Here is a 72,089-nt window from a genome sequence, read left to right as displayed (position 1 = left end):
AGGTGGATCTTCCATTGCCCCATACAAAGTTTGACCCTCTGCATTTCCCCTTGCACTTCCATAACATTATTCAGTTCCAGAGCATCATTGATCACTGTTTGCCAGGTTTTCCATTCTAGAGTGGCTCGCTCATACCAATCCTGAAGTTCATCAGTGATATTAAAGTATGTGAGCCGATCCACTGGTTCTAGATGTTGAGGATACACGGTGGAAAAAATCTGGGTAATTCAGTTTCCTTAGCCGTCGACAATGCATACAGGAGAACTGGTGATTCAGACACGAATTCTAGAAAGTTGAGGACAGAATGGTTCTCCTGCTGCATCATCTTCTTGGTAACTCAGACTAGCTGAAAGAATTTTTGGAGAGCAGTGGCCTGTTCTCCTACTGTCATTTGAGTCCGAGGTCCTTTATTGCTAGAAGTCTACTCTTCAATAATGGCTTGTACCCTCTGGTCCAAAACTCCTCTGGCAATTTGCATCTGAATTAAAACTTCTTTTAGCTGATTTGTCACTTCCTTCATGCACTTATAGGTAGGCCTATTTCCAAGCAAGAGATCTAATTCAAGGGCTGTCTGTTTGTAGTAGAGTGTCGCTGCCAGTGTCGATTGACTAACTTATCATCAGAAGTCAGTGCCCACTGAGGTACCCTTTCCAACATCTGGATACTGTTGGGATGCACAGGTAGTTGAGATAATTCTTGATCGTGGAAGGCAGCTGATTTTCAATGCCGAATCATTTCCCTGGCTCCAACATATAGCCTTTGAAAGCGTTCTAGATCAGAGATAAGAACATCATCCTCCAAATACATCCTAGTAATAGGAGCTTGCTGATGTTTCAATATCTTGTTCAGTGTGATGAGCTATAATGAATGTTGCCCATCACCCTTTAAGGTCTCAGTCATAGCTTTGGATTTTCCTTTCACATCTGGCCTGTACTGTGACTGATGTACTGGAGAGTCTTCAGTGTTCTCCGTCTATTCATTGCCTGGCTGCTTTTGTTTTCAAACTAGCATGGCCTTAGGAGACATCTCCATCTCCTAGTTTAATGGTCCCAAGACAACTCTTCTTTCAGGAGGTTAACGGTAAGATTCCAATGGGGCCAAGGAGATATAATTTAAAGCCACCAACCTATGCCCATCTTCCTAAAGATGTTGCTCAATGCCAATCATGGCTTGTCTAGGCTTGGGCTCTAGGCCCATTATTCACGTCTCCATACTCTTGATGATTTGTACTCTCCACTTACACTTAGTGTGGTTCAAGGACCATGCTCATAAATTTACAAAAATCATGGTCCAAAGGCCATTCTAGTGTTACAAGAGGAATGAAGGAATGTCAAATTATTTTTATAAATGGCCTTGAGTTCTTAAATCTTTCCGGAAGTGACGATTTAAGCACAATGTAACTCATACAACCATGCTTCTAAGAAGCAATGGTCCTAAGGTCTTTGATACTTTAAAATGGTCCTCTTCCTAGTAACATGGCCATAACAACACTCAAGGAGAATGAACACTCTCTATATCCACACTGACTTTCATCGTCAAAAAGAGGATTATATAAGTTTTGCCCAGACCCTTTCATTTGACATATGTTAAGGTTGAGAAAAAGTCCAAAGAGTGAATGAAACTACAGGATGTACAACTATATTTATTGGGATACTAGTGGGAATAAGTCAAAAACTTTTTGCGTAGGATCTTTCCCTTATGTGTATACCCTAGCTTGCATCGATTGCTCGTTTTCTTGAGCTTGTGCCACATATCATGTCAATTTCATGCGTGTTTGTTCATTTACGATCATAACATTCTCCTAGCAGTTTGTAAGGTACAAGGAAGGTTGATGCAGGCCTAATTTTTTGAAGGCTTCGACGCCCTTTGGAAGCACTTTTATCCTTTAGTGAAGGGCAAAAATATTTTTACCCTTCGAAAGAAGGATATAATATTGAAAAATCTTTGTGTAGCCCTTCTAATTTTTGCCTAGATATAGCTTAATGAAGGATAGGTAAAAATTTACCCTTCAAATGAATGATTAGGGTCACCTTTCAAAAATGAGCCTTGGGTTGATGAGGCTTTGAGGGCCTATGAAGCTGAAGTTGAACACGGAATCAATTGGATTGCAGAAGAAGTTTTGGAGAAATTCTCACAATAATTCTCACATTGTGACTTAGCTCAACATCATGAGCTTCTGCGAGGGAGGCACAACGTACCTAGCTAGGTACGATGGGGGGCAAGGGACCGCCGGCCCAGTGGGGGGCCGGTGGTCCCTTGCCCCCGATCATACCTAGCTAGGTATGCGCCGCCTCTCGAGCAAAAGCTCATGATGTTATGCATCGTATGAAAAACACTGAAAAAGACTCCGTTTTCCTACATGAGAAAATTTCTAAATCTTCTTCTATGAGATTGAAGAACAAATGCTATATATATGCTCTCTCACTAAAATCAAGAAAAACACATTTACCCATTCAATTTTCATGTACTACACCGAAACCCTTAATTAACAAATACTTATGGAGCTTGTGAAATTTATAACAATATCGACATCACAGTACATCACAACTATTATCAAAGTTAAATCCTTGGCATGGAAACAATCTCGAATGAGGATTGTACATCAACATCTCATAAAAATTTGGATAAAATGTGCTTTTCTAAAAAAATCACTCGCGATTACAAGTGAGTTAAAGTAGATGTCATCTCAATAGGAATTGAAGGACATGGGGCCCAAGCCAATTGATTCCGTGTTTTCAACTTCAGCTTCATAGGCCCTCAAAGCTTCATCAACCCAAGGCTCATTTTTGAAGGGTGACCCTAATCATTCATTTGAAGGGTAAATTTTTACCTAACCTTCATTAAGCTATATTTAGGCAAAAATTAGAAGGGATACTCAAAGATTTTTCAATATTCTATCCTTCTTTCGAAAAGTAAAAATATTTTTGCCCTTCACTAAAGGATAAAAGTGCCTCCGAAGGGCGTCGAAGCCTTCAAAAAATTAAGCCTGCATCAACCTTCCTTGTACCTTACAAACTGCTAAGAGAATGTTATGATCGTAAATGAACAAACACGCATGAAATTGACATGATATGTGGCACAAGCTCAAGCAAACAAGCAATCGATGCAAGCTAGGGTATAAGCATAAGGGAAAGATCTTACGCAAAAAGTTTTTGACTTACTCCCACTTGTATCCCAACAAATATAGTTGTACATCCTGTAGTTTTATTCACTCTTTGGACTTTTTCTCAACCTTAACATATGTCAGATGAAAGGTTTGGGGAAAACTTATATAATCCTCTTTTTGACGATGAAAGTCAGTGTGGATATAGAGAGTGTTCATTCTCCTTGAGTGTTGTTATGGCCATGTTACTAGGAAGAGGACCATTTTAAAGTATCAAAGACCTTAGGACCATTGCTTCTTAGAAGCATGGTTGTATGAGTTACATTGTGCTTAAATTGTCACTTCGGGAAAGATTTAAGAACTCAAGGCCATTTATAAAAATAATTTGACATTCCTTCATTCCTCTTGTAAGATCAGAATGGCCTTTGGACCATGATTTTTGTAAATTTATGAGGATGGTCCTTGAACCACACTAAGTGTAAGTGGAGAGTACGAATCATCAAGCGTATGGAGACATGAATAATGGGCCTAGAACCCAATCCTAGACAAGCGATGATTGGCATTGAGCAACGTCTTTAGGAAGATGGGCATAGGTTGGTGGCTTTGAATTATATCTCCTTGGCCCCATTGGAATCTCACCGTTATCCTCGTGAAGAGGACCATTTTAAAGTATCAAAGACCTGAGGACCATTGCTTCTTAGAAGCATGGTTGTATGAGTTACATTGTGCTTAAATTGTCACTTCGGGAAAGATTTAAGAACTCAAGGCCATTTATAAAAATAATTTGACATTCCGTCATTCCTCTTGTAAGACTAGAATGGCCCTTGGACCATGCTTTTTGTAAATTTATGAGGATGGTCCTTGAACCACACTAAGTGTAAGTGGAGAGTACGAATCATCAAGAGTATGGAGACATGAATAATGGGCCTAGAACCCAAGCCTAGACAAGCGATGATTGGCATTGAGCAACATCTTTAGGAAGATGGGCATAGGTTGGTGGCTTTGAATTATATCTCCTTGACCCCATTGGAATCTCACCGTTATCCTCGTGAAGAGGACCATTTTAAAGTATCAAAGACCTTAGGACCATTGCTTCTTAGAAGCATGGTTGTATGAGTTACATTGTGCTTAAATTGTCACTTCGGGAAAGATTTAAGAACTCAAGGCCATTTATAAAAATAATTTGACATTCCTTCATTCCTCTTGTAAGACTAGAATGGCCTTTGGACCATGCTTTTTGTAAATTTATGAGGATGGTCCTTGAACCACACTAAGTGTAAGTGGAGAGTACAAATCATCAAGAGTATGGAGACGTGAATAATGGGCCTAGAGCCCAAGCCTAGACAAGCGATGATTGGCATTGAGCAACATCTTTAGGAAGATGGGCATAGGTTGGTGGCTTTAAATTATATCTCCTTGGCCCCATTAGAATCTCACCGTTATCCTCGTGAAAGAAGAGTTGTCTTGGGACCATTAAACTAGGAGATGAAGATGTCTCCCAAGGCCATGCTAGTTTGAAAACAAAAGCAGCCAGGCAATGAATAGACGGAGAACACTAAAGACTCTCCAGTACATCACTCACAGTACAGGCCAGATGTGAAAGGAAAATCCAAAGCTATGACTAAGACCTTAAAGGGTGATGGGCAATATTCATTATAGCTCATCACACTGAACAAGAGATTGAAACATCAGCAAAGCTCCTATTACTAGGATGTATTTGGAGGATGATGTTCTTATCTCTGATCTAGAACGCTTTCAAAGGCTATATGTTGGAGCCAGGGAAATGATTTGGCACAGGAAATCAGTTGCCTTCCATGATCAAGAATTATCTCAACTACCTGTGCATCCCAACAGTATCCAGATGTTGGAAAGGGTACCTCAGTGGGCACTGACTTCTGATGATAAGTTAGTCAATCCACACTAGTAGCGATAGTCTACTGCAAACAGGTAGCCCTTGAATTAGATCTCTTGCTTGGAAATAGGCCTACCTATAAGTGCATGAAGGAAGTGAGAAATAAGCTAAAAGAAGTTTTAATTCAGATGCAAATTTCCAGAGGAGTTTTGGACCAGAGGGTACAAGCCATTATTGAAGAGTAGACTTCTAGCAATAAAGGACCTCGGACTCAAATGACAGTAGGAGAACAGGCCACTGCTCTCCAAAAATTCTTTCAGCTAGTCTGAGTTACCAAGAAGATGATGCAGCAGGAGAACCATTCTGTCCTCAACTTTCTAGAATTCGTGTCTGAATCACCAGTTCTCCTGTATGCATTGTCGACGGCTAAGGAAACTGAATTACCCAGATTTTTTCCACCGTGTATCCTCAACATCTAGAACCAGTGGATCGGCTCACATACTTTAATATCACTGATGAACTTCAGGATTGGTATAAGCGAGCCACTCTAGAATGGAAAACTTGGTAAACACTGATCAATAATGCTCTGGAACTGAATAATGTTATGGAAGTGCAAGGGGAAATGCAGAGGGTCAAACTCTGTATGGGGCAATGGAAGATCCACCTCCGTGGTCTCACAAAAATCACAAATCAGCTGCTTCAACTGATTGTGGAGTCCTCTAAGATCCCTGAAAAGGACATCAGGGCTAAACCAGGACTGGGACCACAGTACAGAGAAATGACTCAAAATTCTATTTGAAGCTAAGATTAAAACAAATCAGCCTCTTTTGCAGGGATGGATCCACACAGCCTCGCATTGTCATAAGTTGTCGAGAACCTGTTTGACAAAGGGTAGACGCATGCTGTATGATCCTGACACCAAAACCTACAATCCTCTCACGCCTTATGAGTGGGAGATGTCCACTGAAAGGCAAGATCATCTTGAGTAGGAGGCTGTTGGGTTATAAAGCCCAATGTGGTCGCCCAGGTAAGTGGGCGGGCTGCCACGTATGTACACATATTCTTTTGTTAAAACCTAATAAGAACTCACTATGCTCTGTACATTATAATAGAGCAAGTTCACCATATCATCGTGCTCTTCTTCTCGCACTCTGTCTCGCGTCTCACTTCCACTCATACTCCTTCAACTGGTATCACAACTCAGATCGAGGCTCGAGGCAGCATTGCAGGAAGCTAGAGTCACCTGCTCAGATTGAAGTGAGATTCGACAGGCGAAGACATGGCCCCAAATCCTGTGGGAGAACTCGTAGGGCTTGGTGTCCTCAAAATTTCATTCTGAGGTTATCTCAGCCACCGTTCGACTTCGACAAAGTTCTGCGCAGGCCATTTTCGACTACGTGATCTAGGCGGGTGCAGATCCGACTATGCAAATTTGGAGTTTCGGCCTACGACTGCAGGTGCTGAGGATATCAGCACTCCCAGAGTGATGATTTGTGGCTGTCTACACATCGAATGACGGCTCACAGTTCTTGGAGGCGTGTCACATACGACACGGGCGCACCTACACACAGACTGTAGGCGACATCCACTAGTTCATCAGGTAGCTTGCATTTGCTGCTTGATATTCCAGATTTCATCCTGACATTGCAGGTACTTTCACATGGGATGTATTGTCAGAGATGATGTATGTCTGTTGAGGGTTTCCTGGCTGTGAGTCACGCAGCAAACAACCGCCGCAGCGGTCACAACATACAATGGGAAATTTGTGGATGTATGACTTTGTGGGAAGTCTATGTACTGTCAGATTTACTGCAGCCTTTGTTGAGGGTCGAGTGAGGTTTTATTGAGCTGGGGGATTCTCAAATGTTGAGATCCTTTCGATGATACAGGTCTTGGACTGATCCCTCGAGCACCCTTAGATAGTCAGCTAGGATGTATTGAATGTGAGTTAGACAGTTGGGATTGCATCTTTGCTTTACTGCCGTTGAGGCATTGTTGCAGTCTATGCTTACAGGATAGTGACAGGATAGTGAGAGAGACAGTACATGTGCATGATAGGTTTACCTGCAGCTTACAATGTTAGAGAGACAGTGGTTTTTGAGCTGTTTTTGGTCTGTTTTTTAGTACACCATAGCCATTTTACAAAGGAGACTCTGTCAAAATTTCTGCAGAATGTGAAGCTTTCTTGGTCCATTTGACAGGTTGATATTGGTTCAGAGGTCAGCTTACAGGGGAAACTCTGCCGAATTTTTCCCAGGAAAGTAAACTACTGTGAAGCGTAGCTATGGCTGGATCACAGGACACTCCTCTTTACAATATCAAGAAGCTGGATGGAACCAATTTCCCATTGTGGAAGAAGCAGATTTGGCACGTTGTCGTGCTGTGACACGTACATAGTGGGAACGCATGCTACAAGATCTATCTTGTATTTTTTTAGATACATAATTATATTTCCTATTTATACTTTTCTTATATTTCTTTTTAAATAGCTACTAGGAGAGAATCAAATCCTAGTGGGACACTAGGTGGCATGATTTCAAAGATACACTTATTTTAATGCATTATTGCAAGCATGATTACAAAACTTTGTCAAGGAGCAATGTCATGCTTTCATATGGCATGAGGTGTCCTTTGGCATTAAATGAAAGTCTAGGCTAAGGAGACCACATGAAGACTTTTGCTGCCATAAATGGATCCTATTTTGATGAATTTTTTACACAAGGTTCCAATCCGAATTGGAAAACGATTTTAAAATGAAAATCGTAGCTAATGAGCTGAAGTTTTTGTCCATATTTTTACTTTTTTATTTGGAGCCACGGTTGAGGAGATATGATCAAAATACTGGACCCCAGTCTGCCCACATCATGTAGGGGCAGCTCATTTCCAACTTTTCCAATTCCTGTTCACACTGGCTCCTCTCTTCTTGTGTAAATCCTTGGGGTTTCCCTTCACGTATAAAAGGGGACCTCTTCTTCCTTGGAAGGAACTCAAGCATTCAAGCCATTGATGAGAGGAATTCTTGAGGGAGTGAGTAGTAATGCCTAATTGTACTTAGCCATTAACATAAGCCCAAGCCTACACTTTCTCCTAGAGGGAGACTAGCCATTCTTGCAACAAGCTAACCTTGGAAGATCAAATCTAATCAGAGAAGGTCTTGCACTTGGCGTATCAATCAAAGTGAATTTCTCCCCTCTTCTTCTCTCTCCATCAATAATGGTGCCAAAGGGTTTGCCAAGTAAGATGTGTTCTGCATTGATGTTTTCTTGATTTCTTGTTGTTTTCTTTTTCATCTCTAATCCAACCTATATATATATATATATATATATAATATTATCTCCTTAACCAAATCTATCTCTCTCACTCTTAGTAATTTATCCTCTCTACAAATTTTAGGTTATCTTTGCTACAGGTACATCTCTCCCCGCAGTATCCTTATTGCCTACAGGCAAGAATAGGGCTTGGGAGGGAAACTTCTCATGTCTTCACTTCTCTCATATCTACATTTCTCACATGCTATCCTAGATGAATAACCCACATGATGATAATTTCTATCGCTTTCACTCTGTACAATCTATTAGAATTAACGTATGGATTAGCCATAAAATACACCTTCAACAACGTATAGTGTTTCTCTTTGGCCCTGAAAGGCTCAATGAAATACTTCTATCACCGGATCCCATCATACTACCTCTCATAGACTATAATTTTTCTTTTGATGTAAGCGTAGTTATCTTGCTATGAACCAAGAGGATTTGTACACACAATTAATCCCAATCACTAGACAAAATATATATATATTATGGTAAGCACAAAACTACAATTCCAAAGAACAATTCGTAGCCTATATCGTCAGCCAAGATTGAATGCCATTAACTCATCCATTAACCCTTTCATATTACCCATCATACGATATGACCATAGCCTTGATGTTTTCATCTTCGTATTGTTTTGACATTCTCTTTTGCGTTCTTTCTTTGTGTGTGTGAATGCAAGAGAGAAAGAGTGAGTCTTCTTTGATTGCACTTCTTTCCAAACCCTAGTCTTCATGGCATCTATGGTTTAACTCCTTCATATAGTTTTTGTTGAGTTCTCTCACAAACTCTCACAGCCATAAGCCCGGTGCTTTCCTGGCAAGACCGCAAATTTCTCGACATATTTTTGGTGAACCTGACGCGAAACTGCCAGGGTGAGAGTTTGTGGGTAACCATGGGTGATCATGTTGAGCAACAGGGTATGCATTTTGACCCAGCAACAATGCAAATGTTTCAAGCATTTGCAATGTTCATGCAACAACAACATGCTACTGAAAGAAGGGAGATTTCAGCAACGAAGGCCATACAAGCGATCGTCAACAGAATGGATCAGTTCAATGGCAAAGATGTAACCAAGTACTTACGCGAGTATGTGAAGGAGATGGAGCTGCATCGCGTGTCAGAAGGTGAGATGATTCAAAGCTTTGAGCTAGTTGTTGCTCCAGAAATTAGGGAGCATGTTAGGGCAATTAAAGATGGGCATGGGAGAAATTGGGAAGAACTCAAAGTAGCTTTAAAGGAGGAATGTTTCATGGAGGACTCGGAGAGAGTGACCAAAAGGACATTCTTAGAATGGGTAGTCAAGCCAAAGCAAGGACTATCAATAACAGAGCTACTTAGGGAATTTGAGCAGCGCTATGCACAACTCACTAGGACAGAAAGGGCCACACTAGATGCAGAGAAGACAGATCTTTTCTTACAAGCTGCAGGTAAAGAGTTTCAAGAAAATTTGGAGCTTCTTCTTGAAGATAAAGATGCTGAGCAAGGACTAAAGACCGACTGGAATGAGGTTGAAGGTGCTGTCTCACTGCTTGCCAAACGACAAAGAAGAAGGGACAAGATGGTAGTAAACACTACAAGTCCTTCCACCTCAACTTCTGACAAAATGGTAAAGCCTACTTTTATCGCTCTTAAGTTTGATGAGTCCATGCTAGATGAGCTTGTGAAGGGAATGCGTGACTTGAAGGTGAAGTTTGCAAAGCTTGAAGAAAAAGGCCAACCATCAGGGCCACTTCCTAGGCAAAGACAACAGCCCAAAGAAGGGTTTGTTAATAGATGTATTTGGTGTGATAGTACAGACCATGTAAGAAGGGATTGTGATGATTTTAGTGATGCTTTGTCAAAAGATGTTGTCTTTTTTAAGGATGGTAAAATCCACTTAAGAGAGACAGGTCTACCCTTGAGAACTAACTTTGGGAAGGGGGGAATGCAAACCTTAGTTGACGATATGGCAACCAAGCATGCCACCTCTTTAGTTGAGGCAGCTACTTATGGAGTAAAAATTGAACATTTTTGTGATGAAGAGGTGAGTAACCATCATGGTCAAATTTGGCCAAATTTCATGCAATTAGCTAAAAAGGGAAAGCTTACAAAAGAGATTCTACATGAAGCAGGTGATTGCATACGTCTAGAAACAGGATGGAATGATCCAGTGGACTCATTGTCAGTGCATGCCTACATGCCAACAAAATGAGGCAATTGTAGAAGAGAAGCGCAGACGTGAGAATGCTGATGAAGGACCATCAAAAAGAGCTTCTAGAAGTGGGGGAAGAAGCGACTCAATGCCTTCTCAAACACCCTCAACACAAGGAGCATCTCCACCTGAAGTACTCATGGAGGAGTCTACAACAGGAAAGAAGAAAGAGCCAACGAAAGGTAAGACAAAAGGCCCAACTTATAAACTACAATCTGATATTGAGGTTGCTACAGATTTAAAGAAAGTCTTGGAGGAAAGGATCTTGAATAGCAAGATTGAGTTTACTCTGGGAGAAGTTCTTGGCATTGCAAAGCGTGAATTCCATGAGGAGATCATTGACATCATCAAGAGAAAGAGGCAAACCCTTGCTGAAGTTTCTCGTCCACAGGTTGAAGGGGAAACCTCAAAGACACAAGGGATGCAACTGCAAAATAAGGAGAATGATGGAGCTGTGGTAGGATGCTACCAATCTAGTGGGAGAGTGAAGCAAGTGTATTTCTCAAATGATGATGAAGAAGTTGAAGATATTCCTAGGAGTTACTATTCACGAAGTCATTGGGCAAGGGCTACTACAGAAACTTTGGTCAAGGTAGGTGATCTTGAAGAGCCATTTGTTGCCTTGATTGACCATGGTTCAGAAATAAACATAATGTCAAAGAGTCTCTACAACAAGTGCAAATGGCCTATGGACACAGATCATGGCTGGATGGTAAAAGTGGCAAACAATTCATCCGGTGAATTGTATGCAGCATGTCCAGGTGTGAAGGTAACAATAGGTGATGTAAAGATTGACCAAAACTTCTTTGTACATGATACATCTTCATATCATCTCATCCTTGGACAACCCTACATTGTGGGAGTTCGAGTGGAAACCAAGGTAATGGACGATGGTTCAGCATATGCTAGAATACGTAGCAAAGATGGTAAACGAGATGTCCAATTTCTCACAGTCTGTGTAAACCATGAAAGAAATCGTGACAACCTCAGAGAACATCCTCTACCAAAGGTAAGCAAAGAGTTTCATGATCATAGAGAAATGATGGGTTTTGGCCAAGTACCATTGTAAAGCGGGATTGCAGTGGTACAGAAAGAAAAAGGGTCTCGCTTGATCCAAAAATAGGTGAAACTTTCTCGATGAGCTCCTTGGTAACAAGGAATGGATCAATATGTTTTACAAAACTTGAAGATTTGAAGAGATATGAGAGGCAATATGTGCATAATGTACAAATAGGCATGAAAAAGAGTGGGTTGCTAAAGCCTACTGAAAATGTTTTGGGTTTGTGTGAACAAGTTTCTTTTGTAGATACTATGGGTGAGCTTGATGCTATAATGAGGTCTAGTTTGCATCTTGAAAATGAAGTTGTGGAAGTTTGCTCTATGGAAATGTATCAAGTAATAGAAGCCTTTAAAGAAAGCCAAACAGTTGGCCCAGAAGTCCATGTTGAAACTAAATACAAGAGTGTAGCAAAGAAGGTGAAACCAGTAGCTTCACCCTTACCACCCAATAACAAGGAAAAGATTGAACAGGCTTCTTTACAACCAAGTTTGCGGAATCCTAAAAAGATCGGGCATACCTTCACAAAGGAGTCCTTTCAAGAGTTTCAGATTGGTTGCGAAGAGTTTCTAACACGGGAGGAGACAAAGTGCTTCAAAGAAATGCTTTCAAAGCATGGTAAGGCTTTTGCATTTGAGCCACATGAGATAGGATGTGTTGATCCTTATATTGTAGCTCCTATGGTAATTTTCACAATACCTCATGTGCCTTGGAATCTGCGGCCTATTCCGGTTCCAAAGGCTCATTTGCCAAAGTTAGTAGAGCTACTGAATGAGAAAATCAAAACGGGAATCTTGGAGGCTTCTTGTGCTCCATACTCAAACAGGTGGTTCACAGTTCCAAAGAAGAATGGTTCTCTACGCTTCATCCAGGATATGCAACCAGTGAACAAGGTGACAATTAGAAATGTAGGTACAGGTCCAATTGTGGATGAATTTGCAGAGGCGTTTGTAGGGAGGGCAATCTACTCAATGGGGGATCTCTACTCAGGGTATGATCAATTTCAGCTTGCAATCGAAAGCAGAGACTTGACAACCATGAGGACACCTTTGGGTTTGGTAAGGATGTGTACCTTGCCACAGGGAGCAACCAACTCGGTTGCACATATGATGAATGGGATGAATAAGGTCTTACGTGACTTTATTCCTCAAATCACAATGCCTTTCATTGATGATTTGCCTATCAAAGGATGTGAAGAAAGTGACAAAGATGAAGCTTTGGATCTCAAGGGATGTCGCAGGTTTGTGGTAAATCACATAAATGATTGTGATAAAATTTTGTCTAGGTTGGAAGAAGTGAATCTTACATTGTCAGGGAAAAAGTCTATGTTTGGTGTCAAAGAAGTGCTCATTGTGGGGCACATGTGCGGGCCATATGGTAGGAAACCTTGTCCATCAAAGGTAGATGCCATCCAAAGAATGAAAGAAACATGCACTAGCATCATTGAGGTTAGAAGGTTTCTGGGAGCATGTGTCTTCTATGTTATTTGGATTCCACATTATGCACATGTAGCTGATCCTCTTTATCAGCTGCTTAGAAAGAATCAAAAGTTTAAATGGACAGAAGCACATGTAAAATCCATGAAAAAGCTAAAGGAGTTACTCCAGTCAGCAACGACTTTGAGAAAGGTAGACTATGAGTGTCAAAGGCCAGTGATTGTGACAGTAGATACCAGTCCTACAGGGATTGGATGGGCAATAGGGCAAGATGACAAAGAAGGACACAGGTATGTGGTAAGATTTGGAGCAAAGGTACTAAGTGCTCGCCAAAGAAACTATCCACAGATAAAGAGAGAGTTATGGGGTATGGTTACAGCCTTGAAAAGTGGGAAAGAGTACCTAATTGGTGCATGTGTGGTTGTAGAAACAGATTGTCTACCACTTCTTGGGATGATTACAAGGTGCTCAACACCAGACATTGCTATGTTGCGGTGGATTGCCTACATTAAGTCCTTAAATCCCGAGTTTAAGCACATTGCAGGTAAAGACAATACAGTGGCAGATATGCTATCAAGGGCAAGGTATGAAGATGAGTCACAAATGATTGATGAGGGAGATGATGTAGGCACAAAATTCTATTCTATCTCTCATGTCAAAGGTAACAATGTCTGCATGACTAATTCAATTGAATTGTTCTTGAAAGATCTTTATGAAGGTGATTGGCTTTCTATTGGAAGGTACTTGAGTACTCTAACAAAACAGGATGATTGGTCTGAACAAGAATTCAAGAGGATACGCAGGAAAGCATATGGGTACTTTTTAAGGGATGGTTACTTGTGGAAGCATCCTAAACAAAAGGGTGCTACACCACAACGGGTTATATGTAAAAAAGAGACTCAAGTAAAGCTCATGCAAGAGTTTCATGAGAGTCTATGGGCTGGACACAGGGGTGTGTGGGCAACCTTCTCCAAGTTGAAAGAAAAATACTGGTGGAAGTGTATGTATAAAGATGTATCTCAGTTTGTAGAGTCATGTGTAACTTGTCAAATGTATTCAAATGTTCGACATCGTGATGGATTGCACCCTACATATCCACTAGCCATGCACTATAAATGGGTTGTGGATCTAGTCACGATGCCTTTAGGACTCTGGCAGATAAGATACTTGGTTCTTGCACAAGAGGAACTAACTAACCAGGTTGAAGGAAGAGCATTAAGAGCTAAGACCACAGAAGCTGTGTGCAAATTCCTTCTTGATGAGGTGATTTGCCGTTATGGTTGTGTGGGAAAAATCACTGCAGATCGAGGTGAACTGGATGCCGAAGAAGCAAGGGAGTTCTTTTCTAGATTAGGGATCAAGCTTTCTCTTACTACAGCTTACAACCCTGAAGGCAATGGAAAGAGTGAAAGAGGGCATCCTCCTATCATCAAAGCTTTGGACAAGGCTTGCGAAGGAAGAGTTGGTGAGTGGCCAAAATTGTTACCATATGCTTTATGGGCTGATCGTACAACACATAGCTCAGTAACTGGCTACATGCCTGCGGAGCTAATGCATGGTCAAAAGCCAGTGATGCCGATTGAGGATACAATTCCCACATGGAATGTACTACCTTGGCAAGAGGGGCTTAGTAGGGAAGATCTCCTTGCACTGCGTATAAGGCAGCTAGAGAGAAGACCTAGAGACATTGAAGCTGCAAAAGAACGACTCAAAAATGCAAGGTTGAAAAACAAGGACTATTTTGATAAGCGACATCGACTCAGGAGCAAAGCAATTGACAAAGGTGACTGGGTTTTAGTGTATGATAGTAGCCTTGATAACCAGCACACAGTCATGCGTAAGTTCTCAAAAAGATGGTTTGGACCGTATGTTGTAAAGCATGTGCATGAAAATGCTACTTACAGCTTGTCTGAACTAGATGGTACAGAAGTAAAGATTCCCATTGCAGGAAAAAGGATTAAAATGTTTAAGAGAAGAGGAGACAATGATCTAGAAGATATGGATGAGGAAGAAGAGAAAAACACAGGTGAAGATCAAAGTGAACATGAAGCTCTGGAATCATCCAGTGAAGAAGAAGACAAGGAAGATGTACAAGAGGTCTAATCTTACAAAGAGACAATGTGGCACATACCGGAGGATGTGCAGGTTTAGAGGGGGTGGATGTCGTGCTGTGACACGTACATAGTGGGAACGCATGCTACAAGATCTATCTTGTATTTTTTTTAGATACATAATTATATTTCCTATAGTGTACATATGCATATTTAAGTATAATAATAAGCCTTCTATCTCATCCTATTATTTTTCTCAAGTGTAACATATCCTTACTTTACCATCAGAAAATACTCTGGGAAAAGCATCAATAGCTCCGTCTCTTTAACTTGGGGCAAAAAGCATTGATTCTTTATTTCTACTATTTCATTATCATCTCACACCTTAGCTAGATCCTATATCTAGGGTAAAATCCAATATATATATATTCTATGTATTTTTTATACTTTTCTTATATTTCTTTTTAAATAGCTCTAGGAGAGAATCAAATCCTAGTGGGACACTAGGTGGCATGATTTCAAAGATACACTTATTTTAATGCATTATTGCAAGCATGATTACAAAACTTTGTCAAGGAGCAATGTCATGCTTTCATATGGCATGAGGTGTCCTTTGGAATTAAATGAAAGTTTAGGCTAAGGAGACCACATGAAGACTTTTGCTGCCATAAATGGATCCTATTTTGATGAACTTTTTACACAAGGTTCCAATCCGAATTGGAAAACGATTTTAAAATGAAAATCGTAGCTAATGAGCTGAAGTTTTTGCCCATATTTTTACTTTTTTATTTGGAGCCACGGTTGAGGAGATATGATCAAAATACTAGACCCCAGCCTGCCCACATCATGCAGGGGCAGCTCATTTCCAACTTTTCCAATTCCTGTTCACACTGGCTCCTCTCTTCTTGTGTAAATCCTTGGGGGTTCCCTTCACGTATAAAAGGGGACCTCTTCTTCCTTGGAAGGAACTCAAGCATTCAAGCCATTGATGAGAGGAATTCTTGAGGGAGTGAGTAGTAATGCCTAATTGTACTTAGCCATTAACATAAGCCCAAGCCTACACTTTCTCCTAGAGGGAGACTAGCCATTCTTGCAACAAGCTAACCTTGGAAGATCAAATCTAATCAGAGAAGGTCTTGCACTTGGCGTATCAATCAAAGTGAATTTCTCCCCTCTTCTTCTCTCTCCATCAATAATGGTGCCAAAGGGTTTGCCAAGTAAGATGTGTTCTGCATTGATGTTTTCTTGATTTCTTGTTGTTTTCTTTTTCATCTCTAATCCAACCTATATATATATATATATATATAATATTATCTCCTTAACCAAATCTATCTCTCTCACTCTTAGTAATTTATCCTCTCTACAAATTTTAGGTTCTCTTTGCTACAGGTACATCTCTCCCCGCAGTATCCTTATTGCCTATGGGCAAGAATAGGGCTTAGGAGGGAAACTTCTCATGTCTTCACTTCTCTCATATCTACATTTCTCACATACTATCCTAGATGAATAACCCACATGATGATAATTTCTATCGCTTTCACTCTGTACAATCTATTAGAATTAACGTATGGATTAACCATAAAATACACCTTCAACAACGTATAGTGTTTCTCTTTGGCCCTGAAAGGCTCAATGAAATACTTCTATCACCGGATCCCATCATACTACCTCTCATAGACTATAATTTTTCTTTTGATGTAAGCGTAGTTATCTTGCTATGAACCAAGAGGATTTGTACACACAATTAATCCCAATCACTAGACAAAATATATATATATTATGGTAAGCACAAAACTACAATTCCAAAGAACAATTCGTAGCCTATATCGTCAGCCAAGATTGAATGCCATTAACTCATCCATTAACCCTTTCATATTACCCATCATACGATATGACCATAGCCTTGATGTTTTCATCTTCGTATTGTTTTGACATTCTCTTTTGCGTTCTTTCTTTGTGTGTGTGAATGCAAGAGAGAAAGAGTGAGTCTTCTTTGATTGCACTTCTTTCCAAACCCTAGTCTTCATGGCATCTATGGTTTAACTCCTTCATATAGTTTTTGTTGAGTTCTCTCACAAACTCTCACAGCCATAAGCCCGGTGCTTTCCTGGCAAGACCGCAAATTTCTCGACAACGTGTTGGTACAAAAGAAGCAGATAAAACCTATAAAGCTCAAAGGGATAAAACGAGAAGATATGGACGAAGATGAATGGAGCGAAATGGATGAATTGGCACTTTCTACCATTATGCTGACTTTGGCAGAAAGCGTTTACTTCAATGTAGCAGACGAGATGTCGTCTTATGAAGCATGGACAAAGCTGAGTGATCTTTATGAGAAGCAGAGTGCAGCTTCATAGGTATACTGGCTTAAGAAGCTTGTTGACTTGAAGATGAAAGAAGGGACACCTATGTCCAATCATCTGAATGAATTCAACACCATATACAGTCAATTGTCAGCTCAAGGTGTCAAGTTTGATGAACCTGTTAGAGCTATGTTCCTGTTGATCACATTGCCGAAAAGTTGGGACACTTTTCGCACAGCTTTGAGTAATTCTGCACCTCCAGATGGTTTGACCATAGCAGGTGTAGAAGGCAGTCTACTTACTAAAGAAACCAACAGAAAGACAATGGACAAAGGCAAAGGAACAGCCTTAGTTGTCAGGGGAAGGACCAAAGAAAAGTACAAAGGTGGAAAGAGGAATCAGTCTCGTAGCAAGTCCCGTAGTGCTAAAGGCAAGAATGACATAGAATGCTACCATTGTGGCAAGAAGGGTCACATGAAAAGAGACTGCAGAGAATGGAAAGCAGAAAAAGGGAAAGAGAAAGCTGAAGACCATGGTGAGAAGAACAAGTCCTCAGTGAAGATTCAAGAAATAAATGTGACAAACAATGTTGCAGAGGATGACAGTCTAGTATCAGGAGACATCTACTTCTTGAAGAATACAATGGACTCAGCTCTTCTTACAACATTTGATGGACATGCACTGAGTGACTGGATTATAGTCTCAGGGGCATCACTTCATGTATCTCCAAACAAGGAGTGGTTTACCTCTTATGTGACCACTAAAGATCATGTTCGGCTAGGCAATGGGAAGACATGTGAGATCTTAGGTGTTGGAGATGTTCAATTGAAGTTTCAAAATGGCTCTTCTTTCACGTTGAAGAATGTGAGACATGTTCGTGCAATTACAAAGAGCTTGATCAGCACAGGTTTACTTGATGATGCTGGCTACGTCACCACTTTTGGACAAAACATGTGGAAGATATCCAAGGGTTCTATGACAGTAGCACATGGAATAAATTCTGGAGGACTTTACATGATTTATGTATCAAATGTCTCTAGAAATGTAATCAATGTAACCGAGCAGCCGAACGTTTCTTTGTGGCATAGCCGGTTAGGACATATGTCCAAGAAGGGAATGGAAATCTTGTCTCGTTCTGGTTATTTGCCTGGCTTTTCATTTAATGATTTTGAATTCTATGAACATTGTCTGTATGGTAAGCAAACACAGGAGCCACATAAGCATAGAAGCAGTAGAAGAGATACGTAGTTGGCACTTGTTCATAGTGATTTGTGTGGACCTATGCCTAACCTATCTCTAGGGGGAGCTTCTTACTTTATGACATTTATAGATGATTACTCAAGGAAAGTATGGGTTTACTTTCTCAAGCACAAGGATGAAGCGTTTAGTGTTTTCAAAACGTTTGTGACACTTGTGGAGAATCAAAGTGGTAAGAAGCTTAAATGCTTATGCACTGACAATGGTGGAGAGTATGTTTCAAAGGCCTTTCAGGACTTTTGTGAGTCAAAAGGTATAAAACGTGAACTTACTGCTCCTTACAATCCTCGTCAAAATGGTGTTGCTGAGAGGATGACTAGGACCATACAAGAGAAGGTCAGAAGTATGTTGTCTAATGCACAACTGCCAAATGGGTTTTGGGCTGAAGCTGTATCAACAGCTGTTCATCTTATAAATAGATCTCCTAGCAAGGTTTTGTAGAAGGATTCAGTGGCAGAGATGGTATGGTCAGGCAAGATGCCCTCATACAAGCATCTCAGAGTCTTTGGCTGTGAGCATATACTCACGTTCCAAAGGAATTTAGGAACAAACTTGAGCCAAAGAGTAGAAAGTGCATCTTTCTAGGCTATGGTAATTCTGGTGAGATGGGGTACAGACTTTGGGATCCCGAATCCAGAAAGGTTATCCGCAGCAATGATGTTCACTTTAATAAAGCCAAATATCATTCTAAACCAGAAAGGGTTGAGGAGATTAGAAGAGTTTTCTTCCAAGAAGATGGACCTGCACGTGCAAGACAAAATGTCAAGGCTCAAGAGGAGCAAGGACATGATAGAGTGGAGCCACAGGTTGTGGCTGAGCCTGAGCCACCTATTTTGCGTAGATCTGGACGTATCACACGACCTCCTGATCGGTTTGTTCCATCTATGAACTATGTCATGTTGACTAATTGCAATGAGCCTTCATGTTACAAGGAAGCAGTGCAAATGAAGGACTCCGGGAATTGGCAATTGGCCATGCAGTCAGAGATGACAGCTCTGCATAAAAACTAGACATGGAAGCTAGTTAAATTACCATAGGGCAAAAAGGCTCTACCTTGTAAATGGGTTTACAGGTATAAGATCACCACTCATGATAGTCAGCCAAAGTACAAAGCAAGGCTTGTTGCCAAGGGCTTTAAGCAAGAACAAGGCATTGACTTTGATGAAGTCTTCTCTCCGGTGGTCAAGATGACTACATTGAGATGCTTTCTTGCATTGGTTGCCATATTAGATTTGGTGTTGCACCAAATGGATGTCAAGACAGCGTTCTTGCATGGTGATTTAGATGTGGAAATTTACATGCAACAGCCAGAAGGGTTTGTTGAGAAAGGCAAGGAAGATTTGGTATGCCAGTTGTTAAAGAGTCTTTATGGCTTAAAACAATCACCGAGGGCATGGTACCATAAGTTCCACAAGTTTATGCTTTCTCAAGGCTACAAACGTAGTGAGTTCGATCACTGTCTATATGCAAAGAAGGCTAAGGATGGCAGTTGGCTGATCCTTATTTTGTATGTGGATGACATGTTGATTGCTGGCAAGCACTTGGAAGAAATTTCAGCTTTGAAGTCAAAGATGGCAAAATCGTTTGACATGAAAGACATGGGTGAGGCAAGTCATATACTTGGTATGCGCATTGAGAGAGACAGATCAAAGAAGTTGATTTGGCTATCTCAAACAGAGTATATTGACAAGGTTTTGCAACGTTTCAATATGGATAAGGGAAAGGCATTGAGTGTTCCATTGCCACCATATGTGAAACTTAGCAAACAAGATTGTCCCGTGTCTGAGGAAGAACAGGCTGAAATGGATAATATTCCATATGCGTCTGCAGTGGGTAGTTTGATGTATGCAATGATTTCTACTCGCCCAGACATTGCATTTGCAGTGGGAATAGTAAGTCGATACATGTCAAACCCAGGCAAGAAACATTGGGAGACAGTGAAAGGAATATTGAGATACCTGAAAGCTACAAAGAGTATGCGTATATGCTATGGGAGTCAGGAGCTAGGTGAAAAGGGTTTTAGAGACTCAAATTATGCAGGTGACTTAGACAACCGAAGGTCTACGTCAGGGTATGTCTTTACATTGGCTGGTGGAGCAGTATCATGGCGTTCTAGATTAAAAGATTGTGTTACTCAGTCTACTACAGAGGCTGAATATGTTGTAGCATCAGAGGCATGCAAAGAATCAATTTGGCTTAATCAGTGCTATACAATTGGCTCGCAGTCCAGTTTATCACTCAAAGACAAAGCATGTGGATGTGAAGTATCATTTCATCAGGGAAATGCTCGAGGATAAGAAAATTCAGCTTGTCAAAGTTCACACCACAGAAAATCCTGCTGATATACTTACAAAAGGACTTCCCTCAAAGAGCTTTGCGCATTTTCGCAAGCAGTTAGGTGTAGGGTAGTACATCACCTCTCTACATCTCTTGTATATTAGCTTGTATAGTAGCTGCTCTCACACTTAAAGTACCACATTGGAATTTAAGTGGGAGGTTGTTGGGGTATAAAGCCCAATGTGGTTGCCCAGGTAAGTGGGCGGGCCGCCAGGTATGTACACATATTCTTTTGTTAAAACCTAATAAGAACTCACTATGCTCTGTACATTACAACAGAGCGAGTTCACCATATCGTCGTGCTCTTCTTCTCGTACTCTCTCTCGCGTCGCACTTTCGCTCATACTCTTTCAGAGGCCATTTACAGACTTATCCAGAAGGACAATGCTGGCACTGGGACTTCTGAGGCACCAGCAACAAAGAAGGGCAAGAGGAGGCGAGTTTAGTGGAAGGATACTAAGTAGTTCCATCTCTGAATCAGACGGTGGATTTTCCAGCGAGGCACTGGAATTTCTTTGTCAGGGCACCCTTAGAATTACAACCATAGGGGTGTCAAGCACTCAACAAGCATGAAGTATGGTATAAAGCTAGCAATACCAAAACAATACTATCATGAGGAACATCGATCAAATCAGCAACAAAAAGGGTTTAGGGTTCAGGGTTTAGGTTAATCAGAAGGCCGCATGGTTTCCTCAACACAAAAAAAAATCAGGCGGTGTATTTTTTAAAGAAATTTTGGAGTCATACCAAAATTCAAGAAAGGAGGGAAGGATGTAGAAGGCAAGGACATCTCAGCAGCAGGCAGGAACTATCCCTTAGAAGGCCAAACAGTGGATCAGTCACACCAGTAGTAATTATCGCAGGTAGTTACTGTGGTAACTGTCGAGAGCTATAAATAGGACCCATTACATTGTAATCGGGCTTCTTGCTTCTTAGTTTCTTGGCTTAGTTGCTCATCTTTTGGCTTTAGCTCCTAAGTATTTCCGAATTACAATCTCTTTGCCTCTAGCTTCACTCTGTAATCATTACTGCTGTAATCATTTGAGCCCATTACACATTGTACTGGTTGTCCTTGAACTATGAATCTGAAACGGAAAATTCCTTTCCAATCGTTCAGTATGTCTCTCATCTCAGTATACTCTTTCAATTCAAATAACTTTTTTAGTCCAGTCTAGTTCTCTATACCAGCTTCATTAATTGAACTGATGACCTACTAGTAGCTTTAAATTCTAACACTGGAATCAGCTATCTGAAGAGATCAACTCCAATTCCAGCCACTATTTTGTATGATAATCCGGCTACTACGTGTTACCTAGGAAATGTGTGTGTGTGTGTGTGTGCACGCTCTCTCTCATCCCCCTAGCTTTAGGGATCTCCCCCTCCTTTGTAGGGATGTTGTTGACATTTGGAACACAAGCACCTTAGTTAGCATGCACAACAAAGCACCTCAAGCTTGGGTAGTGTTTCCACAAGAACCTCGAACTCCTTAGTCGACAAGGACAACAAGCACCTCAAGCTTGGGTAGTGTTCCCACAAGCACCTTGAGCTCCCTAGTGGGCAATCACGACAAGCACCTCAAGTATCTTAATCAGCAAGCGCAACAAGCACCTCAATCATCTTAGTCAACAAGAATGACAAGCACCTCAAGAACCTTAGTCATCAAGCACGACAAGTACCTCAAGCTTGGGTAGGGTTCCCACCTCAAGGTCAACCCTAGCTTACCTAAGGTCAAAGGACTTTTAAACTAACCTTTGGAGGTCTTCAATGAAGCTAACCCTAAGGTCTTTAAGCTCCATTGGCTAGCCTTTCTCTTTGACATATCATCTCTCATTTGGATCCCATTACCATTGGGCCATAAGCACATGTCTATATTCTAACCCTTGTTCTCGTTTATTCTCCCACATTAAATGATCAGTTTAATATGAGAAAATCATTTGGGTTGGTTAGATAATTAGAATTGATGACATTACCTCTATCTTGAAACGGTAGTCGTCCTCGACTATGAGATAGAAGAGATAAAGCCTTATTCATTAGTCAATGTTTCTTAGCGGGTAGAGGATCCCTTTTTACCCTACAACATATTTCCAAGATGGATGACTAATCCATCTGATGCTTGGGAGACATAGCTGCCACAAGCATGTCTGCTCTTTAGTCCATTTCATTCTCCCAAGTAGAGTGACAAATTCTACTTAGTGTTTGAGAGACGTAGTCATCACAAACATGATTCTAAGCATGCATACTACTTAAATTTGTGTATAAAAAAAAGAGAAGTAGTCTTATGAGACCAAAACATTGGTCATTTGGAAGAATTCTGTACATTTTCTTACTCTAATGTAGCATTTTAAGCATTCACAAGGTTCATACTATCCTTAAGCTGTATTCCTTATATCCATCTAGCATCTTTAAAAGGATAATTTTTGAACTTAATAAGATACCATCGGATAATCTTACCATGTCGAAGTACCTTGTCTTCATGCCGAAGGATAGCTTCGGGTTGTAGCACCTCTTCTTCATCTTTGATTTTGGGAGGGTCTTCAATAATTGGTTCACTTGGTGGCTCTCTTTTGTAGGGCTTAAGTAGGATCACATGAAAATCATTGTGTATGAGCCAATGGTTGGGCAACTTTAGTTTTTAAGCCATCTCATTGATTAGTTTCAAGATTTGAAAAGGACCATAGTATCTTTTTGCTAGTTTAGCATAATACTTTTGATGGCGCGTAGGATTTTTGTCCATTGTTTGTCTCAATCGAGCATTGGGAAACTTAAGTAAGACCCAATCATTTTATTTGAATGTTAAGGCCCTTTTGAATGTTAAGGCCCTTTTGTGCTTGTCAACAACAGCTTTTTGCCCTTGTTAAGAGATGGATATAGCCTTCTTGATCTTTTGAAAAGATTCTCATAGGTCACGTCTCTACTCATCGGCAAAGATATTCCCATATACTTTAAGTAGCAAGGGACTTTTAGGTCTTCCCTCAATGATTGCAAAAGATGATTTTCCCATAGAAGTATGTACAATATTAATCTATGCATACTCTACAAGAGGTAAGTACTTTTCCCATTGTGAGCATTGAAAATCTATGATATAAAGAGAGTTGCCATCTGGTGTGCCTTAATAAAGATAAAATCCATGGATATACTCTCCCATGGTGAATTTGGTATAGGCAATGGCTGGAGCAATCCAGGTTGCTTCCCTCTATCATACTTGGACTTTTGGCATAGTAGACATTTTGAAACATACTCTTGTATGTCCACTTTCATGGTAGGCCAATAGAAATATGTCTCTACTCCTCAAAGAGTAGGTTGAACGCCTCTATGCCCCGCATAAGGAGGAGCGTGGGATTCTTACATGACTTTTTCACAAAGGGAGTGGGTAGCACATAGCCTATTGTCCTGGAGAAGATAACCATCCTGCAAGGTGAATGGTTCCTCTTTCTTCCCCAAAGAAAGGGCTGACATTATGTCTCTAAAGTCAGGGTCAATATCATACTCATCTATCATAGAAGATAATTGCGAAAGAAAATTTTCCCACCTCATTTGTTTGTCGGAAAGCTTGGTTTGCGTCATGAAGTAATTGAGACTTTGGTGGTCGGTTCATAGAATAAATGGAGTCCCCAATAAATAGTACTTCCATGTGTCTAGGGCATGTAGAACAGCTAAAAGCTCTTTTTCATAAATGCCTAAGACCCATTCATCCGTATTGAATCTTCACATTAGAAAAAATATGAATTTTCTAAGGGCCCTTTGGGATTAAGGTTAATTAGAAGCCAGCCAATATGAAGAGGGTGGTGGACACACTCTATACCCTCAAAAAAGTAGGGGGACAAGGTAGCCTTACACCTCTTACCTAGTGAGAAGGTAAGGGAGGTGGCTAGGGGAAAGGGATGGGGGGGGGGGGGACCACTTTGACCTCTTTTCCCCCACTTTTTGGCATGGATTTAAAAATACACTAAAAAAAATCAAATTCTCAAAAAAAGCCTAATTTCAAGTTTTCCCTCCTTAAAAGGTCCTCAAACTTATTTCGTGGTCAAAAAAGTATTTTTGACCTCCAAAAGTAAAAATCCAAAAAATTGAATTTTTCCAAAAAAGTTCAAAACATCATTTTCCACCCTCCAAAGTCTTTCCAAACCTATTCTATATCCAAAAAAGTGATTTTCTCTCTCTACAAACTCTTTTCTAAGCTCTCCATTGCTGCAATAACCACATGCACCCCCTATAGTTCAGCATTATCTCTCTACTAGCTTTCTCCCACCTCCATTGTAGCACCAAGCAAGCTCCTCCCCCATCTCTTCCCCTTGCCCACCACATAGTTTCACACCAAGCTAGCTCCTCTTCCTTCTCTCACCTCCATTACACCATGAAACAAGATTCTACTCCTTCTTCTACTTTCATTCACTCACACTACATGGAAACCTCTACTTCTGAAGATGGCAAAAGTATGAGCTCACATGACTTGCATATCACAACAATAGGAGATGTGAATAGCGTGTGGGCATTGCAAGGGTTCATCTCCAACATAAAAATAGAATGGTAAGAAAGCTACCCTTGTAGCTTACATTCAGAGCTTAACATCATCTCCATCTTTAAGTTTATCATGCTGGAGAGAATACACCTCTTTATGGCTTTCATTTTTTAGGCTTCACACCTCATAACAGTGGGTGGTGCTATTTTGTTGGTGGCTTTGGTGCACCATTTATAGTTGTGTAGCATGTGATTGAGTCTCACAATGCAAGTAAGTTGTATTATCTATGGAGAGTCATCAAAGACTTTTCTTATAATTTATTCTTTGTATAGTTGTCATTAGATTATTAGAATGATATCATTTTGTACTTTATAACTTTGTACTCACATAATCTGTTGGATACTTACAGAGTCAACTTCTTTTTAGAGGACATGAGCAAGCAACCATGTGCAGAGATGGAAATCACTCTATTTTTGTTTCGTGAGGAACCTTCCATTACGATGTTAAAGGATTTTGATAAGAATAGTAGAATTTTTGTAGAATCTTGAACCAATAGGTACTCTCTAGGAGCTCTTAGAAAAGCCATCCATATAGTACTACTATCTTCCTTAGTGTCATAGACACACAAATACTCAAAGTGTATATGAATCTCTAGATGATACTTGTAAGAGAAGCTTAACAACAACAACATTGTCACCGTTTGTAATTATTTTCATGAGGCTGGATTCCTATATAAATGCAATATATTTTCTTTTTTGGTGAAATGGTGTCGCATTGAGTGAGAGTATTATTTAATTTAGATTACTAGAGTTTCATACAGATTTGAGAAATATTGTTGACCCTTATGAATGTTTTGATTTTCCTGTAAGATGTTTCAAGTGTCAAGTCTTAATCTCCACCATGAAGAAATTCAAGCAATATTTTGATTTCAGTTTAATCATTAATGGTTATTCTTATTAAAGTGGATCATAACATTTGTCAAGATGTCCTCATTTGGGGATGTTGAATATACATCATTAGCAACATTTCACAAGTTGAGAAAGCTAAATTCTTGCTTTTCAACATGTTATTGTTTCCATACTTTCTCTCTTTCTCTCTTTCTATTTGTCCGTATGGCTAATTCGACTCTTGTTGCAGTATCATAAGCACGGAGTGCTTTGGTCACATGGACGTCACTTTCGCGTGTCAAGGATTGATCAACGTAGGTCTACCTTTGATAGTGGCATAATGGTTAGCTTTGAACAACGGAGTAGAGCAAGTGCACGAGATGAGAACTACCCGGCAGGATAGCTTGAGTACTTTGGTGTGATCCAAGATATACTAAAGATTAGTTTTCAAAAATTTGACTATTTCCTATTTGATGCCGAATGGTTCAAGGTTGTCACTATAGGTCGGAATGCAACTGTGCGAAGGGACCTCTGGCTTGGTGCAGGTTGATTCCCGAAGGTTTTGGAAAGATGAGACATATACTTTTGTCCTACGTGAGCATTGTGAGTAGGTAGTCTTTATCCCAGACCCTAGAGAGCCTGAATGGTTATTCATAGTGCAAGTTGCACCACGCAGTAAGCAGGTATACATAGATACCAACATGAAGGAGGATGCAGGCTCTGCCCTCCGTGACTCTGACGGTATAGTAGAGGAGTTAGATGCGGGTACAACAAGCTTTGGAGAAGACGAAGAGGCGGAAATCATAAATGAGGAGATTGGGGATGACGAATTGGAGCAGGATATTTCCAAGGAGTGTCCAATGCTTGACGATAACGCCGAGGTTCACCTAGAGATAGACATGTTCGGAGTGGCAGATCTTTATGCGGACGAGGCTTTATTGGACGTTTGATCGAGGATGGTTGTATTTTTGTTGTTTTGCTCTATCGCTATTTTGTTTCTAATTAAGTTTGATCTGTGTGTGCAATTTCTTTATCTTCCAGTATGAGTGGGGGCTTATTTTCAGCCCAAAGTGGGCAGCGTCGGCCACAAAGGAGGAGCGGCACCAGTGCATGGTGTATTGGATGAGCCAGGGGAACACCCCAGCATCGACTCCACCAGGCGGAGCCACCCTGGGTGGGGTCACTCACGGAGGCATCACTCCTGGTGGTATCACTCTCGGAGGCGTCACTCCCGGAGGCATCACTCCTGGTGATGTCACTCCAGGCGGCGTCACTCCTGGTGGTGTGTCACTAGCGAGGATTCAGAGTTCACGGACATCGCGACGAGACGTCCGTCTAGTCTCGCTAGTGGTGTGACTGTATCCGCTGGTGGTACAGCTCGTGCTAGCGGCAGTGGGAGTGGGAGCGGGTTTTGTTGTGGGGATGCAGATGTAGATCCGGGATCCTCCGTGTGAGTGCATCGTACCTCTTTCTCCTATGCAGAGGGTACCCCACGCAATTCTGCTCCCCGCACACCTTGGGGCGCCCATGATGTGGGGGTGATGTGCACGGTTCGGAATGGGGCGGTAATCATGGATGATGCGGGGAAGGCCATGAGACAACGTATTAGGCAGCTATGCACCTTACAGTTTGGGCATAGTGTTCTTGTGTCATGAAAAAACCAAGATAAAAGCAAAATAAACTATATTTCTGAGACCATCAACAATGAGTTTCAGCCTGCTGTCCCCAATGGTGAGAAAGTACCTAATGTGTGGATCACCACAGTTGCTCGAGATACTATGGCACATCGACGTTCAGAGGTCCGAGATCCATTCCATGCGAGAGCATAGAAGCCTTCCTGGCTGGACATGAAGGAGTGGGATCAGATTGCTGCAGAGGTCGCCACAATTCCAGATAGGTGGAGTCAACAAAAGGATACGGCAAGAGACGGTGGGCTCTTCCCATCTTGGTAGCGGTGGATACGACACTCTCCGCTACGAGTTTGTAAGTATTGATGTTTACTTTGTCAGTTTTATTTTAAGTATGACAACAACATATATTGTTTGAATTGTCGTTTGCTTACATTACAGGAGTTGTGTGTTTGTCGAGCGCCTACCCGCACAGAGGAGATTTTTGGCTACAGACACGGCATTACAAAGCTTTTAGAGGATGTGGAAAGTAAAGGAGAGTTTTTCGATTGGCAACGCCTTCCCAGAATGGACGAAACACGAGGTGAATATAAATCTTGTGCATGTATATATTAGTCACATGTTAATATGTTAGTGTCTAGTCGTACATGTGTATCTATATTGATAATTTCATTGTTCTTTTGCAGGTCTTGCAGATCCATGAGGACTTATGTTTATTATAGCTTTCGTTTGTATCATTTTGCTTTATGCCAAAGAACATGTTTATATATATTGGGTGGTAATTGGTTCGATTTCATGTATTTATAATCATGTTAGCTTTCATTATGCACGTCTGTAATTGTCGATCAAAAGTTTAATGGTAGGCATACCAATGCCATAAAATTTTGACTCTAGTGCTCCTCTTGAGTGCTAATTTTCTTTGGGCAGAGAGCAGGCCTCTCTTATTGCAGCTACTGCTGCTAATTGAGCAGCACCTGTAGCAGCAGGGAAGACACTGCTCTCTGCCCAGAAAAAAATCTGGATTATGGTCGCCGATATATGCATCGGTATGAGCGCCGGTATGGCACACATAGTACCGGCGCTTATACCGATACATATACCGAAGTGACGACACCGGCGCAGATACCGGCATGCTTACCAATGACGGGCTACTTTTGGCCAGATTTAGGGTGCCGGTAAAACCGTCGGTATGGTGGTGTTGTGTTGTAGTGCATGCTATATCTCCTACCCTCTTCAATCTTTCCCTCTCACTATCTCTCTCCCCCTCTCACTCTTACTCTATAAGTACACACTTCTAAACCTTAGTTTGTAAGATGGCGGCCGAGCAAGCAAGACTAGAGAGGGCATTAAGCAATGCGAAGGCTGCCCTTGAGAGTGAGGAAGCGGACCTTCCACAGACGGCTGTAGTCAATGTAAAGGACAAGATTGTCCGACTTCTTAACTACATCGACAATGCAAAGAATGCCATGGCGAACTATTTGGAGAGGCGGCTGGAATCACAAGTGCTGCAACCACCGTGCGCTATACGTTCGCTAGTCTTTGCGAAAAGGGTTGTCACAGAAGCACAAAAAATCTCTTTATTTAAGGATGTAGATGTTTTGCTTCGCGCCCAAATTCCGTGTAGAGAGAGGGAGAGAGGGCTTAAGAGGGTGGGAGAAAAAGTTATGCTCATAAGGTTGGAGAGAGAGAATGTGCTCGCCCGATTCCAAAAAGCGCTCGTAGGAAATAGGCCGCCCAAAAATTAAGCCCGTGTGTGTGTGTGTGTGCGCGTGTGCTGTTGAGTCTCTCAAGTCTAGTGCTTTATCATCAGTGTGTCTTCTTTCTCGACAGATCATAAGGAGAGAGAGAGAAGGTGTTACTGGGCAATACCATTGTCAATGAGGTTGTCGCTTTGCTTTCGCGTTTGCATGTTAATAGAGAAAGTGGAAGAAGAGTTGATGATGAAGAGGAAGAGGGGGAGAGACACGTGGTTGTCCATGTCTTATATCCATGCAAAGAAAGGGCCGTCGGAGCTTCGGAGGTGAGGCATGAGCTAGGGTAAGAAGCATGCAGCTCTTGCAGGTGTTGCCAGGCCTAATTTTTAAAGGCTTCGAAGGCACTTTTATCTTTGAGTGAAGGGCAAAAATATTTTTACCCTTCGAAAGAAGGATAGAATATTGAAAAATCTTTGAGTAGCCCTTCTAATTTTTGCCTAAATATAGCTTAATGAATGATTAGGGTCACCCTTCAAAAATGAGCCTTGGGCCACGTTGCTGTAGAGTTGCCGCCATTTTCTGGATGGATCAGAAGATGAAGCAACAACATGAGAAGATGGGGAAAGGTGACGACGCTTTCATACCCAACACAATATGGAGGCGGAGGCAAGAAGCTGGGAGGACGAGGAAGAGGGAGGGAGATGCAGGTGGGCTAGCGAGGTTAGGCCGTAGGGGGGGTTGTATGAAAGATTCTAGGGAATCTTTGAGCCATTAGTTTGTATCAGTCAGGTTTTTCAAAATACTTTTTAATGACCCCCAATAGTAGTACGCCAAGTGGCATGGCTCAGCTTTGGGTGTTTTTTCTCATCTGCATGCAGTATATTTGTTGCCGTGAGCTGCAAGGTTGGTTTATACTCAGGGAGCGTAGGGCGTCTATATCAGTAGAAACATGTGTCTCCTCCTCACTCCATGATTTTCTACTCGGACTCACCGTTCCATGTTTCTGCACCACAGGTTATTCCTCTCTCTCTCTCTCTCTCTCTCTCTCTCTCTCTCTCTCTCTCTCTCTCTCACACACACACACACACACACACACACGCACACACGCGTGCACGCTCTCACAGTAAAACGCAATCATGCACTTATGCATGCACATGGTGAATCTTTCGCTCTGTGTGCTCCTATGCTGAAATCTAGATTTCTCCTTATACCAGGTACAATAGGAAGCCTCATATCGTATCCGCCATGTCTATAACTCTGAGCTACTCGCAGCTAGCTCAACATCCACCTCAAAAGATTTTTGGCTTCTCATTTGTAAGAACTAGGGAAACTAGACCTGAGATCCTCCTCCCAACCTCCCTTTATATAAGCGGGCTCCTAGCCCCTTGCCCGAGACGGATCCCCTGTCCACACTGCCTAGCCCGACCCTTGGCCGTAGTCCATGACTATCCTAGTTCTTAGGGTACAGGGCCCTTGGGGCTCCTAGCCCCTTGCCCGAGACGGATCCCCTATCCACACTGCCTAGCCCGACCCTTGGCCGTAGTCCATGACTATCCTAGTTCTTAGGGTACAGGGCCAAGGATAGTCATGAACTACGGCCAAGGGTCGGGCTAGGCAGTGTGGACAGGGGATCCGTCTCGGGCAAGGGGCTAGGAGCCCGCCTATATAAAGGGAGGTTGGGAGGAGGATCTCAGGTCTAGTTTCCCTTGTCCTTACATCATCGGGGGCAAGGTGATTCTTTGTTCCAGTTAGCTGATCAAGCAGACCTCTGTGTGTGTGTATGAGAGAGAGAGAGAGAGAGAGAGAGAGAGAGAGAGAGAGAGAGATCATGATCTATCTAGTTTCTTTGTCCAATATGTCTTCAGACTACATGGAGTATGTATGTATACGCGAGTAGATTTTTGTGCCATATGCAGGACTCCAATAAGTCATAGTGACTGTTAAACATAGTTATGTCTCATCCTTTTACAACATTTTCTCAGTCGCATGCCCTTGTTCATCTTCAAGAATGTCATAAAATAGATCACACACTGCACAACCGTTTCGCTATGAACTTTTCCAGTTCATAGAGGTGGAGGCGACTTAAAAGGGGTGAACAATGGATAGCATATTAAACGCTGGTCAAAGATCCAACATTTTTGTTGTTTCTTAGCTTAAGGTGAGATTTTCTTGTAGGCTGATTCCGGCCTTTCGTAGACGTAACTATAATCTCTCTCTCTCTCTCTCTCTCTCTCTCTCTCTCTCTCTCTTCTCAAACAGGCAGTGCCTATGTCAACTTTGTTATGACCTTGTTTTGATAGCATTCTCAAATATTGTTTATTATCTTGGTAAAGCTTCTGAACACAATCGTTCACCTCTTCTGTGATTGCCAAGTACAGTCAAACATAAATTACCTATAGTTTCGGGTTCCTGCACTCAAGTATTTTTTTGTTTCACTACAAAAAGGCAAAGCCATTGTGTGTTTCATTCTTGGAAGGCAGAGGTAGCTTCACGTGCACCATCGCCCTTGTTTAATCTGCGTGCTTGGAAGAAAGAAAGCAGCTAAGCAGGCATGGTATAGTCCTCATCTCGTGCAGGTCTCCATTCTTTCTCTGTGCTTTTGCTGCTATCTCTGGGTGTTCTGAGCAGTGCAGGATTAGCATTTCTAAGAAGGCAGTGATGGGGCTTCCAAGCATGGCCGAGGTCATGCTGGAGACCATCTCCTCTGAAACGTATCATCCCTTGCAATGTAGAAAGAGCAATAACAAGACACGGCCAATAGGGGGCGGCAGGACGCCTAAAAAGATTGCAAGGTGGGATGATTTTGAGCAACTTTTGGAGATGTGGTGGAGTTGTGGAAGGGGTGTTGCACCACGTGATGTTCTTGCAAGTAAAAGTGCCTTGCAGTCCTATCCAAAGGTTTTTCTGGAATTTTGCTCAATTGCAAAGAGACGGGTGTGTGTGCCGCACTCACAGAATGTATATTTGCGCCTGTGAATGCAGCCCTCATATCAGGGAAAGGGTTTCTCTTGAATGAAATTGAGTCTATTAAGTGTGTGAAATCCAATACGGATTGGGGTGGCTTCATTTTCAGGGATAACTCAACAGATTCGTATGTGCAATTCCGCTTGCCCATCGAAGTGAAGCCTCCTTGGAATTCAAGTTACTTGATAACAATCATGCTGTCAATTTGCTCTCATCAAAGGAAGGGGCTGATCGTGAGAAGGTCAGGTTCGCCATTGCACAAATTCTTATGTACATGATCTTGGAAGAAGGTGGATATGGTGTCCTGTGCTCAAAGGAGCAGTTTATTTTCTTGAAGAGGTTTGGTAAGCCTGAGGACAAGGCTCTGCTACTCTCCAGAACCTTCGGATGTAATGACTCTATGGGAATTTGCAGATTCTTACTGTTCATATGCCTCTTGGTAGAGGCATCTAATACTATTAGTCGGTCAGCTGTTGACCAAGCTGGGCCGACCCCTCTATCGAGAAAACTGGTGACACCAAAAGGCATGAGACGGGAACGACGGATTCCACTTTCAGTAGGAAGGATGTAGCCAAACAGAAGAGCAAAAAGGACAAGGACGGTAAAACTGGTTACACCAAAAGGCACAAATTGGCAACGACAGATTTCACTTTCAGCAGCAAGGATGGAGCCAAACAGAAAAACAAAAAGGACAGTAGTTCTCCAAGCAATGTAGAGAAATCTGTCTAGAAGTAGGCCAGTTTCCTTTGCTACAAAGCTCAAGCTGGATGAGGCCCCATACGAGTGGGTGTATCTTTCAGATGATGGGCCGCCTGAGCTGTCCGCCTAGCACACGCAAGAAAGTGGTAACTGGAAGGTTGATGATACACCTGCGATGAACGTGGACAATTGGATCAAGCAGGTTGTTGAATTTGATCTTATGTCCTTTCAGTTGGGGAAAGTAATTTCAAGTGGAGGGAAAGTAATTGTTCGAGAAGGCATTTTTTTGGGTGCACAAGCAGTCATAAAGATGTTTGACCTTACAGAGGATGATGCACAAGGCCTCATTTCAGAATTTTACAGCGAGGTAAAAGCTTACACTATGCTACAAGATCTCCAGGGCATTGTTGTTCCGCGTTTGCCTGCGTATGGAACATTGTGGGGGGGGATACATGGGCTTTGTGGCCCTTGAGATGGGATGAGTTCCGCTATCAGCAGAGCAACTCAGGATGTATTCTGATTATGGACTTGCAAGCATGGCGAAGCAATCTTTACAGCTTATCCACAGCTACAAGGTGTTGCATGAGGACCTCTCTCCTAGGAATATCCTCGTCTCACCGGAGCACCAGAGAGTTTTCTTCATAGATTTTGGCTTATGCAGCTTTGATGTAGAGGAGATGTATCTTGAAGTGGAGATGGAGGAGCTCATGAAGTTACTTGAAGACGAACTTCTATCCACAAGTTAGAGTAATTTTGTACACGAGGAGTTCTCCTCACAGAGACGGCTCTTGGGTAGTAGCAGCAGTTTCCTTGCTCTCAGATCTTTGTATATAGCTTTGTGTGTTTAGACATTTAGACACAAGATAAAAGATTAAAAAATCTTGGAACTGTTTACTTTGAATGTGGGCTCTCACAGTTGACCCCACTTTTTGTTTCCTTGATATATAAGCTAGTTGGTTGGTTGATGCCTTCCTTTGGGTAACCTGAAGTGTTCGTTCTAATATGTTCAAAAGTTAGGCTTCAGTCCACACTTCCCTTTGATGCACCACATTATGTTTATAAAACGACGGGGGAGAATTTGGGATTTTCTTGTTTGTTTGATTCCTTCTTTGATGATCGGTTGTTTGGTCATTTAATTACACACCTCGTGTAGATTCTGCTTTTCAAGTAAAAGCTATATGCGTTGTGTGTGTGTGTGTGTGTGTGTGTGTGTGTGTGTACATATTGAAGTCGTGTTGGTTTTGTCAATCTACTTGGCTGGTTTGAAGGGATTTTCTAGTGACAACATACTTCCACCAACTTTAAAAGCAGTGGAAGATAGGTCAAACCGATGGAGAAAGTGATACATTGCCTTATGTAGGGAGCAGCTACGCACACGCATATGCCCTTAGAGTAGCTTGGCAATCTAGTGGAACCAAGCGATGGACAGCCATGTTACATGTGTAGAAATTAGCCAGCCCCTTGGAGAGAAAAGAGGATTACTTATAAGAAAAGTTGAAAATTCAAAATGGCCTCCATAAGGCGGACTGGAGAGAGAGAGAGAGAGAGAGAGAGAGAGAGAGAGAGAGAGAGAGCTCTTTTGTGTAGGGTTACAATATGGCAAGGGATTTTAGGAGGTGCCATGTATGGATCGACGTAACAACCGAGGACATTATCTACGAGCCTAAAGACTCAAGAAAATCTACTAATTCTTGAGTGCATGTGTTAATAAACTTGCATGTATACACATTCAACATGCTCCAAATAAGCCCCACAAAAGTCTAGATAATTTCCAAATACTATGGCATACATGCTATCATCATTAGTGCCCAACATTGAATGTGGAAGTAAGTATGATATATGCTCCCACACACACATTAGAAAATTTCGGAGGTCATTTGGAGGGCCTTGTAAGAAATTGTATTTCTCTCTCTAGAAACTTTTTTTAAAATGCACTTGCACCTTGTGAGTACGTCCAAAAGGACAACCAGAAACTTTAAAAAGTAGATTTATATTCCCAATCGTCCTTAAAAACGGTCACTTTTTTATTTAATGTGAGCGTCTTTTTCAAGAGGCAGGTGCGACGCATTCAAGGCAGCTTACTGAAAGTTGAAAAGTCACAAACTGTCAAATAGTGATAGATTTTAAGGCTTTTGACACCACCAATGCGTCCGGAACGCCAAAATACCCTATAAACGAATGTCTACTTGTCTCATTCCGACATCCGGAGAGGCAAAAAATGTCAAAAAACCCAAAAAAATGAGCTTTTTACTTAAGGCACGCGAGGAGGCATTCTAAAATGCTAGAATGCCCCTCTGCGTGCCGTTAGCACAAAGCTCCTTTTAGTGATTTTTGGACAATTATCTTTCAAGAAAGCCTACCCATGTTTCTCTATTGCACTTTTGCACCATGCTCTCTCTCTCTCTCTCTCTCTCTCTCTCTCTCTCTCTCTCCTTTCTATAGCTTAGCATATTTAAAGAGAGAGAGAGTGAGAGACTCCCATTACTAACGGCGCGCGTGGAGCATGTTTTGACCTCAAAAAACACCTCCTCGCACCGTTAGTATAAGGTAACAGAAAGACTCTCTCTCTCTCTCTTTCCCCCGCCTTACTTCCTCTCTCTATAACACTCACACATACACACATAAATACATACACTGGTGGATGCACAGTACTAAAGGCGCGCATAGAGACATGCACACCGGTTGTGCCTCTCTACGCGCGCCTATAGTATAGAGAGAGAGAGAGAGAGAGAGAGAGAGAGAGAGAGAGAGGCTCTTTGTGTTTGTGTGTTTGTATGTTATATTTGTGTGTCTGTGTGTTTGTGAGTGTGTGTGTCTGTCTGTGTGTGTGTATGTTATATTTGTGTCTCTGTGTGTTTGTGTGTATGTTATATTTGTCTCTGTGTGTGTGTGTGTGTGTGTGTGTGTGTGTGATCAAAATGCACTTTGTAGAATTGTAACAATGGGTGTGCGTGCTCACTCTTATAGACCCGAAATTATGATCTCTAAGGCTAAGATGATGAAGGAAAAACCTATGTGATAGATGGAGGCCTTTTTAAAGATTTTTTGACATTTTCCTCTCAAAAAGCTCTCTAAAAGAGGAAAAAAGGGGCTTTTTACTAACGGCGCGCGATGAGGCATTCCAAAATTTTGGAATGCCCCCTCGCGCGCCGTTAGTAAAATGTTCTTTTAGGGGTTTTTGACATTCTTTGCCTCTTTGGATGTCGGAGCTAGGCAATTGGACATTCATTTCTAGGATATTTGGGCGTTCCGGACGCATTGACAGTATCAAAAGTTTCAAAATCTTCCACCACTTGATAGTTTTGTAACTTTTTGAATTCTAGCGATGACGTAAGCCGTATCAAATGCACCGCATCTACCTTCTGAAAAAGGTGCTCGCATTAAATGAAAGAGAGTGATCGTCTTCGAGGACCACTAGATTATTAAATGAGAAGAGGGACACCTTTTATATTTTTGTTAATATCAATCTATTTTTCTACGTAACGTAGGCTCTTCTCTCATTGGAGGAGATTATTTTCCTCTCTCTTCCAAAAGGCCCTCCAAAAGACCTCCGAAATCTCCTAATGCATGCGTAGATACTCGTTCACTCAGTTTCTATCACACTACTATGGAGATGATACGGAGTCGACTCTAGCGCTAAAGAAAACCATTATAGATGAAGTAGTGTAAGCTAAGTTTCTAACATTTCTCTAGAGATGCAAGGCACCACTCGGTCGTGATGAAGCCTAGCTCTAAAGAAAGCATTACCATCAAATGGTTAAGCCATGATCAAGATTGTGTATGCATCCTTCCTACTGAAACTATTTCTTCTATTTGGCTGCATCCTTCCTACTGAAACTGGCATCCCTCGTTCCCATCTCATTCCTTTTGGTGTCACCAGTTTTCTCGATAGAGGGGTCGGCCCAGCTTGGTCAACAGCTGACCGACTAATAGTATTAGATGCCTTTGCCAATAGGCATATGAATAGTAAGCATCTGCAAATTCCCATAGAGTCATTACATCCAAAGGTTCTGGAGAGTAGCAGAGCCTTTTCCTCAGGCTTACCAAACCTCTTCAAGAAAATAAACTGCTCCTTTGAGCACAGGACACCATAGCCACTTTCTTCCAAGATCATGTACATAAAAATTTGTGCAATGGCGAACCTGACCTTCTCACGATCAACCCCTTCCTGTGATGAGAGCAAGTCGACAGCATGATAGTTATCAAGTAACTTGAATTCCAAGGAGGCTTCACTTCGATGGGCAAGCGGCATTGCACATACGAATTTGTTGAGTTATCCCTGAAAATGAAGCCACCCCAATCCGTATTGGATTTCACACACTTAATAGACTCAATTTCATTCAAGAGAAACCCTCTCCCTGATATGAGGGCTGCATTCACAGGCGCAAATATACATTCTGTGAGTGCGGCACACACACCCGTCTCTTTGCTAATTGAGCCAAATTCCAGAAAAACCTTTGGATAGGACCGCAAGGCACTTTTACTTGCAAGAACATCACGTGGTGCAACACCCCTTCCACAACTCCACCACATCTCCAAAAGTTGCTCAAAATCATCCCACCTTGCAATCTTTTTAGGCGTCCTGCCGCCCCCTATTGGCCGTGTCTTGTTATTGCTCTTTCTACATTGCAAGGGATGATACATTTCAGAGGAGATGGTCTCCAGCATGACCTCGGCCATGCTTGGGAGCCCCATCACTGCCTTCTTAGAAATGCTAATCCTGCACTGCTCAGAACACCCAAAGATAGCAGCAAGCACAGAGAAAGAATGGAGACCTGCACGAGATGAGGACTATACCCTGCCTGCTTAGCTGCTTCCTTTATTCCAAGCACGCAGATTAAACAAGGGCGATGGTGCACGTGAATCTACCTCTACCTTCCAAGAATGAAACACACAATGGCTTTGCCTTTCTATAGTGAAACAAAAAAACACTTGAGTGCAGGAACCCAAAACTGTAGGTAATTTATGTTTGACTGTACTCGGCAATCACAGAAGAGGTGACCGATTGTGTTTAGAAGCTTTACCAAGATAATAAACAATATTTGAGAATGCTATCAAAAGAAGGTCATAACAAAGCTGACATAGGCACTGCTTGTTTGAGAGAGAGAGAGAGAGAGAGAGAGAGAGAGAGAGAGAGAGAGATTATAGTTACGTCTACGAAAAGCCCGAATCAGCGTATGAGAGTTACCTGCAAGCAGGCAGTGCCAAGAGAGCCTACAAGACAATTGCAAACAATTTCAAATCACCTAAAAACATGAGAGAAACATCGAGGTCAGTGCTCTAAATAAAGCACACATATAGACCTCGAAGTGATTTAAGGTCCTTTCAATGTTTCTTGAAAAGAAGAAATTCAACTCTAAGAGACATGCACTTATAAACTCCTGGTTTATCATCTGTAAAATATAACTGTCAACTCCATGCACTGTATTTGTTGATTGATACTTGAATGCCTAATACTTCGTGTACAACTTGGTACGGGATATACCCACTCTCGAGTCAAGAAGCACACATGGGCATATGATTCATACATAGCTCTGTCCACTGCCTATGCACTTCTAGTAAAGTTTAGGCTAGGGGTTACCATCTCCTCAAACACGTGGCATGATGACCAAAAGAAAGACATTCTGCTATAGTTTCCTATTTCTCCAGCATCCATGCCATTTAACAGTTACAGGGAAAAAAAAGACCCTAAAAGAATCTTTAGGACATTACACTTCCACATTACATAAAAATTTGGAATTGAAAATCCGTATGTACAAGTATTACTTCACGTCAAGTAAAAAACTAATGATGGGGCTCTTTAATCTATGGTTGGTGCACAATTTAAGCAAGAGGCATGAATGTACCTTTTTAAAAATGATGCTCTTCTTCATCCAAACTCGCAAACATGTCAAGTGTGCTACAAGAAAATCTCGTCTTAAGATAAGAAACAACAAAAATATTGGATCTTTGACCAACGTTTAATATGTTATCCATTGTTCACCCCTTTTAAGTCGCCTCCACCTCTATGAACTGAAAAAGTTCATAGCAAAATGGTTGTGCAATGTGTGATCTATTTTATGACATTCTTGATGATGAACAAGGGCATGTGACTGAGAAAATGCTGCAAAAGGATGAGACATAACTATGTTTAACAGTCACTATGACTTACTGGAGTCCTGTATATGGCACAAAAATCTACTCGCATATACATACATGCTCCATGTAGTCTGAAGACATATTGGACAGAGAAACTAGAAGGATCATGATCTCTCTCTCTCTCTCTCTCTCTCTCTCTCTCACACACACACACACACACACACACACACACACACACACACACACACACACACACACGTCTGCTTGATCAGCTAACTGGAACAAAGAATCACCTTGCCCCCAATGAGAAGCCAACAATCTTTCGAGGTGGATGTTTATCTAGCTGCAAGTAGCTCAGAGTTGTAGACATGGCGGATACGATATGAGGCTTCCTATTGCACGTGGCATAAGGAGAAATCCTGATTTCAACATAGGAGCACATAGAGCGAAAGATTCACCACGTGCATGCATAAGCTCATGATTGCGTTTTACTGTGAGAGAGCGCGCGCGTGTGTGTGTGTGTGTGTGTGAGAGAGAGAGAGAGAGAGAGAGAGAGAGAGAGAGAGGAATAACCTGTTGTGCAAAAACATGGAACGGTGAGTCCGAGTAGCAAATCATGGAGTGAGGAGGAGAGACGCACGTTTCTACTGATATACCTTTAGCCTAGAACGCACATGCAGCTCTCAGACGCCCTGCGCTCCCTGAGTATAAACCAACCTTGCAGCTTACGGCAACAAATATACTGCATGCAGTTGAGAAAAAATCACCCAAAGCTGAGCCATGCCACTTGGCGTACTACTATTGGGGTCATTGAAAAGTATTTTGAAAAATCTGACTGGTTACAAACTAATGGCTCAAAGATTCCCTATAATCTTTCATACAACCCCCCCTAGGCCTAACCTCGCTAGCCCACCTGCATCTCCCTCCCTCTCCCTCGTCCTCCTAGCTTCTTGCCTCCGCCTTCATATTGTGTTGGGTATGAAAGCATCGTCACCTTTCCCCATCTTCTCATGTTGTTGCTTCATCTTCTGATCCATCCAGAAATGGCGGCAACTCTTCAGCAACGCAGCCCAAGGCTCATTTTTGAAGGGTGACCCTTATCATTCATTTGAAGGGTAAACTTTTACCTATCCTTCATTAAGCTATATTTAGGCAAAAATTAGAAGGGCTACTCAAAGATTTTTCAATATTCTATCCTTCTTTCGAAGGGTAAAAATATTTTTGCCCTTCACTGAAAGATAAAAGTGCCTTCAAAGCCTTAAAAAATTAGGCCTGGCAACGCCTGCAGGAGCTGCATGCTTCTTACCCTAGCTCATGCTTCACCTCCGAGGCTCCGACGGCCCTTTCTTTGCATGGATATAAGACATGGACAACCACGTGTCTCTCCCCGTCTTCCTCTTCATCATCAACTCTTCTTCCACTTTCTCTATTAACCTGCAAACGCGAAAGCAAAGCGACAACCTCATTGACAATGGTATTGCCCAGTAACACCTTCTCTCTCTCTCTCTCTCTCTCTCTCTCTCCTTATGATCTGTCGAGAAAGAAGACACTGATGATAAAACACTAGACTTGAGAGACTCAACAGCACACACACACACACGGGCTTAATTTTTGGGCGGGCTATTTCCTACAAGCGCTTTTTGGAATCGGGCTAGCAGATTCTCTCTCTCCAACCTTTTGAGCATAACTTTTGCTCCCACCCTCTCAAGCCCTCTCTCCCTCTCTCTACATGGAATTTGGGCGCGATGCAAAACATCTACATCCTTAAATAAAGAGATTTTTTGTGCTTGTGTGACATAACCCTTTTCGCAAAGACTAGCCAACGTATAGCGCACGGTGGTTGCAGCACTTGTGATTCCAGCCACCTCTACATCCGCCTCTCCAGATAGTTTCGCCATGGCATTCTCCGCATTGTCGACGTAGTTAAGAAGTCAGACAATCTTGTCCTTTACATTGACTACAGCTGTCTGTGGAAGGTCCGCTTCCTCACTCTCAAGGGCAACCTTCGCATTGCTTAATGCCCTCTCTAGTCTTGCTTGCTCGGCCACCATCTTACAAACTAAGGTTTAGAAGTGTGTACTTATAGAGTAAGAGTGAGAGGGGGAGAGAGAGAGTGAGAGGGAAAGATTGAAGAGGGTAGGAGATATAGCATGCACCACAACACAACACCACCATACCGGCGGTTTTACTGGCGCCCTAAATCATGGCCAAAAGTAGCCCGTCATTGGTAAGCACGCCAGTATCGCGCCGGTGTCATCACTTCGGTATATATATCGGTATAAGCGCCGATACTGTGTGTGCCATCCCGGTGCTCATACCGACGCATATACCGGCGACCATAATGCATAATTTTTTCTGGGCAGGGAGCATTGTCTTCCCTGCTACAGGTGCTGCTCAATTAGCAGCCGCAGCTGCAATAAGAGAGGCCTGCTCTCTACCCAAAAAAAATTAGCACTCAAGAGGAGCACTAAAGTCAAAAGTTTATGGCATTGGTATGCCTACCAATAAACTTTCGATCGACAATTACAGACATGCATAATGAAAGCTAACATGATTATAAATACATGAAATCGGACCAATTACCACCCAATATATATAAACATGTTCTTTGGCATAAAGCAAAATGATACAAACGAAAGCTATAATAAACATAAGTCCTCATGGATCTGCAAGACCTGCAAAAGAACAATGAAATTATCAATGTATAGATACACATGTACGAGTAGACACTAACATATGACTAATATATACATGCGCAAGATTTATATTCACCTTGTGTTTCGTCCATTCGGGGAAGGCATTGCCAATCGACAAACTCTCCTTTACTTTCCACATCCTCTAAAAGCTTTGTAATGCCGTGCCTGTAGCCAATAATCTCCTCTGTGTGGGTAGGCGCTCGACGAACACACGACTCCTATAATGTAAGCAAATGACAATTCAAACAATATATGTTGTTGTCATACTTAAAATAAAACTGACAAAGTAAACATCAATACGTACAAACTCGTAGCGGAGAGTGTCGTATCCACTGCTACCAAGATGGGAAGAGCCCACCGTCTCTTGCCGTTTCCTTTTGCTGACTCCACCTATTTGGAATTGTGGCGACCTCTGTAGCGAGGAAGACTTCTGTGCTCTGGCACGGAATGCATCTTGGTTTTTCCATGACACAAGAACACTATGCCCAAACTGTAAGGTGCATAGCTGCCTAATACGCTGTCTCATGGCCTTCCCCGCATCATCCATGATTACCGCCCCATTCCAAACCGTGTACATCACCCCCACATCATGGGCGCCCCAAGGTGTGCGGGAGGCAGAACTGTGAGGGGTACCCTCTGGAGAGGAGAACGAGGTATGATGCGCTCACACGGGGGATCCCGCATCTACATCTGCATCCCCACAACAAAACCCGCTCCCACTCCCACTGCCGCTAGCACGAGCTGTACCACCAGCGGATCCACTCACACCACTAGCGAGAGTAGATGGACGTCTCCGTTGCGATGTCCGTGAACTCTGACTCCTCGCTGGTGACACACCACCAAGAGTGACGCCGCCTGGAGTGACGTCGCCAGGAGTGACGCCACCAGGAGTGATGCCTCCGGGAGTGACGCCTCCGAGAGCGATACCACCAAGAGTATTGCCTCCGGGAGTGACCCCACCCAGGGTGGCTCCGCCTGGTGGAGTAGGTGCTGGGGTGTTCCCGTGGCTCATCCAATACACTCCTCCTTTGTGGCCGACGCTTCCCACTCTGGGCTGAAGATGAAGCCCCCACTCATTCTGGAAGATAAAGAAACTGCACACACAGATCAAACTTAATTAGAAACAAAATAGCGATAGAGCAAAACAACAAAAATACAACCACTCTCGATCAAACGTCCAATAAAGCCTCGTCCGCATAAAGATCTGCCACTCCGAACATATCTATCTCTAGGTGAACCTCGGTGTTATCGTCAAACATTGGACACTCCTTGGAAATATCTTGCTCCAATTCGTCATCCCCAATCTCCTCATTTATGATTTCTGCCTCTTCGTCTTTTCCAAAGCTTGTTGTACCCAAATCTAACTCCTCTACTATACCGTCAGAGTCACGGAGGGCAGAGCCTGCACCTGCATCCTCCTCCATGTCGGTACCTATGTATACCTGCTTACTGCGTGGTGCAACTTGCACTATGAATAACCATTCAGGCTCTATAGGGTCTGGGATAAAGACTACCTACTCACAATGCTCAGGTAGGACAAAAGTATCTATCTTATCTCTCCAAAACCTTCGGGAATCAACCTGCACCAAGCCAGAGGTCCCTTCGCACAGTTGCATTCCGACCTATAGTGACAACCTTGAACCATTCGGCATCAAATAGGAAATAGTCGAATTTTTGAAAACTAATCTTTAGTATATCTTGGATCACACCAAAGTACTCAAGCTATCTTGCCTGGTAGTTCTCATCTCGTGCACTTGCTCTACTCCGTTGTTCAAAGCTGACCATTATGCCACTATCAAAGGTAGACCTACGTTGATCAACCCTTGACATGCGAAAGTGACGTCCATGTGACCAAAGCGTTCCGTGCTTATGATACTGCAACAAGAGTCGAATTAGCCATACGGACAAATAGAAAGAGAGAGTGTTTGTGTGCAGTCCGCGGAGGAAAATTTGTACTCACATGCCAATCACAACCCAAACCGAACTCCTCTTCCTCCTCTGTTACAGGTTTGCCACATCGTTTTGCCGCGTCAATGGCTTGGTGCAACCATCGCATACTTGGAAAATCTGGCAGTGGTTGCAAGGTATCTGACACTGGAAGGTTTTGTGAACTGCGGGCCCGCCTCCATCTCGCGCGTTGTCTATCTCGTTCTCGTCTCTCCAACTTGTACTTCTCCAACCACTTCCGCGTTGATTCAGAATTTAGAAGAAAAAAATTCATGATCTTAGTTCGTAGTGCCTCATCCATCTTTCGCATTGCTCCTTGACCCTGTGGCACTTCCCCGATGCAGCACGGATCACTATCATCGTGTCTTAGTCGAGGCATTTCTGGATAGGAGCATCCAAGGAAGTCGGTGATAAACACTAGTGACTCTTGAACAAGCCATCCCTCTGCCATACTTCCCTCTGGACGGGCTCTTTTGCATCGCGGATCACTATCATCGTGCCATAGTCGAGGCATTTCTGGATCGGAGCATCCAAGGAAGTCGGTGATAAACACTAGTGACTCTTGAACAAGCCATCCCTCTGCCATACTTCTCTCTGGACGGGCTCTTTGACGAACGAAACCTTTTAGCGTCTTCATAAAACGCTCTGAGAAGAACATCCACCTGCTATGGACAGTACCCGTAATTGCAACTTCACTCACAACATGGACAAGGAGATGCATTTGGATCGACAATATGCTGCTTGGAAAGTATTTCTCTACCATGCAGAGTACTGCTTCTATGGAGTTGCATCAAGCTGCCGCTATGGAATCTTTATGGATCTCTTTGGAAGAGATCCAACGTACCAAGCCACTGATCTTGTATATGGTGTTCCTTATATCCGGTGTGAGACAATCTTTTATGGCGATGGGGAGCACAAACTGTTAAAACTTGTGCCAATCGTGAGACTTTAACCCTGTAAGATTGTCGTCTCTTGTAAAAGCTGTCTTCAAAGAACGCATGCAACCCGTTTGTGTTTTGAACTCCGAAATGATCTTCTTGACTTGTTGTTCTTCTTTCCTGTGCAAAATCCATGGGGCTCGAGGCAACACCACAGCTCCAGTGGGTTTCGTGAATGCCCATAGTTTTGGCATGCGTCCCTACGTTTGCAAGTCATCCCTTTGCCCTTTGCTTTCCTTCTTGCCAATCCAAGTCTTCCAAAGGAGATCCGCCACATTCTTGAAGATATGAATTGGATCAAGCAAATGGTTGATCAACAACTCTCCCCAATATGGTAACTCATGGAAAATTGAGTCTTTTCATGCCAGGTACAATGCCTCCACTAGCAGTCCACAGATCTCTCCAGTCACTAGCCTTCATTGCGGTGGGGTGTCTTCCTAGTTGGCCATCACGCAGCTCATGCTCGTCGGGAAGGTATCTATGATGACCTTCGTAAATAGTTTTTCGAAGCGCATTGAGTATCGTGCATCGAAGCTTGGTCCACATAAAGGACAAGCGTGATAGCCCGACACAGATAGACCTTCACATTAGCAAATGAAAGAAAGAGTCAGTATCACTAGGGTCTCGTGAATTATAAAGGACATGATAAACATGACACTTTCTTACCAGAACATTCCCCGTATCCTGGCCAATTGTGCATTGTCCACATGAGTATTGCTTGCACTCGAGTCTCTCTTCTACGTGAAGGTTGCGACATGTCTCTGACGTTAATTCCCTCCCATAGCATGCGTAGCTCTTCTATGAGTGGCACGAGATACACGTCCATATTCTTAACCTTGTACTTTCCTGGCACAATCAGAGATAACAAAAAATGACCCTTCTTGATGGTCAACCATGGTGGAAGATTGTAGTTAACTAGGCAGACTGGCCATGTACTCCAAGACGATCTTCAGAGTCCGAACGGGTTCACTCCATCCATTGTCAAGCCGAACGGATGTTACGAGGTTCTACTTTGAAAGCTGGCCATTTTTCTTCAATATGTTTCCATGCATTTGTGTCAGCCGGCACCTGTAGAACATCATCAGTGGATCAATTGGTTGCATGCCAAGACATCAAGCTTGCAATCGCTGGACTCCTAAACATGTGTTTGATTCTAGGTACAATCGGAAAGTGTCGGAGGACCTTCACAGGAATCGATTCACCCATAACATCTTCTCTATATAGATGTGCATGACACTTCGGGCACTCCAGTAGGTGCTTGTACTCATTACGAAATATAATACAATCATTTTTGTAGGCATGGATTCTATGGTAATCCATGCCCATGGACGTGAGCAGCTTCTTTGCATGTTGGCACGTAGGAGGCATTTCGTTGACTACGGGCAATAACTGGTCCCTAAGTAACCTGTCAAAGTTAGGCATACATTGTTTAAATCAACATGGCAGCACATATTTAACACATGCCCGATTGTAGGTTCGCTATATTACCTGAATAGTTCACGCCATATATTGATTGCATATTGAGCATAGCCAGTGAGGCTTGCAACACTGAAACTCTTGCGCCTTCGAACAATGGAAGGCGTGCAAGATTGCGCAGGTCACTTTCCCTCTCCTCACCATCTGAACGAGTAGCACCTCCATCCTCTCCATCCGTCTCTGGCTCCTGCTGGGGTTCGAAGGCATCAAGCATCTCAAACCCTCCAAGATGTGCTCTCTTTGGGGTGCATGATTGCCACAGTCACTGGATTCTGGATTACCTCCAAGCAATCTTTGTCTCTGCACGGCTCGAGGTAACGTTGGGGCTATGTCAACAAGTTGAATGTGCTCTTGATTCTGACTATACGAGTCAAAACGGAGGTTCTCCAATAAATGGAGATCAAATATGAGTTTCTCCAATAAATGGAGATGAAATATTCCATTCCGACGGATATGTTCGTTGCAGATCCGTCTCTTGCGGGAGACTTGATACTTAGGGTGTTTCTCTCTCATCCCCTACTTCTTGGGCTCGCCCCCTCCTATGTAGGGCTTGACAAAGACTTTTTGGGACACACACAAAACATCCAATTCCCCTAATGTTTGACCTTTGGACACAACCTTTGAATTTTGGAACTTTAGCATTTTGGAAGTCTTAATGGGCTGAACCTTAGGGTCTTTTGAGCCCATTGTTGCACATAGCTCTTTTGCAAATGGCCCTCCCTTTGGATCTCTATTTTGCCTCCTTTGGATCCCTACTGTGGCCGGTCTGCTAGCTTAACCAATATTCTAGCTTTTTCTCCCCTGGCACTTTCCCATATTAAATGATCAGTTTAACATGAGAAAATCATTTAGGAGAATGAGATATTGATTATTATGACATTACCTCTCTCTTGAAATCATAGTCGTCCTCGACTATGGGGTAGAGAAGATAAAGCATATTCATTAGTCCTTTTTGTAGCGGGTAGAGGATCCCTATGTTACCCTATGACATCGTTCTAGAATGGATGACTAATCCATTTGGCGCTTGAGAGCCTAAGCTGCCACAAGCATGTCTGCACATTAGTCCTATCAATCTTCCATAGTAAAGTGACAAGGTCTACTTGGTGTTCGGGAGACGTCGTCTCCACAAACTTGATCTAAGCATGCATACTACTTTATTTTTGTGCACAATAAAGAAAAAGAGAGTCTTATAAGACAAAATCTTTGTTCATTTTTAACATTTGTACATTTGCTTACTCTAGGGAAGCATTGTAAGCATTGACAAGGTTTAGGTTATCCTTTAATTGTATGCATGGCATCCATCTAGCATCTTCAAAAGGATAATTCTTAAACTTAATAAGATATCGTCGGATAGTCTTACCGCCTCTTAGTACCTTGTCTTTATGTCGGAGAATGGACTCGGGCTACAGCACCTCTTCTTGGTCCTCGATCTCTGGTGGGTCTTCAATAGTTGGTTCTTGAGGTGGCTCTCCTTTGTAAAGCTTTAATAGGCTCACATGGAAAGCATTGTGTATGAGCCAATGACTCGGCAACTTGAGTTGATAGGCCATCTCATTGATTGGCCTAAGAGTCTGGAAGGGACCATAATATCTTTTTGCTAACTTAGCATAATACTTTTGGTGTCCCGTAGGATTCTTGCCTGTCGCGTGTGCCTTAATCGAGCCTTGGGAAATTTGAGTAAGACACAATCATTTTCTTTAAAGGCTTGGGCTCTTCTGTGCTTGTCAGCAGCAGCCTTTTGCCTTTGCTGTGAGAGCTAGCTTTTTCTCCCCTGGCACTTCCCCATATTAAATGACCAGTTTAACATGAGAAAATCATTTAAGAGAATTAGATATTGATTATTATGACAGCATTGCCAAGCAGAACATGTTTTTCCAATAGTCCCTGACTTGCAATCTCATACTGAATTCTCTCGTCCATAAGGTCAGAAAAGTAATCCTTCTTTTGAGCGCAAGCTTATAGGTAGGTCAAAAAAAATAAAATTGTTGTTGGTGACTCTCTTCCTATCTACACTTAAATTCTTCTTAGCTTCCTTGCCACAGCCATTGGGCATATCTTGCCATCAACACGTTTGTAGAGGACGCATTGGAAAAGATGCCCATTAGAAAAATCCCAAAGCTTCCTTACCACCACAGCCATGTTGAGAATTATATTGCAATCAACACGTTCAAAGAGAAGACATATTAGAAAGGATACCCATTGACAGTTTTTTTCATGCATAATGGGGGCAGAATATTTGGCATACATAGCGATCAAAACATTGCCAAGTGCAAGATTGCGCAGGTCACTTTCCCTCTCCTCACCATCTGAACGAGTAGCACCTCCATCCTCTCCATCCGTCTCTGGCTCCTGCTGGGGTTCGAAGGCATCAAGCATCTCAAACCCTCCAAGATGTGCTCTCTTTGGGGTGCATGATTGCCATAGTCACTGGATTCTGGATTACCTCCAAGCAATCTTTGTCTCTGCACGGCTCGAGGTAACGTTGGGGCTATGTCAACAAGTTGAATGTGCTCTTGATTCTGACTATACGAATCAAAACGGAGGTTCTCCAATAAATGGAGATCAAATATGAGTTTCTCCAATAAATGGAGATGAAATATTCCATTCCGACGGATATGTTCGTTGCAGATCCGTCTCTTGCGGGAGACTTGATACTTAGGGTGTTTCTCTCTCATCCCCTACTTCTTGGGCTTGCCCCCTCCTATGTAGGGCTTGACAAAGACTTTTTGGGACACACACAAAACATCCAATTCCCCTAATGTTTGACCTTTGGACACAACCTTTGAATTTTGGAACTTTAGCATTTTGGAAGTCTTAATGGGCTGAACCTTAGGGTATTTTGAGCCCATTGTTGCACATAGCTCTTTTGCAAATGGCCCTCCCTTTGGTTCTCTATTTTGCCTCCTTTGGATCCCTACTGTGGCCGGTCTGCTAGCTTAACCAATATTCTAGCTTTTTCTCCCCTGGCACTTTCCCATATTAAATGATCAGTTTAACATGAGAAAATCATTTAGGAGAATGAGATATTGATTATTATGACATTACCTCTCTCTTGAAATCATAGTCGTCCTCGACTATGGGATAGAGAAGATAAAGCATATTCATTAGTCCTTTTTGTAGCGGGTAGAGGATCCCTATGTTACCCTATGACATCGTTCTAGAATGGATGACTAATCCATTTGGCGCTTGAGAGCCTAAGCTGCCACAAGCATGTCTGCACATTAGTCCTATCAATCTTCCATAGTAAAGTGACAAGGTCTACTTGGTGTTCGGGAGACGTCGTCTCCACAAACTTGATCTAAGCATGCATACTACTTTATTTTTGTGCACAATAAAGAAAAAGAGAGTCTTATAAGACAAAATCTTTGTTCATTTTTAACATTTGTACATTTGCTTACTCTAGGGAAGCATTGTAAGCATTGACAAGGTTTAGGTTATCCTTTAATTGTATGCATGGCATCCATCTAGCATCTTCAAAAGGATAATTCTTAAACTTAATAAGATATCGTCGGATAGTCTTACCGCCTCTTAGTACCTTGTCTTTATGTCGGAGAATGGACTCGGGCTACAGCACCTCTTCTTGGTCCTCGATCGATCTCTGGTGGGTCTTCAATAGTTGGTTCTTGAGGTGGCTCTCCTTTGTAAAGCTTTAATAGGCTCACATGGAAAGCATTGTGTATGAGCCAATGACTGGGCAACTTGAGTTGATAGGCCATCTCATTGATTGGCCTAAGAGTCTGGAAGGGACCATAATACCTTTTTGCTAACCTAGCATAATACTTTTGGTGTCCCGTAGGATTCTTGCCTGTCGCGTGTGTCTTAATCAAGCCTTGGGAAATTTGAGTAAGACACAATCATTTTCTTTAAAGGCTTGGGCTCTTCTGTGCTTGTCAGCAGCAGCCTTTTGCCTTTGCTGTGAGAGCTAGCTTTTTCTCCCCTAGCACTTCCCCATATTAAATGACCAGTTTAACATGAGAAAATCATTTAGGAGAATTAGATATTGATTATTATGACAGCATTGCCAAGCAGAACATGTTTTTCCAATAGTCCCTGACTTGCAATCTCATACTGAATTCTCTCGTCCATAAGGTCAGAAAAGTAATCCTTCTTTTGAGCGCAAGCTTATAGGTAGGTCAAAAAAAATAAAATTGTTGTTGGTGACTCTCTTCCTATCTACACTTAAATTCTTCTTAGCTTCCTTGCCACAGCCATTGGGCATATCTTGCCATCAACACGTTTGTAGAGGACGCATTGGAAAAGATGCCCATTAGAAAAATCCCAAAGCTTCCTTACCACCACAGCCATGTTGAGAATTATGTTGCAATCAACACGTTCAAAGAGAAGACATATTAGAAAGGATGCCCATTGACAGTTTTTTTCATGCATAATGGGGGCAGAATATTTGGCATACATAGCGATCAAAACATTGCCAAGAGCAAAATGTCTCTCCAATAGCCCTTGATTGGCAGTCTCATTGTGAAATCTCTCACCTAGGTGAAGGCCTTGTATAAGGCCACATGTTCTTGCATTTAGAGAAAGGCTTTCGCTTTCCATCCACTTAAAATAGTTGAGAACTTCCTTGCTACACCACGTTAGGCATATCCTTCAATCAATGCATAAGTGATTGCATCTAGGCCTTCCCTTTACATCCGGTGAAAATAGCACAAGCTTGCTTGCTACAACCATGTTGGACATATCTTGCAGTCAGTGCACTCCAAGAGACCCAATCCGAGAGAGGATACAACCCATCAAGAACTTTTCGTGCTTTGTGAGGGCACTATATTTTGCATACATATTAATCAAAGCACCCCCAAGCAAAAGATCTTTCTTAAACAGCTTAGAGCTTCCATGCCACAACCATGTGGGTATATCTTGCAATCAACAATCCATCAAAAACTTTTCGTGCTTTGTGAGGGAAGCACATTTTGCTTACATATTGATCAAAGCACCACCAAGAATGAGATCTTTCTTGAACAGCCCCTGGCTAGGAATCTCACTGTGAATTTTCTTACCCATGTAGAGGTCTTGCATAAGGCCAGAGGCCTTCAAGGTGCAAGCATAGGTGATTTCATCTAGATAGAGACCTTCTCTCTGCATATGGTGAGAAAAGTATATTTCTTCCTTGCCATAGCCATCCTACAATCAAGTTAATCAAAACCCACACAAAAGAAAATAGTAGAAGAAGCAAGTCTCTCTCTCTCTCTCTCTCTCTCTCTCTCTCTCTCTCTCTCTCTCTTCTCTCTCTCTCTCTCTCTCTCTCTCTCTCTCTCTCTCTCTCTCTCTCTTTAAAAACTGCAATTCTTCTTGCTTTGTTGAGAGGCTAGTTTCTATGCTGCAAAGGTGCGCTTGATGCCAACAAGGGTACTTTTAGAAAACTATGATTTTCTCTCTTGAAAAACTACAATTTCCATAAAAGAAAAGCAAAGAAGTAGAGTTTCCGTTCGAAAAGTCCATCCCACGTGGATGAAGGACATGTGAGAATTTTGAATATGAGGGTGTACCTAATGAAGTAAAAATTATGTGGGGTTTTCCTTTTCCTCTTAGTGTCAACAAATTTTTTGAATTACCAAGTGGCACTATTGTACGTTGAGACACATTTTTCTCGAACAATGTTGCTCGCCAATAGCAATTTTATGAACCATTGCAAAACTAGTCATGGCCTTTACCTAATAGCTTATACTTAAGTTGAAACTGCTATCGGGAGGCCATATTGTTGTCTTGCCATTGAGATCATCGTACAAGGCATTTAGGGGGAGGGAGCGTTATGAGGATATCACCACCTTCCATAGAATTTGTGGACACCTAAGAGATTAGTTTTGCAGTAGTCACATAAACCGGACAAAAGGCTTACCGGTGCCACAATAGTGGGGTTAGGTTGTGTGCAAGTTGTTAGTTCACATAAAAGGAGAATGACTTCTATTACGTACCTACTATGTGACTATAATCTTCTTTCTTCCCGAGGCACTGCTCCCCTTAATCTTATGCCGTTTGCATTTGTGCTAAATTTGTGAGGTGTTGATGTGTTAACTTGCGATTTCAAGTTAGAATATGATTGGTCTGGTTTGATCTTCATTATTTGGGAGGGGTTAATATGTTCAAAAGAACAAAGATCAGATAGGAATCTCACAGGAAACGAAGAACGATCCACTCATATTCTTAGGTACTATGTATGAGTTCTAAGTCCATTAGAATGTGGGTGTGTTCTATATTGGTCGACATGTGAAAGGTCAAGTCTTCATTCTTTTTTAGGTCCTCCTCCTCTTAGCCTTAAGCAATTGGCAATTGTTCTACATATGGGAGGTGTCGATGTGTTAACATGCAATGTCAAGTCCGAATATCCTCTGTTGTAATGTTGTTTTTTTTGTTGTGTTGACATACGACTTTAAGCCACAATATCCACGCACAAGCTTCTTGTAGCTCACCAAGAGAAAACATAAACCACATAAAGGAATCCAAAAAGAAAGTTGGGGTTGTACATCACGTGTGAAAGACTCTCCTAAAAAACATAGTGATTTGGAAAAATCACTTTTAGCTCCTCCACTCTATTCATTATCCCTTTTAACTTCCCCCTAGTATAGAATAAGGTCATGTGGGTTGTTGACCATGTAGGTCAGGCATCCGCTGCCCATCGCTAACTTATGTCCGTCACTAACCTTTAATTGGATAGGTATATAGCCTTATGAGCCTCACACAAACTAATGGGCTATCATGTGCTACTATGAAGAAGAGGGTTGAATCTCCCTCATCATATATGTGTGTCCCGTGCTCTCTCTCTCTCTCTTGCATGTATCTGATTCCACTCTTTCACTCTCAACTCTCTCATTTGCATGTACCCGACTCCACTCTTTTGCTTCCCTTCATTTTGGTATCAAAGCCGATTGGTGGTGTTAGGAAATAGGACGTAGCTAAGTAGATATTAGAGTAGTTTACTTAATAAAGAGAGAGAAATTTTCACACACAAGAGATTAGAGAGAGAGAGAGAGAGCACAATATACGTGGTTCACTCAATGTGGACTACATCCACGAGAAAACAGCCACTCAATGGCTTTAGTACTTCAAATAAGAACAAAAGAATTATACCCTTAATAGAGCTCCCGCCCTTGCTTCACCTCACCACCTCACACCCACCTTGTTGGATCTACTTCACACTCCAAAATGTGTGTAAAAAAGGCCTCCTTTTATAGGCCAAAAGGGTTGCCCTCTCTCATGAGAGGCAGTCGTCTGTAGTCGCCCTTGTGTAGACAAGTCCGAGTTGAATTCTCCCATGTGCTCACGTGTGGCTACCCTTGAGAAGACAAGTCCGATTTGAATTCAGCCACCGGCCATTGACTTCGGGCCACCGGCCAACCGACCAATCGATCGGCCAATTCTCGACCACTTTTTGACCGCCATCCGGCCATACTATTCCGGTGAAGCCTGGCCGCGTGAAAATTTTGGTTTCCGGTGAGTGATTTTTCTTCACTCACGATGGCTTCTCCTCATAACGAGGGCCTTACAAATGTGTGTTTTTAATACAAAAAATTACAAGGGGTAAATCAAACTCTATACTTAACAGGTTGCTGGTGAGTGAGCTGTCATCAGTGCTTTGTGCACTAATCGAAGCTCATTTATAACCGTTCTTCACTGCTGCTTACAGGGGAGAGTATTCAGCCAAAGTGTTTTCCTTTGATTGCACACACATTGGAGTGCATTGGTGGGTGCTTACAATCAAATTTATAGCAAGAAATATGTAGCCATGTATGGGATTGTGGAGCTGAGATCTTCAACTTATGTTTAGCTCATTTAGGAGCTGATTTTGTTGAGATTTGGGACCATTTTGTTGTGGTTATTCAACCCACACTACGACAAATTAGCAAAAATAGGTTTTCATAGGTGCATTCTTTTGGCTCAAAAAGCACATTTTTTGCCATAATTTCCTCATATGGAGTCAGATTTGCGCAACACCCATACCAAAATGGGCCACACTCAATGCTAGCATGAAACACTTTAGCAATAGGTGCTTTGTTGATCTGAGATTATGCTTAACCCCCTTACAACATTTTGGGGGTTTTGGCATATTTCAAGCACAATGATGGCATCATTTGACCTACTTTTGATCACATTTTCTACAGCAATGTGCATGACATCAACATCCTCACACACAGATACAGGTTTTGTGCACACAAATGGAAACACAACATGTAATGGAATTATCCTTTTCACTTGAGTTGGAGCGGAAAGTGAATAACATATTGAGCATTCTTTTGTGTGTAGATGTGGAATGAGAAAGAGAATGCTTGGATGGAGAGAGAAACACTAACACATTACTTCATTAACATGGCTTGAACAATACTTGTAAAAGAGAGTAAGAGCTTAGAGAAATTGATACCAATAGAGGACCAGATTAGTTAGAGCCCGGTCCCCCCTCCAATAGGCATTCTCAAGCTTGGAGAAGGAGATGGAGTTCTTGCTTCACAAGAGTGTGTGAAGAGAAGAATGAGAGAGGGAGAGGGCTCGTGTGAGGCTCAAATGTGTGTGTGTGTGTGTGTGAGAGAGAGAGAGGTGTGTGTGTGTGTGTGTGTGTGTGAGAGAGAGAGAGAGAGAGAGAGAGAGAGAGAGAGAGAGAGAGAGCTTGGTCGACCCCCTTTCCTAGGCTTCTCTTGAAGCTTCATTGGGCCATGTAGCCCTCTAGCCAATGAGAGCTTGGCTCCCCTTGGGGCAAGGTGTGTAGCCTCTTGGCAAGTGTCCTTTTTTCCCTCTTGTGAGGCTAAGCTAGCACCCCCCTTGCTTAAGCACAACCACTGCTTGCTTGAGCAGTGTCCCTCTACACCTGACATGTGGCCTCTTTTCTCTCATGAGAGTATGGGCCCTTGGTGAGGTGCACACACACTACCTACCCCCCTCCTTTGTAGGGCTCACCCCCTCCTTTGTAGCTAGTTCTTTGAACTTGGTAAGCAGGGAAGCCCCCTGCTTAAGCAAGCTGCCCCCTTGCCTGCTTGGACATTAATTGACTAAAGTTAAAAATTAAAGACTATGTCTTAAGGCTTTTAACACTTACCTTTGGAGGCTTTAATGAAGCGAACCCTAAGGTCTTTTAGAGCTTCATCAAGTTCACCTTGCTCTTTGTTAAGCTGCCTCCAATATGGACCCTTAATGAGATGCAGTCATCTATCCTCTTGGTCCCATGGTGAGGTGGGCTTAAAGCACTTATGGCACCTAGCTCTTTGGTAGACTATCTTCCTTCTGGCCACTAGTTAGAGATAACATTATCTCTCATTTAGGCCCATGGTTGAGATATGTCTACAAGCACATACTTATATTCTAACTCTTGTTTCCCTTTTATCTCCCCATATTAAATGATCAGTTTAACATGAGAAAATCATTTGGTAAAGCTAGATATTCTATTTTATGACATTACCTCTCTCTTGAAATCATAGTCGTCCTTGACTATGAGGTAAGGAGGGTAAAGCAACATACTCATTAGTCTATTTTACTTAGCAAGTAGAGGGCCCCTTTTTACCCTATGACATCATTCCAGAGTGGATGACTAGTCCAGTTGGTACTTGAGAGACACCGTTTGTTGCAAGCATGCTTGCTCTTTAGTCCATATCATACTTCCAAAGTAGAGTGACAAGTTCTATTTGGTGTTTGGAAGACGTCATCTCCACAAACATGATCCTAAGCATGTATACTCATTAAATTTGTGCACAACAATGAAAAGAGAGAGTCTTATAAGACAAAAACATGGGTCATTTAAAAGAAATCTGTACATTTGCTTACTCTAATGTAGCATTGTAAGCATTGACAAGGTTCATACTATCCTTAAGTTGTATTCCTTGCATCCATCTAGCATCTTCAAAAGGATAATTTTTGAACTTAATAAGATACCGTAGGATAATCTTACCATGTCGTAGTACCTTGTCTTCATGCCGAAGGATAGCTTCGGGTTATAGCACCTCTTCTTGGTCTTCAACTTCGGGTGGGTCTTCAATAATTGGTTCACTTGGTGGCTCTCCTTTGTAGGGCTTAAGTAGGCTCATATGAAAAACATTGTGTATGAGCTAATGGCTGGGCAACTTGAGTTGGTAAGCCATCTCGTTGATGGGCTTCAAGATTTGGAAAGGACCATAGTATCTTTTTGCTAGCTTAGCATAATACTTTTGATGGCCCGTATGATTTTTTCCCATCGTTTGTCTTAATTGAGCCTTAGGAAACTTGAGTAAGACCCAATCATTTTCTTTGAATGTTAAGGCCCTTCTGTGCTTGTCAGCAGGAGCTTTTTGCCTTTGTTGAGAGATGGATATAGCCTCCTTAATCTTTTGAAAAGATTTTTGTAGGTCACGACTATACTCATGGTGGTGAAGATCTTGCCATGTACTTTGAGTAGCAAGGGACTTTCACTGGGTCTTCCCTCAATGATCTCAGAAGGTGCTTTTCCCGTAGAAGTATGTACAATATTATTGTAGGCATACTCTACAAGAGGTAAGTACTTTTCCCATTGTCAACGTTGATCTACTTCGGTAACATAAGTCTTAAGTAGATCGAGTATTGTAAGATTGGCTATCTCACTTTGGCCATCCATTTGTGGGTGATAGGCCGAAGAGAAGTTCAATCTTGTTCCTAGATTTTCAAAGAGACCTTTCTAGAAATTAGTGGTCATTCTAGGATCTCTATCTGACACGATGGATGTTGGTAATCCATGGTGTTTGAAAATCTGAGATACGAAGAAAGTTGCCATTTGGTGTGCCTTAATAGTCTTTTTGACATGAATAAAGTGTGCTTGGTTGCTAAACCTGTTGACTATTGTCCATATTCCTGTATTCCCATGGATAAACTTGGGTAATCCAAAGATGAAATCAATGGATATACTCTCCCATGGTGAATTTGGGATAGGCAATGGCTGGAGTAATCCGGGTTGCTTCCCTCTATCATATTTGGTCTTTTGGCATCCTACGCATTTTGAAACATACTCTTGTATGTCCACTTTCATGGTAGGCCAATAGAAATATGTCTCTACTCCTTGAAGAGTAGGTTGAATACCTCTATGCCCCACATAGGGAGGAACATGGGATTCATACATAACTTTCTCACGAAGGGAATGGGTAACACATAGCCTATTGCCGTGGAGAAGATAAGCATCCTGCAAGGTGAATGGTTCCTCTTTCTTCCCCAAAGTAATGGCTGACATTATGTCTCTAAAATCAGGGTCAACAGCATACTCGTCTATCATAGAAGATAGATCATTGTGAGTAGCTATAGACACCGCAGTAATTTTTGGTCATCATGAAAGTGCATCAGCCACTTGATTGTGCTTACCAACAATGTGAGCAATATGAAAATTAAATTGCAAAAGAAAATTTGTCCACATCATTTGTTTGTTGAGAAGCTTGGTTTGCCTCATGAAATACTTGAGACTTTGGTGGTCGGTTCGTAGAATAAATGGAGTCCCCAATAAGTAGTGCTTCCATGTGTCTAGGACATGTAGAACAACTAAAAGCTCTATCTCATAAATTTCCAAGACTCGTCAATATTGAGTCTTTGGCTCTCATATGCTATGGCATGCCCTTCTTGAAGCAAAAATGCTCCAAGGCAATCACCACAAGCATCACACTGGACCTTAAATGGTTTTGAGAGATTGGGAAGCATGAGGACTGGTTGAGAGGTAAGCTTCTCCTTGAGCTTGTCAAAATCATTTTTCTCCTTAGCAGTCCTTACATACTTAACGTTCTTCTTAGTTAAGTCGTGTAGTGGTCCTGCTACTTGGGAGAATTTTTCTATGAAGCGTCTATAGTATGTGCACATACCAATAAAGCTTCTTAGCTCATGTAGATTCCTTGGGTTAGGCCATGCTTTTATTACCTCTAACTTTGATGGATCCATATGGATATCATCTTGAGAGATAATATGACCTAGGTATTGAATCTCTTGAAGGAAAAATTCGCTTTTCTTTTGGTTGAGAAAAAACTTATTCTCCCTCTTGAAAAACCACTTGTAGATGCTGCTTATGTTCCTCCAAAGACTTAGAGTAGACGATGATATCATCAAAGAACACTCCAGTGAATTTACGGTAAGGTCTAAATTTTTTCTCCATTAGATGATTGAATGTAGCTGGTGCATTAGTCAAACCAAAAGGCATGACTAGATATTCATAAAGACCAAACGTTGTGCAAAACGCGGTCCTTAGGATATCTTCATCCACTATCCTTATTTGATGATAGCCACTCTTAAGGTCAATCCTATTGAAGTAGGTAGAGACTTGTAGCTTATCAAATAGACCTTCTACCCGAGGCATGGGAATTTTTTTTTTGATAGTGATATGGTTTAGTGCTCGATAGTCCACACACATAACGGCATGTACCATCTTTCTTTTGCACTAAAAGGACTAGAGAACAAAAGGGAGGAACTAGGCCTTACCATCCCTTTGTCTACCAATTCTTGTACTTGCCTCATGATCTCCTCTTGTTGAGCTGTGAGACTCGATAAGGAGGCTTGTTAGGCGGTGAGCTTCTTGGAAGGAGCTCAATGCGATGGTCATCATCCCCTCGTTTTGGAGGTAAATCCATAGGGATATCATCGATGAACACATCTTTGAATCCTTTTAGAAAATTACACAATTCTAACTCTTCTTGATTCCTATCATTTACACTTGATGAATCATTAGGATCTTTTAGAGACTCTTCGACAAAAATCATGTATGCAGAAACTGAGCTCTTCATTGATTTATCAAAAGCAGGAGAATTTACAAGTGGAATGGTGCAACCACGCTCACTAGCATCTATATACATGTTCTTTCCCCCATAGGTGAAGTAGATTCTCCTTTTAGGGAACTTCATATTGGCAGCCATGCGATCAAACCATGGTGCCCTTGGGATAGCATCCTCATGTTGGAGAGGAGAGATGAAAAAGTTTTCTTTGTTGACATAGATTTGGACATGAAGCCTCAAATTCCCAATCAAGGGAGTAACGGAGGCTTGCTATCCCTCAAAACCTGCGTCAGCCATTACCACATCTCCCATCTCAAAAGCTTGAATGCCCAACTTGGTGGCCAACTCCATTGATATGAAGTTGTGAGTAGAGCAAGGGTCAAACAAGATGAAGGTATCATGCTCTCTTACCTTTTCCCAAGCATAGAAAAGTGATGATCCTTTGCAATGAGCGTCCTCTTTTGGAGCTTCGCGATGGTGGAAGCCCTAGGAGTCTCACTGGGAGCATTCTTTTTGGGTCAAGAACGATGTCCATGTCCTTGCTCCCCACACTTGAAACAATTATGGTCCTTGCAAAAAGCTTCAAGCTCTCTAGGAGAGAGTTTGTTTTCACCTTTGTAAACTCCCTTCTCCTTGGACCAATTGTTATTGTTGTTGTTGGAAGTGCCTTGGGAAGAATTTTGAGCATTGGTTTTCCCCTTTGCATCATTTTTGTCTTTGTTTTCCATGGGCTTGCCATTCCTTCGAGCCCCTTGATGGAAATTGATGAGTGAAGCAACCATGGTGTGATGGATAAATTTGCTAATAGATCCATGCCGTTGAGAGTTGATGTATTCGGCCACCTCTTCAGGTAATCCCACACAAAATTGCTACCTTTTCTCAGCAAAGTCTATCTTTTGAAAGACAGTAGCCTTGAGATGTAAATCCCAAAACTTGTCTACATACTTGTGGATAGACTCATGAGAGAGAAGCTTCAAGCTGCACCATTCGGTAAGCACTTTGTCCCTTGCATCGCTTGCAAGGAATTGCTTCATGATGGATAAATTCGCTAATAGATCCAAGCCGTTGAGAGTTGATGTATTCGGCCACCTCTTCAGGTAATCCCACACAAAATTGCTGCCTTTGCTCGGCAAAGTCTATCTTTTGAAAGACAGTAGCCTTGAGATGTAAATCCCAAAACTTGTCTACATACTTGTGGATAGACTCATGAGAGAGAAGCTTCAAGTTGCGCCATTCGGTAAGCACTTTTTCCTTTGCATCGCTTTCACCGTTGCCACGAAGGCTAACCCACCATTGACGGGATGATTTCTGGAAGTGCATAGCTACATGGAATAGCTTGGAGGACTCTGTGGCTCTTGTCTCCAAAGGCCACATCAAATTTTTGGATGAAGGCCAACACTTTGTCGGTAGCACCAAAGGTGCCATCATAGGTGAGAAAAAAGACACTCTTTCCTCCCTCCTTGAGCTTCTTTAGCTTTTGTGACCTTCGCCATGCAGGGTATGATTTGGGATGTCCTCCCCTCCTGTATTCTCTAGGAGAATAGCGATAGCTTTCATCGGAAGAGGAGGAAGGTGAAGGAAAAGGAGAAGAGGGTGACCTCTTCCTAGCCCTTTTCTTCTTGAATGTCAAGAAATATAATGCCCCCCCTAGAGATGTATGCGGCATATGCCCACATAGATCACTATGTACCAAATCTAGAGGATTTCTTAACTCTCGATTTAATGGCAAAGTGGTAGCCCTAGTCTATCTGCCATACATTTCAAGAAATATAATCCCCCCCCCCCCCCCCCCCCCCCCCTCTCGAGATATATGCGGCATAGGTCCACGTATATCACTATGTACCAAACCTAGAGGATTCCTTAACTCTTGATTTCATGGCGAAGTGGTAACCCTAGCCTCTTTGCCATAAATACAATGCTCACAAAAATTAAAATGGAAATATTTTAAGACATGTAAGTAGCCCAAACATTGAAGTTGTTTCATTCCTTTTTGACTCATATGACCAAGCTGGCTATGCCACAACTCAGTAGCTCAACTAATATAGATGGAATTATCTTTCATACTAGAGACATACAAAGAGTAGGTAGCTCAACTAATATAGATGGAATTATCTTTCATACTAGAGACCTACAAAGAGTACAATGAGCCATACTTTTGACCTTTTAAGATGACCAAATTTTTATTGCAAATCGTCCAAGAACCATTGCTGAAAATGGTAGTAGATCCCAAATCATCAAGTTGACCTGCTAACATTAAGCCTTTTGTCAACTTTGGCACATGTCTGACACCTCAACGCATATATTCAGTGCCATTAGGCATGCATAACTTCATCTCCAATTCCACAAATGTCAAGCTGATATGAGTCCCCAAGATTGACCGAACCATGTATAGAAGCATAAATGGGGCACCATTTCCTATGGGGAGTAACATGGGTGACTGGCACCTGAATCAATGATTCAGTTTTATGCAAAATACTCATCAAGGGCCCATAATGCATTTTGACTCAAATAAGCAGTGAATATCAAGACATCTGATGGTTGCTGTATGTGAGGAAAACCTTAGCTGGTGGAGACTCAACTACATTGAGCTCCTCAATCTTCACACTGCGTTTTGGAGGTCCAAACTTGACAATGACTTTACCTTATTCACACTTGGAGGTTCAGACTTGACAATGGCTTTACCCTTTTCATGTTGCAAAATACGACAATTTTTCTTTAGATGGCCTTTCTTGTGGCAATGATAGCATTCCACATTGTGCAGGTCATATCCACAATTCTTGCTACAAGGATTCTTGCGATCTTGTGACCAACCACGACTATGACTGCGACCACTCTTGCTACAAAAATTCTTGCAATCTTATGACCAACCGTGACTACGACTGTGCCTTATTTTCCTGGAATGACCATATATGCATCACCATGCCCACTAGTGTCAAGAGATCGATGTCTAATCTCTCCTATGATGAAAGCACTAGTAATTGTTGGGATATAGGGGGAATTGGAGAGAGAACCATTCATGGTGCTAGAATAATGACGGTGCTTAATTACACAAGAGAAGTTAATCAAGTGTAGATAGCAAGAAGTGGATAATTACATCATATGTGTGATAGCATGAAAAGGTGGTGCAAAAAGTAATGTCCTTGAAACTTATTTAAGAGGCATTTATGGATGGTGCTTTAGCACACTTTTGAAGGTGTTCTTGTGAGACTACGCTTTATGTTTATTTTTTTGAACATTGGCTCCAACCACTTTAATGATTTTTTGAAATGTCTGTCCGTCTACCTTTCATGCGTGCTGTTGTAGCTGAGTGCCTCTCTCTCTCTCTCTTTCTCTCTCTCTCTCTCTCTCTCTCTCTCTCTACTTGCATGCTATTCAACAATATAACCTCATCTCTCCTTCTCTTGAAGCAAGCAAGCATGGCTTGCACGTCCATCTGCCTCAATGACGTCTACATCCTTGCTTGATTCGAATGCATTAAAAAACTGCAACCAACGTGCTCCAACCTTCAAAAGGGCAAGGCTCTTGTCTACTCTGCCCCACGTTGGTGTGGCTCAGATGTGGCAACGGGACATTCAACAAGAGCAGCCTTCTCGCTACACTCAAGGTGGATGGCTACCCATGGATGGAAGCATCAGCAGGCTGGGAGAGGAAATTCAACAGCAACATTTTTGTGTGGGTGAGAGCACCTTGGAAGAGGGGGGTCGTGCTAAACCACTAGCATTGGCAGATCCTTCAGATTGGATTGCAGCCCATGTCCATGGAAGCAGCAATTGGACACCAACAACATCCTCCAAATGATCGCCACATTATCGGGCAGCCAATAATTGCAGACAATGGTTTTGGTTACCATCAACAAGCTTCAAATCCAATGTGGTGGTCTCACTCATCTTAGGATCATGTCAAGGACAATCCAAGAAATTGATAAGAAGAGTTATGTTGGGTGGTAGCGGTGGGCAGCCATGGCTTTGGAGATGGCGAGCAGCAAGAAGAGTTAAGAGAGAGAGAGAGAGCTCAACACAGCAGAAGCAAAATCACACGCTATTCTTGGTGTATATTTTTGTGTAAACAACCTTACAATATATAAAGCCAAAACTTGCCATGCACAACTCAACTCTAACCGAACCTTACCTGCATGCCTTATGAGGCTTGTTCCCATGAGTTTGACAAGTGATCACCTAGGCTTGAAACCCCAACAACCCCCCCTCAAGCCCAAACTACTGACTATGGACTTGATACAGACCATGGCGGAGTCCAAACACCTGAAACCATGAGTAGAAGTCCCCCCATGGACAATAACATAGGTGTGTGTGTGTACTTCCCTCAAACAACCATCAATGTGTGCGACATACCAGAACTCGACCAAACAACAAAAGGGTGGTCTTACCACTTTATTTCCATGGCAATGTCTATAACCCGTACAATTTTGACATGATGACAACTAACAATCATGACAAACTAAAACAAACCTTTGACATAAAATAGATGATAATGTTGTCAAATAAAATCATAGCAAACCTATGACACTGCACATGTAAAATCGATTGTGAACTCTGGAGATTGTTGATGGACCAAACTCTTGAAAGAAAATATTTTTTGTTCTTGTGGTTGTTGATGTATTTGAGCATGTCTTAAACCTTGAACGTGTTAAATATTTGCATACATACCAAGATAAATGTGCACAAGACCAGGATAAATCTTTGTCTGCTACGCCTGTCCAAATCCTTGAAGGCTACAACCACCGTGGTTGACAAAGCCGTTTTCGAAAAGCTTTGTTTAAGTTCTTGGTTGTCCAACAAGATCTTCAATAGCTGCAGTTTGATATGCAGGTAGCTTGCCTACCACAATCTGCACCTTGCTTATCTACTTATGTTTATGAGCACTGAGCACAGAATCGGAGGGTACCTGAGGGTGTGAATACCCGGTTTCTTAGGGGCTTAAGACCGAAATTGGGTGGTCACTTGCATTCAATGTGAACTATCAACAAAATGCAATGAGCACTATGTTCCAAAGATGGCACAAGACCAACAGGACGACGCCGAGCGATGCTCAGGGTGGGTTGTAGCGGGTGTATTAGCGTACCTGCAAGTGTCAAAAAGCACTCAACATGCCAACGCGACCATATTGATGGTGTTTGTGCTCTGTGTGCTGCAAGTCGATGAGATGGCTTCCCGTTCTGGAGGCAGCGGTTCCCCTGCACCGAGTCGAGCCGAGGCCGACACCTCGCTTTGATACCAGTTGAATGAAGAGCTATGGTGGGTGGTAGCGGTGGCATCCATGGCTTTGGAGATGGCGAGCATCAGGAAGAGTTTTGAGAGAGAGAGAGAGAGAGAGAGAGAGAGAGAGAGAGAGAGAGAGAGAGAGAGAGAGAGAGAGAGAGAGAGAGAGAGAGAGAGAGAGAGAGAGAGACAACAGAAGAAAAATCACATGCTATTCTTGGTGTATATTTTTGTGTAAACAACCTTACAATATATAAAGCCAAAACTTGCCATGCACAACTCAACTCTAACCGAACCTTACCTACATGCCTTATGAGGCTTGCTCCCATGAGTTTGACAACTGATCACCAAGGCTTGAAACCCCAACAAAAATGATGGGATGTCCCCTCATGACTGCACTAATTACTCAACCACGATTCACCAGGAAACCACAGTATTGGGCCATGATAAAATGAGAGATTCGTCAAAGAAAAAGAGAACGGGATGCATCATGCTTGTCAACGCCTGAAGATATGGGCACAGTTTGGAAAACAATGGTGCTTTGCTGGCAAGAAGCTACAAAAGGCATGAATTGCAAAGCTAAGAAATCCACCTTTCAATTGCTTCTAGAGAAGCCAACTTTTCGACAGCTATACTGTGGATTAGAGAAGTTTATACTCTCCAACATACAAGGCACAATCACCAAAGTCAAAGCATCCTTGTCTGAGGAGGATCTGAAGCCAAAAAGAGCTTTATGCATGATGTTGGTGAATAGCGAAGGTGATCCATCAAGGTCTATAAGCAATTCGGAGATGGCGATGTTCACAGGGTTGCATCAGCAAAATTTTGCAGTAGCTAATTCACAATTACAGCAGGCTGAAGCAGGAGCATTCCCATTGCAATTATGCTGACTTCAACAACCACAAAGTCATTGCATCACGCAGGAGATAAGAGACATTGTGTTTAATTTTTGGCAGACGGAGATGCGAGTGTCCCCAAACAAAAAGGATGTGTGTCGAAACCGTTTGGGGCAAAAATCTTACATAAAGCATCCAATACATTTGCTTGACGAGTCCCAGGTATGCTTTAAAAGTGCTTGAATTATTTTGTTCTCTTGCATGCTCTAAAATAGGTACCATGCGTATAGGTAGTAACTACATTTAGGTGGTATTACATCATGTATATTGTTGTCCGTGAAGCCCAGAGGTGTGTACGCTCGAAAAGGCAATCTTTTGGTACTCTTGGAGCACTAATATAAACTCAAATATATTTTACTATCTCCATAGCAAGCACCATAGGTATAGTGTATACAAACTCTTCAACCACCAATATATACTCATGGATCTCCTAAAATACTTAGAACCATGAAGAATACCTTCACCCTAGGTAGAAGCTAGCATGAGGTCAAACAAGTACTTCAAGTATACATAAAGGCAAAAAAAGTGCATTGGCCAAAGTGCATAGACAAGGGACTTCAACACTACCAATTTTGCTACATGTACCTTGTAGAAATATATTACATTGAAGATTACTTAGAGTACCTACATGTAGATGCTAGTAATACTATCATGTCAAAGGGATTGGTGCTCAAAAGCACCAATGTAGACTCATAACTTCTATTAGGGTCTTCTTGGAAAAAGAATGTATATTTAATGGTAGTTAACCGCCTTTGTAAACTCATAGGTCCTTTACAACTATGATATTACATACCGATAGGCTCTCTTGGGCTACTTGGAAGCTTCAAAAGTACATTGAGATTATGTCGAAGCTAGCATGTGACCACCAACATGTACTTTTGGAATACAAACTCTAGGTATATAGGTACTTTAAATGTACTCTCTGTGGTACTTATTAAATTATCAATTTCAAGGACTTAGGTACTTTGTAAAAACTAGTACCTTATAATGTACCAATTACAGTGGCTTAGGTACTTTAGTACCTAACAAAAGGTTTAAAAAGTACCATGTATGTAGCATGTTCAAGTTGCAATGAATTTAACCTTCTCTTCACACCCTCAAAGTTTTGATGAGATTTTCTTTTCATTGGACAAGTGGAATTCTATAGGAGATTCCAAATGCAATATTCACACATCAAGATCTCTCTTATATGTTTTGAGGGATTTAAGCCTTGGTTTGTCCGCAAGTTGAAGGATAGGTACACTTGTTGTTGCATTGATCACATATAGATGATATACCTCAAGGATGCATTCAACTAGACAAAGCAAGACATGAGTGCACAGTGAAGGGTGTGGCTGCTGCAAGTGTCAAGTATGCTTCATAGAAGAGGATCTAGTAAAGTGTGGAGCTACTGCGTGCACACACAATAGCATCAACAAATTGGCCAAGATGGTTTTATGTCCAAAGCCAGATGAGTCTACATTTCATAAGCTCTCTTGCCCTAAGGGAGAATGTGATCAATGCGGATCACAACAGTTAGTGCTCTATCCAAAAGAAGAATTTGAAAATGAATTCCAGATTTCAGTAAAGGTGTTTGACATTGCATCAGCCCATCAAGAAGGCAAGAAGCTCAAGGATCTACCAGTCAAGGAAATGGGATGTGCAAATTTTACATCTTTCCTTAAAAAGCATCTAACCACCTACATCAGACACAATTTTATTGCCAGGTGGAAATCTCAACAATTCAAAGACTGCATTCAAAGGTTTCCTAGAGATGTGGTAGTCTCTGCTATAGACTTTGCTGAGAATTAATCTTTCAAGGAGCAAAATGAAATCCAATCAATGCATTGGTACTCTTCACAAGTCACAATCTTGGTGTACATCACCTATGTTCGAGACGAGGTTGACAGGGTGTTGAAGTATATACATTTTTACATCTCTGATGAAAAAGAGCATGACACATTGTTTGTGCAACATTACATGCAGTTGCATAGTGTGTGGCTATAGGAGCAAGGATTCAACTCCTTGAAGCGGCAATGGGTCTGGTCAGACGCATGTGCTGCTCAATTCAAGGTATCCAAGCCATTTTTCTTAGTGTCAAGGTATTCTAACTTCTCTGATCTCTTGAACATGATATCCAGTTTCTTGTTTTCTCCTAGCCTTTGAGACGTGTCATTGATTCAGGTACTACTCTTTGACTGACATTGACAAGCTATGGAGTTTCTTTGCATTGGGCCATGGCAAAGGAGAGCATGATGGGGTTGGTGCAATTGTAAAAAAGGCTCTGGCACATGAGAAATTGAAACCTGATGCATGGCACATGAAGTGTGCCAAGGATGTGGTTAGTTTCTTGAAACATAAATTTCATCATGAAAACACCCGATCAGAGGTGACTTGAATTTTTTGGGACGTCAAAGCGGCCGATGTGATGAGGGAGAGGAAATGGAACTGCAAGGGAGTGGAAGGGTCACACTCTTTGCATTGTGTGAATGGATAGTCTAGGACTGACAAGTGTGCACTTCGCTACAGAGCTCTCTCATGTTTTTGTCAGTTTTGTATGTCACAAGGTTGGAGGCGATGCCTTAACAACACACATGTCAAAAGCTCGCACTATATCGCAATCGAACCCTTGGACAATAGTGACGAAGAAAGTGATTAGTCAAGTAATGATGAAGGATCATATTTGCATATGAATGGTGGACATCATGATGCCATTAGTGATGCTTTGCGTGTAGGTGACAGCTTTGCCACGAATACGAACGCAGACGGAGCAGACTTCTACCTCTTGAGGTGCTCAAAGGAGAAATACAAAACAACACAAGCTCTAAGAGATTCTTGGGACAAATGCATTTTTCCGAACTCCTATTTGGTTGAGGGCTACTACTATGAGCTAGTCGATGGTACCAAGGATGTTTATTACATACCTCCTGACCAACAAAAAGTGTTATTGGCATCGCACTTGGTTTGATCCATCAAGATACCTTTGGAACCCTTGCATGGAGGTCCACATAAGTTCAAATTATCTCCAAAGATTTACAAAAATGTGTACAACAACATGCCAACGGTTTTGTAGGTCTTTGTATCTTTGAGCCTAAAAAATAGTTGTTTTTCTGAAATTTTTGTTTGTTGTACATGAGTCCTCCCAAAACACCTAATCACAAATGTATCCTCCTGGTTCTCTTTTCTTTTTCTACAGAGTCCATGTGTGGTGTGTTTCTCTCTCTCTCTCTCTCTCTCTCTCCCACCGCCACTTTTCACATGATATCTGAGTGCTGACAACAAACTATCTATCTGCCATTTACTATACCAACATGTGTATTTCAAAGTAATTTAAAACTTACTATAGTTCAAGTTTCAAGCATCTGACTGATTGTTCAGGTACTTAAAGGGGGTATCTAGGTAGTGTCAAAGTACCAATGACAGGTTTTTAGTGCATGTTCTACAAAGTAGAAGTGTGCAGATTAGGTACTTAAAGTAGCATGCATGGAACATATCTGTAAATTAGCTACTTTAAGTACCATTGTTGTTAGTCTCCCAGCATTCTTCACATGTATATGTCTTAGATAGGGTACCCTAAACTACCATTGTGGGTGTTTTAAAAGTTCCCTTTTAAAATACCTGCCTACACATCAGGTACACCAAGTACCTTGGTTGGTACATGTATTGTTACTTTCTAGTGCTAGAATGCTAAAACACATGATTGTATTGACAAGAGGCGTCTAATGACTACACAACATGGCCTCAAAAACACTTAACTTACGTGTATGGAACCATCCACAGCCACCACAACCAAACACACACACTATCCACAACATAAATTGAGTCCAAAGCACAAAAACTAGAGTCCAAAGCATGTTAAACTGACATAATGGAATTACTAGATTCAACTTTCATGTTGCCGATAAGTTACATGTTAATCACTCAGTATAGAGGCATTCAAAATGTTATCCAAAAACCATCCCTCATGGGAAGTAGGCATATACATGGGTTAGTAGAGAGCGTTAAGTTGTAATGACAAAACATGGCAGTACAAGGGTTTTCTACAAAGTGTTAAGTTGTAATGACAAAACATGGTAGTACAAGGGTTTTCTACGAAGCTTGGCTTCCTAAAATTACATGAGCTTTTTAAGGATGAGATACTAGGGCTAAAAGACCATTGGCATCAAATGTGGCCCCGTCAAGTATTCTCCATAAATGGTCGTCTTTCCACCTCGCTTGAGTGCAGCTTTAACATAGTTGTCCTCTGATATAGACTTCACATTGGAGGTGAAAGCTTCGGCTGAACGATCTGTAGCATCACGCCACTTGGCAAGAACCTCTTGCAAATCCCTGGGCAAGAATTCAATACTCCGATCCTCTAGGCCAGGTACAATGATGCAGGAACCAAGCACATTATAATGGAATTTATAAAGACTATTGTCGATCAATAGCACATTTCTCATACCATATCGCAAAACCAGCTTTAGAAAATTTTGTACATTCTTGAAAAAGACTAGTTTTCCACCTACCATTTTGAAATGTGGCTACATCATAACTGTTGTCCAATCCATCTGCTGAAGTAGTCACAAAGCCCCCCAAAAGCTACCTTGATTATTTTGTCCACTCTGTTCAGCATTGTTGAACTCCAAATGTAAATATTTGCCCAACCCACAACCCAAGCTAAGAACGATTTTGCATCCTTGGGAACAAAGAGGTACCTGAAGAACAACAACTCCCGCTCTGTGGGCATGCACAAATCATACGTACAACAAATATACTTCAAAGTCTCAGTCAAACCCGTCATCCTTTATGTTGATGAGGTCAAACGCAGCAGTTTCAAGATCAGGTGGCTGAGCATTCGGGTTATCAAGATCTTCAATCCATGAAGTACAGAGGACACCGTTAAGATCAAACACTAATGCTGGTCGTGAGGGGATATCAAATGGCAGCGATGTGATGGTTTTTGGAATATAGGGGGTGGATCTTTGATAATTATTATTTCTTAGACAGGCAATTTGGGAGTCCCCTTTTCTTTTGGTATCTATGTAAAAGACATGGGTTTTACATACTTCAAGGAATAGACTAAGCACTTTTTAACCAAAACAAGAGTGACGATTGCAATAAGTTGAGAGATAGATAAATGGAGGCCAACATAAAATTCTCATTTCTATTCAAAAAGCAAGAATCAAAGATTTTGACACAAAGTGTCTTCAATGTCACAGTTTCTTGCAAAGACGAGGCTTTGGGGAGTGGAAAATAATACTAGGATGTTGGAGGGGAGTACTTTTTTGGGGGGACTCACAGGAGACGGTGATAACGTGCTGAGATGCTTTTCCTGAACAAGCCATGAGTAAAAAAAAGAGGTCTCAACATCATTCTCTTACTCAACCTTGTTACTTTGCTGCTTTGAGCAGTTCATCTCTGATGCTCACATATTTTTGGATTGTCCAGTTGCACCATAAAGAGACACATCAATAAAAATCATTCAATGCCTGTAGGGAGCCAAGTCCTAGATAGCCAAAATAGCTTATCATCAACATGTTTCTTTTGCTTCCTTGACTTCTTCACCATATCACTAAGGAAGACAGGGGAATCCGGATCTACATCACTATGAACCATACATTGCACCGCTTCCACCTCCTCTTCGCTACAAAATCTATCATCTTAACATCAATATCTTCCATTGGTTCAGTTTCCTTTGGTTCTAGTTCACCTATTGTCTATTGAGAGGGCTCCACCTCAGCAGCTGGGGTTTTGTTAATTGCCACATGCAAGCCTTCCTCGCAAGCCAGAGTTTTGTCACTTGCCAAGGATGAGCCTTCCCTGCCACCTAGAGCTGACGGATCATCAAATTGCATGTCTGTGTCTATGGTGTGGGTTTCTGGAGTTGGATCAACATTCAAGTTTGGCACCTCAGCTGGTAATGTTGCCACATATGGCATATGACTTGAACCTGCAACTACACCACAGAAGTTGTGCTCTGATACCACTGTTGGGAGAAGAGGGAGAGATCGACTGCTTAAAATATTCAACACAAGCTTCCAAGCAATCACCATCAAACTGTCCACCCCTTCTTCCAATTTCCAAACACACATACTCACCTAGACTATGACACACACACACAGAGTAAACATAGAATTGACATAGACAAGCTTGTAAGAGATGTGTAAGAGATGGAGACTAGATTAGAGAGTACACAGCAAATAACCATAGCATAAGAGAGTAGAGAAGAGAATCTGCAAGAGAAAGTCCTAAATCTAGCCCCAAACTCCACGGCACCTCTCTTGTGGAGTTGGTATTTAATATATTATTTTGAGTTTAAGGTACCAAAAATTGAGCCCCAAACTCCACGGCACCTCTCTTGTGGAGTTGGTATTTAATATATTATTTTGAGTTTAAGGTACCAAAAATTGAGGCCCCTCTTTTACAACCACTTTCACTTTTGTAAATGAGTGAAGCTCATTAGTTCTTGCATGACCCATAAGGGGAGTTCCCACTACAACTATTTACAGAGCCATAGTGGCTTATTGAAATGATGTTCTAGGATATTGTGCAAATATAAAATGGCCAAGAGTAATTGCCGTCGCCTCTTCATGAACTCCCCGCATTCCACTCTACAAAATCATCATCAACTCAATTAGTAAAGTAAATAGACAGCACAGATCCATTACGCCCAGCTATCCCAATTGTAGCTAACCACTACAACAGGAGGGTGCCCAGTCTCGTAACATCCCTCCCACCAGGGATAGCAACTTTCCTCAGTTGCTCAATAGAGAAATCAACTGGACCGTGAGTGATGGAAAGTGTGGAGAAGGTCGGGAAAGTTGCGAAAAAACTTTTCAGGCATCCATTTGGCATCCTCTCTAGGGTGGCCCTTGAAAGTCAAAAGGTAACGGTTATAAACCATTCCAGTGCGTGTAGTGGTGGTCTCATGGTCAACTATTTTGTCAGGGATGAGTTTCTCTTCTT

The 72,089-nt window shown here is 41.9% G+C and overlaps 2 protein-coding genes across 4 annotated transcripts; one reads left to right on the top strand and one right to left on the bottom strand.

Annotated features, from left to right (window-relative positions):
* Window positions 1–26,743: 26,743 nt before the first annotated feature.
* Window positions 26,744–28,684, top strand: LOC147461685 (uncharacterized). The gene is made up of 6 exons (XM_086501547.1): window positions 26,744–27,191; window positions 27,289–27,529; window positions 27,625–27,697; window positions 28,200–28,230; window positions 28,317–28,458; window positions 28,562–28,684. Exons 1-6 carry the CDS (start codon window positions 26,949–26,951, stop codon window positions 28,576–28,578), a joined length of 747 nt encoding a protein of 248 aa, XP_086357673.1. The 5' UTR covers window positions 26,744–26,948; the 3' UTR covers window positions 28,579–28,684.
* A 13,208-nt stretch (window positions 28,685–41,892) lies between these two features.
* LOC147461684 (uncharacterized) lies at window positions 41,893–46,776 on the bottom strand. Of its 3 annotated transcripts, XM_086501543.1 has the most exons (6): window positions 46,380–46,765; window positions 45,558–46,296; window positions 43,967–45,471; window positions 42,311–43,881; window positions 42,083–42,224; window positions 41,893–41,985 (listed from the first exon to the last, which is right to left on the bottom strand). In XM_086501543.1, exons 4-6 carry the CDS (start codon window positions 42,581–42,583, stop codon window positions 41,969–41,971), a joined length of 432 nt encoding a protein of 143 aa, XP_086357669.1. In that variant the 5' UTR covers window positions 42,584–43,881; window positions 43,967–45,471; window positions 45,558–46,296; window positions 46,380–46,765; the 3' UTR covers window positions 41,893–41,968. The 3 variants fall into 3 exon arrangements, with proteins under 3 accessions (XP_086357669.1, XP_086357663.1, XP_086357666.1); XM_086501537.1 differs by lacking the exons at window positions 41,893–41,985; window positions 42,083–42,224 and having other exon boundaries at window positions 42,400–43,881; window positions 46,380–46,776; XM_086501540.1 differs by lacking the exons at window positions 41,893–41,985; window positions 42,083–42,224 and having other exon boundaries at window positions 42,400–43,100; window positions 46,380–46,776.
* Between the last annotated feature and the right edge of the window lie 25,313 nt (window positions 46,777–72,089).

The sequence above is a fragment of the Adiantum capillus-veneris genome, chromosome 3 (genome assembly GCF_014529385.1).
Source record: "Adiantum capillus-veneris isolate H3 chromosome 3, ASM1452938v2, whole genome shotgun sequence".
NCBI classification, from domain to species: domain Eukaryota; kingdom Viridiplantae; phylum Streptophyta; class Polypodiopsida; order Polypodiales; family Pteridaceae; genus Adiantum; species Adiantum capillus-veneris.
This window is presented reverse-complemented; position numbering and strand designations above follow the sequence as displayed.

What these genes read in the sequence shown, in the direction of transcription:
- LOC147461684 (XM_086501537.1), bottom strand. Translation starts at nt 44,716, where the DNA reads ATGGTAGAGAAATACTTTCCAAGCAGCATATTGTCGATCCAAATGCAT. An exon ending in GTTTGGGTTGTGATTGGCAT is followed by an intron (nt 43,882 to 43,966) that starts GTGAGTACAAAT and finishes CTCTTGTTGCAG; the next exon opens with TATCATAAGCACGGAACGCT.
- LOC147461685 (XM_086501547.1), top strand. Translation starts at nt 26,949, where the DNA reads ATGAAGGAGGATGCAGGCTCTGCCCTCCGTGACTCTGACGGTATAGTA. An exon ending in CGGACGAGGCTTTATTGGAC is followed by an intron (nt 27,192 to 27,288) that starts GTTTGATCGAGG and finishes TTTATCTTCCAG; the next exon opens with TATGAGTGGGGGCTTATTTT. An exon ending in ACACTCTCCGCTACGAGTTT is followed by an intron (nt 28,231 to 28,316) that starts GTAAGTATTGAT and finishes CTTACATTACAG; the next exon opens with GAGTTGTGTGTTTGTCGAGC.